Source organism: Squalius cephalus (genome assembly GCF_949319135.1).
Source record: "Squalius cephalus genome assembly, chromosome: 24".
Taxonomy (NCBI): domain Eukaryota; kingdom Metazoa; phylum Chordata; class Actinopteri; order Cypriniformes; family Leuciscidae; genus Squalius; species Squalius cephalus.
In genome coordinates, this window is record NC_137145.1 from 13,616,299 (window position 1) to 13,680,148 (window position 63,850).

Below are 63,850 nucleotides of genomic sequence, written 5' to 3' on the forward strand. Positions count from 1 at the left end.
GTTTAATTTGTATACTACAAATTAAGACGCTCTTACAGGTGAAACTCGAAAAATTAGAATATTGTGCAAAAGTTCATTTATTTCAGTAATTCAACTTAAAACGTGAAACTAATATATTATATAGAAAATTACATGCAATGTGAGATATTTCAAGCCTTTATTTGGTATCATTTTGATGATTATGGCTTACAGCTTATGAACATTTTCAAAATTTCTGAGATTTTGAATTTGGGGTTTTCATAAGCTGTAAGCCATAATCATCAAAATTATAACAAATAAAGGCTTGAAATATCTCACTTTGCATGTAATGAGTCTATATAATATATTAGTTTCACCTTTTAAGTTGAATTACTAAAATAAATTAACTTTTGCACGATATTCAAATTTTTAGAGTTTCACCTGTAAATGATCTTAGATTTTCATTATGGGATATATGAATTAAACTTTAAAAGCATTTAAAGCAAGCACAAATCCAGCTGCAAATTCTACTGTTTTAAAATGATTATCTTGGTTTGCTTGTCCATCTAATGCATAAAATAAAATGAAATCTGCATATTTGTTAGTTTGTTACTTTATCAAAAGTATTCATGTCTGCTAAACATTAATGCGGGCATTCATACAAACATCCAACACAATTTCCTGAAAATTTCCTGTCATTATCTTTTTAATTATATAGTTTTTTATATATATATATACCACCCCTCTTCCCAGAAAGTGTATCTGCAGGAAAGTCCTTGTCATTTCTGTAAAATAGCTTTTTGTGAGGAATAAAGCTTCTGTGACTCACTGGAAGCACCTAGGCGTCTGGTCTTGTCCCCCTTTCCAATTCAATGAAAATGTAATGTCATTCAAAGGTTCATGGATCTTTCTGGTAAGGGTTAAACATTTGGATGTTTGTTTTGTAAAAATTATATAGAATGGCGCATGAGAATGAAATGTGTTGGGTAAGACATTTTACTGTTTCTAATATTAATATCTAATAAGTCCTGCAAAAAATATGCATTTGCACAATAAGATTATGTAGTTCTTACAACAAATTATTAAAAAAATGTGTATTTTGAGTGTTGTTAAGTGTGTTACAGAACAGTAGGTTGATGTAATTAGTGTAGTTTAACTTCTTGCTCTTAAATGAACACAGACCTTCTCTTTCTCTCTCTCTTTGGTTTTCTACAAATAATGTAGAAGTCCCTTCTAATTTAGTGAGGAGATATCATGCAACAACAAAAACATACTTGGAGAATAGAGCTTATCATTGAACTGTTACAAATCTTATCATGCTAAAAACATCCCAATATATTTTCTATATTCTCTAATCTATTCTTCTTCTGCTTTGTCAGTTTGTTTGCTGGCTAAAATCCACCTAAATCCTCCCTTTGATTCCTTAAATTCTTAAGATGCTACGATTTGTTCTAATTGTTTCATCAAGATCAGTTAATTCTGACATTTTTTTAACGTTATCCGTAGCACACAAACAATTTCTAAGTGTGTTTTTCAAACTAAATGATTGTGTAAAATATTCTCCGAATATGTGGCAACATTTTGTCCTGTATGTGTTAACAGAATCCTCCCAAATCATGTTAAATAATTAAAACTTGCAAAATAAGATTCGTAAATTACTGTGAAGTAAACAATTAAAGGTTTATTTTTTTAAGATCGAAAAGAGTTTAAGACAAGTGTTTAGAGTTATTTTAAACTGGGAATGATTAAATGAACTACCTGGTTGAGTTAATACATTTAGCACATTGTCAGAATGTCTCTGCACTGCAATTTGGTTATTATTTCATCAAGAATTTGATATACTATTCAGATATGTTTTTTAATACAAAAATAAAAAATTATGATGCATGACAAAAGCATGAAAGAATCATTTTAGCAAGCAGTTTATTCCGATTTGTCTCACTTTTATGGACGGGTTTAGGTGAAGCGGGTTCATTGACTAAAAAACAAATGTGACAAGTGTTAAATGTATTACTAAATCCCTAAAATATATTTCATTTAAGCTTTAATTGAATCAAACGGTTCTTATGTTAAACTGAATGACAAAATATATTTTTCATCACTGTTTTTGTTACTCTCTTATTTGTTTCTGTATTATCATAACTTCATTTCTATGTGCCTGTTGGCATAGTAGTATATAACTATTTATTAACTAGACGTTAATCATTTTTAGAGTTCTGTAAAATTAGTTTTGTTCTGCAAAGACCACAAAGTGTGCGTGAGCATTTAAAAAAAAAAAGATTTATTAGTAACGTCAGTTTTTTAAGCCTTTTTCCCTTCCTAATGTCTCTAGACAATTGTGGGAAATGATTTGACTCTCTAATTATTAGTTTTTGATAAAAAATAAAAAATAAAAAAAAGTAAAAGCTCAGTTTTAAATATGCTTTTTCTCTTTTTCATATATAATGTGCATTTTGGTTAAACCACATCAGATCTTTGAATATTATTGCACATCAAATGCATCATTTTGATACTTTAAAATATTGAATTATAAATTGTTTTATCTGTGTTATGTTTTCCTTTCGGTAGTAAGATAACTGTTTAAAAATAGTTTTTTCATCCGTCCGTAAGGGTAAACTCGATGTCTAACTCTTAATTTTCAACAGTCAGATATGTTAATTTGTGTCTAAGTCATTTTTATAATAGCACTATTCTCTTACACTTTTTGTTTTAACTCTTTTCTTCTTAAGATCTTATGCAATCAGAACAAATTTTGCAATCTGAGACATTCCTCAGGAATTCTTGCCCGTGTCTCTGTTAGTGTTCTGACGAATAGAAGACCTTTCAAGGTTATTAGTAATAGCAAGAATATGTCACTGTTTGACAGTGATGAGTAGGTTTATTCAGAGCTTCCACTTTCAAAAAATGACAATTTTATTATGGAATCGGACTGAAGGATACTTGCTCTTCCTTGTGTGTTTTCCAGAATTGAATTACTAATGCTAACTTATCTATTTTACTTTCATAAAGAACAAGGTAAACATCATTGTTACTATATTGCATTACATTGATTTCAAATGTATATTCAGAGCAAAAGAATTGTACGTTTCTTCCCCTTGTGCTTTCTACACCTTTATGGTCTTTTTGTGTTTCAGATCTCATATCTGTGTCATGGATCACCTCTGGACATTTTCCCAAACCCTTTCTGGACTTTATTTTCAGTGCTGTAAGGAAAACAGTGGTAAAGACACACACTGAGGTGAGTAAAGACTTTGTTTCTCACAAACATACAAAAGAGATGCTGAAACTCCAATTGAAAATAAACTATTTCAGTCATGCAGGTTGTGGGATGTGTGTTCACAGACTTGCCTGTATATGTTTATATATATATATGATTCAGATTCAGATTCACAATTGTCATCTAACAAGAATTTGACAGTACAAACATTAACTTGTGTCTGACATTCAGATATTTAAGAAAATGTGCAACAATCATGTGTTGAGTTATTCTTAGTTACGTAAATGCAAACCAAGACAAATAAATAGGTAAAAGAGAAATGTACATTATTGTAAAGTTGTATATGTTTGTGAATATATGAACAATTAATATGTCTCTATATGTAGCCTATATGTACTCATATATTAAAAGAAATATATGTATCAATACAAAAATAGCCGTATGGTATTCATCCTTTTTATATACAAAGGTTAATGTTTCCATAACTTTATATTTGTGGAGTCAGGATGCCAGCTGGAGCATTCACATTAACTTTGACTCTAAAGTAAAGTCAGAGGCGGCCATTTTGTGTTTATCTGCCTCCATTTTGTGAAAGTTGCAGCTGTAGCCTCTCGATTGAGACACCCGGACTTTCATTCCACACTCAGATGTATTAAATTATGGTGGAAATTGTCCAAAGATGCTGTAATGCATACTTTGAGTATTTCAGTAGAACGATGTTTAGGAAGCAAGTTTAGGAAGTCAGTCTCAATTTTAACATATAGCCTATCATACAGGGTACTCCTTGTTTTACATTGTGCCAGTGCATTTAAAATGTATTTAGATGTTTGTATGTGTATTTAAATACCTGTGCACTAAATGCCTACAGATAAGATTGGGGGGGAAAGTTTCCTCGTCACATTCACCATGATGATGAAGTGGGCCTGAAAATCTTTCGTCTAGTAATTTCAGCAGAGTTTACTCACAGCTTGTTAACATAACCGTTATGACAGCTGGCAAAACACTCAAAGTGAAAATGAAAAATGACTGCCTTAATATCATTTGAAATCAATCCTCGCAGTGATAAATAAACATGCTGTTATATACATAAATGAAATTAATCTCATGAAAATGTGTGGTTGTTTGAGATTTTTTTTAATCTGTCATTGAAAACCCCATTTTGATGTTCCTCTCAAAGTCTATTTTGCTTATAGCATTGCATTATGACGTGCAATAATTATTTTCTTTAAGGAAAATGTAAGTTTGTGTACAAATACCATACTTTCTCAAGTCTCTTTAATATCTAATTAATAGATATTTCTCATAATAATTGTATTCATGTGCTAAACTGCACATTTAGAACCAAAAAATGCAGTGATGAGAATAGATTTGCACTGTTTGGACTGTTATGGTAAAGTTGTGTGAGTTTGCGAGGAGGACAGAGGGAAAGTGAAGTGATGGAGTGTGTGCATTGGTGTGCAGTGTGTAAGTTGAAAAGAGAGGGTGTGAACGTATGTGTGATCGAGAGAAATATGAAGTTTAAGGCAGACAGAAAGTGTGTGCATGTAAGTGCGTGAAGGGTGAGGCGGACAGAAAATGTGCGAGTGTGTCAGTGTTAGTCATACATATACTATGTCTGAATGGCCTCACCTGTGGATCAGGTGTATTCCGACACACAATCTGTTTTTGCATATAACATGATACACTCGTCTCAAATGTTTTCTTTTATTTCATTGGGATTAACCCTTACCTATTCTGACTAGCACTTACTGAGATCTGGTGCTGTACTTGTGGTTTAGTATTAGCATGTTTTGTATATCATGATTGGATATGAAAATGTATTCATGCTGGTATGCAACAACATAACCATATACGCCATGTGTTGTTGTTGGTTTTTTTTCAATATTTTATTTATTTTTTATAATTATAATTTACTATATATAATGGTTGTTTATATATAATGTTAACCTCTCGTATAAAACATCATTAAATAACAAAAAAAAATAGATATTTATTTATTCATTATTCTTAATTCCCCTAAACCCACCACAATTGATTCAAAAATAAACAATGTATGCATGTACTTTATACATAGAGCATATACTCATTTTAATCGCACAAATAAAGTGATACAACTAATTGAAAGTACCTCCAGATGTGATTATGCAGGCCCCAGACATTACGGAGTGTTTTTGTGCGAATCAGCTATGACAGACGTGACAAACACTGCAGCATGAAAACATAATGAGTAAGTCTTGACTGATTGAGTTGCACCAGGCACCAGCCAACAAAACCCCGACCCCCAAAACACCCACGCCGCCCATCCTGCCTTTTATCATGGCTGAACTTGTGAGTCAGCAGGATCCAGACTGGACAGGAGCCATCTTTGATCTTGCTATACTTCCAGTCAGGTTTTCAGACATGTTTTTGTTTCTTTTCTTTTTTTTTCAAAGTCCCCCACTCCCGCGAGTGTATTAGCTGTAGCCCTGGGCCTTGTAAGGCTCACGCCATCTGTATAAGGCCTTGTCTGTCAGCTCTAAGATGTGTCATGTTGTGCTTTAACCTCTGATCACAGAAAAAACTCTCTTTCTGCTGACCACTGCCTGCTCATTTGCTGTGTTAGAAGGTCCATAGGGGGGCATCTGATGTGGTTATGAGTGTATCACCCAGTACCACTCCCAAATGTGCACATGGATAACTGATGAAGTGACTTCTCTCTCTCTCATACAGAAAGTCTTTGTGATTCCTTCAGCAAGCACATATAGTGGAGCAGATGGTGGCCCTCATTGGGTGAGTAATTCAAGACATTGACTTATATCTGGAGGCCCGTGAGCAAATGGAAAGGCAGAATGGTGTGTGTGCACATGCACATATGTGTGTGTGTGTGTGGTTTCGGTGTGTCAGAGAGGGTGGGCGGACTACTTAGATGTATAGCAGAAAAATGAAAGAGTTAAATGCAAACAAGGAGAGAAAGTCAGAACTTTGTTCTGTGCGCTGGGGAAACCCTGTACATAGTCTGCAAGGTGTCTACCTACAGTTCCCATAAAACATCAAATTGCCAGTTTGACTGTGGAAATTAGTATGGTGGTAGTGCCATTGGTAAATTACAGGCCGAAATGAGATCATGGGGTCCAGACGTTGTCCGTTGCTCTGAAATTCCCATCATCTTGTTTTCAGAGCTAAATGGCCTAGATAGACGAGAGTTGTTGATGCTGTACGCCCACATGTTTCTTGTTGTTGTTATACTCACTGTGAGATCGCTTTCACAAATGTAGACTAAGCTTGAGCTTGTATGTGCTAAATATGTGTTTTAAAACCATATATGCTTTCTGGAAGACATTAAATTTAGCTTTTGGGTTAAATGGAACTTGACGCAACACACTACAGGTGAACAGGTTAAATATTTGAATTAATATGCACTACTATTCTTTCCCCAGTTCATTAACCAGTACATTATAATAGTTGTTCATGTTTTCCGAAATGTAATGTTTAGATATGCAAATTAGGTATTATCTAATTAAATATGCACACTTTTCCAGAATAGAAATCTTAGCATTGTATAAATCCTTGTTTCTTTTTGCTGACATATTAGAGTTAAAGGTTTTTACATAGAGGATTTTGGATATCTCTTTTTATCAAGTATGGTTTCACCATGTTTTAGGAGTAACATGTTATATAAAGCAGGTGAATAATATATGACAAACTCCTCTGAAATCTCTAGTTTAGTGAATGTAAGTGCTACTGAAGTGGAAATTTCTGGCTCAGTGCAAAAGGAAAAAACAAACTCATGAAAAGATAAAGATGTGTATGAAATTAAAATCTGCAGATGTGAATAGATCAAGTGTAAAGAAATAAACACTTAAATGTCTATTTTGGATGTTTTTTTCCCCAGTAGTCTGAAAGAAGACATTAAGTAAGCCAAATAGCCCAAAATTGACCAGTGCATGAAAAAAAATGCTTTTCTCTATCGTTTCTTGCCTTAATGCAACTATTTTTCTTGTATTAGTTATTGTTTTTCCACAGGGATGAGTAGTTGCACCCTAGATCTGATGGCATAGCTCAGGTTGGTCCTGGTTTATGGATGGAGTTTTGTTGACAGTGCAAGATGGTGATTTGGCCCTGTCATGTAATGGATCTGACGTTGTCTCTGTCATTGGCCTGTGGCCTGTGGTCCTTCTAATCTGAAGATAACGCCCACCCAGAGTGTTTCATATGAACCGCTACTACACATAAAGATCCCATAATGGTTAAACGGACTGTTTGGAATACTGTGAGTGGGTGTGTGTGAGAAAGAATGAGAGAGAGAGAGATGGAGACAAACACTGAGAGAGACAGATACATGCAAACTAATGCAGCTTATGGGAAGCAACTTATGAGAACTTCCTGTCTAGGGTACATAAAACCCCCTAAACATATTGGACACAGAACCACACTTAAAAGTACATTTCATTGCATTAGATAACAAAACAGCTTCCTTTTTTAATTATTTGAAACCAACTGGTATTGATGTTATTTTTCATGCATGTAAGAAGTCAGTTCCTCCTCAAGTTCACACACTAATAGAAGAACCACCGTTGAGTCGAGTCTTGCTGTGTGTATTGGTGCATTATCATCCTGATGCACTGCCCCACCTTTAGGGTACAATGTGTGCATTGGGTGCACATGGTCCGGTAGTCTTTTGCAGTGTATACGCCCATTTAGCACAAGTTGTGGGCCTAGGGAATCTCATATTGCAGCCCAGACCATCACTGATCCACTCCTGTGCTTCCATCAGGGCATGCAACAGTCCGGGTGTTAAGATTCTTTGGGCTTTCTCCACATTGTAACTCTCCTGGATGTAGGTAAGATAGTGAAGGTGAACTCGTCAGAGAACAAAACACGTTTTATATTTTCTACAGCCCATGTTTTCCTCTGCTGGCACCATTGAAATTGGCATTTGGCATTGGCACAAGAAACCAAAGGTTTGGCTATAGCAGCCCGACTATGAATATTGATTCTGTGGAGCTCCTGATAAACAGTTTTTAGAACAGATTTAATTTCTTAATTGTTTCTCCTAAAGAGATCAAATTCATTTCTTAATTGTTTCTCCTAAAGAGATCAAATGAAAGACTTTTGCTTAAACGTATTGTTTCTCAGATTTTTATCTTTAGAAAAAAATGTAATTTGCGTTTCATAACAGATCTTGTTTGTGTTGTTTATTATGGATAAAATTAAAATCAAAGACAAAAATGTCTCAAATTCTCAGACTTGACAATACCACAGTCTGCCATCAAAGGTCAGTGAATCTCTACAATCTCATGTTTTGATGAACTGAATGTTCAAAAGAACAGCTTTTATTTGAAATAGACTTTTTTTAGTATTTACTGTCAATTCTGATCAATTTACTGAATCCTTTCGGAATAAATTGATTAATTTCCTTAAAAAAATCATATTGACCCCACACATTTGAACGATAGTGTATAGAGAGGGCTTTCCTGTAGCTCAAACAGTAGAGCGCTGGCGCTTGCAACGCCAAAGTTAAGGGTTTGATTCCCAGGGAAAGCAATAACTTTGTAAAATGTGTACCTTGAAATGCAATGCAAGTCGCTTTAGATAAAAGCGTCTGCCAAATGCATAAATGTATATTCAGTATTTAGGCATAATATATATATATATATATATATCAAAACACTATTGCTAAATTAAAATAATAAATAATATATATTGTATTACAATATGATCTAAATTGCTACATGTTACTTCAAAATAAAGATAATGTATTTGGACACTATAGTTGTTAAATGTTAGTGAATCATGTTCATAGTTAATGAACAACATAGTTAATGACACCTGTGTGAACTTGAAAGGGAAATTCATATATCTAATAAAAATCACCTTAAGGCCGAAGTTTGTAAAGAAGTTTGTAAAGGCCTCTCGGATAAATATCTTCTTGTGTAATTCCATGAAATTCATTTTAATTGTGGCTTAAGTGTTTCTTATGGGGCCTCTGTACATGCACACTTACAGACCTTCATATGTAGTACATTTATGTTGTGCAGTGTTTTTTTTAGAGACTGTCCACAGAGTGATTGGAAGTAGAGTTATATAAATTGAGCTGTTAAGATCCACATTAACTACCATCTGCTGTATGTTGAATTACAAACACATGGTGTATTGTGTTAAACCCCAGACTCTTCAAGCACCTGTGCTGTGGCGGTGGCCAGTAGTGTTGCAACAGGGAAATAGGATGCTATAGGTGGTGTTCAGTCCTGCTGTTTTTGGCTTGTGAACACCTGTCTTCGGGGCAGCCCCATCTGACAATGCAAAGCGTCAATCACCCCGGCCATAACTGCAACAGCACATGTAGATTGCATCAGCACTCCGCTTTGAAAACAGCTTGTTACTCTCTTACTTTGCAAAAATTGCTGATGCTATAGGGAATTTCTTACAAATCTGTTTCCAATGAAGAAGAAAAAAACATTATTTTCCTCACTTTTTGTCCACATGATGTTTTTGACCCTAAATTAAGTGGAGGGAATATCAGCAGATTTGGGTTATTTATGGACTTGTTTTTCTTCAGAGAAAATGAAGATGTATTCAAGGAACTGGATGTGATTTGAGAGTTGCATTTACCGTGTCATTACTGTTTATCTCTCTGTGTTCTTTTGTGGTTTTACCAAGTACACACTAAAATATGATGCAACTCAAATCTATTTGTGTGTGCGTGTGCGTGCGTGCGTGCGTGCGTGCGTGTGTGTGTGTGCGTGCGTGTGCGTGTGTGTGTGTGTGTGTGTGTGTGCACATACCTACTTAACCATTTTGAGGACAAATTTGTGTGTCTAATGTGAAAGGTTGCATATAGGGTTGTTGTGGTTATTGTGTGTGTGTGTAAGAGAAAGTATAGGTAAAGCTGCAGAAATGTGAAGTTTACCACAGATCAGAGTGTTTACTTGTTCAGGTCTTTTGTAGAAGTGTGTGTGTCTAGGTCAGGTACCAAAAGTCCCCACAAGCATAGTGAAAAGTGGAAACACCTACATTGAGGGCAGCAAACAGAGAATGTAAAAATTCACAAAGGGTGTAAGGTAAATTTTTAGGGTTAGGTGATTGAAAATATTATTTACTGAATTTTTAAAAGGAAATGGAAATTCCCCATCATGATAGAAAATCAAAGGCATGTGTGTTGTGAGCCTGTGATTTTAAGATAAAACTGCGAAACCAAAGGCTTGAGAGCAAAGTGGATTTCTTGAATAAATATCTATATTTCTTAGAAACACCCCCACTTTTCTTTTATTTTTTTTTAATAGAAAAAAAGCCCGCTAATGTGCCATTTTCCGAGCAGGTCTGTAGGATTGCACCCAGAAAAGATCTTGCTTCCCTTCCTCATTTTTCTTCAAGGCATCAAAAGATTAATTTTATTTACTGCCATTTTAAGTCATTTTTCTCTGTCGGTGAAACAAGTTAAATTGGTTTCCTCTGTCCTCCTTTCTCCAGATTTCACATTTTTGGCAGAACAACGCTATACATTCAGCTCTCTTACATGAAAGTGTGTGTGCATTTACTAGTTTTTAAACTCAGCTCATAAATATCCCATAGAGAGCATTTAGATTTACACTACAATTATCCAAACATCACGCAATCAAATAGAAATAAAATGCTGTTATTTCTGAGATATTCTTGTCATCGCTATAAAATTTCTGGAGCAATAAATTTTTAGTATTTAGTCGTAACCCAGTAAAAAGTCATACGGGCCTTCCTGTTTCAGGCCTGGATGGTGTGCTGCACCATATCCTGTGCTTTATGACACAAATGTTAATGTTTACCTCTTTACTACCTTCTACTTATGAACTCTTCTTCCTCTAGATTTATTGTCCTGCCTTGCTTCTGCATACCCTTCTCCTTGATTTTATTGGTGTGAAAAAATCCATCAATAATCACTGAACTTTGTTCAACTTAATAACGTTAGTACAGTGTTTTTAAAGTGTTATTTAATTGTTTATAGTTATGTGAATTTAAGGAAAGACATCTTTCCTGAGACAATCCTTTCAGATGAATTGAATTTGTGAAGTGAAGGTTATCAGTGTATCTATTGAATTATCATAGGATAAATCAGTTTATTTTGTACATTAATGGGAAAATCAAGGACATATCATTGAATTATACAGCTTGAAGACATGCACATCTTTTTAAATGTCTGTTATGTGTTTTCCTTATGTTATGTATTAGATCACAAACCATTTTTCAAACATTTTTTTGTATTACCGTGACAAGCAGGCTGTGTAAGTATTTCTTTCTCACACAACTGTTTAAACTGTAAGTCTCTGTTTCACAATAACTCTATGCTTTTGTTTCATTTATTTTATTGGTTTTACCTCTAATCACCGTATCTTGTTGTTGGCGTTGTGGAAGCATGTTACGAAAATGAATTGCATGTAAACTAGTGTTGATATTTCTTCAGAAAGTGTGAGACTTTTCATTTTTTTAAAGGCTTTTTTGAATCCTGTTTATCATTAAAACTATTATATGTGATATTATATTATAGACACTGTGGCCATGTCATTTTGATACATTATACCATCATTGAAAAGTTCAAAGATATAAACATGGAGATGTGAAATCTAAGATGAATTTCTGGTGTATTTCATGTTAGCAGGATTTTTATGGGTGATGCAAATATGGGATAAGCTTTCAGTTCTCTTTCCCTCAAAGTGAAACTGAGTAAATTCTTCATTTCTTATACATGAGGTTGCCGTTTTAGCAGGGTAAATGTGCTTCATTCACACATGTGACACATTCATTTAAGTTTGAATGTATAACGGTAAAGATGTTGACCCTGAATTGTGAGCAACGTGCAAGCCATAGAGTACGTAACCTTTTTATATTTAAGATATAAGAAAAGATTATTTAAAGTATAGTGATTTCCATAAATTCATTTTTAAGTGATTCTACGTGCCAGTTTATGTACTAGTGTAATTCTGACCCTTAGAATCTGGTGAAAAATATTTTTTATTAGCTGGCATTTTTGTGTTTTATTGTTGTTGTTGTTGTTTTTCTGTTGTTGTTGTTAATTTGCTGGCTCTGAAGCACATACTATATGTAACAGATTTTATAAATGCTCATTACATTTAAAAAACAGGAAAGCAGTAATTATGTTTCTACTTAAAGTCTCTAGAATTTAAAAGAAACAAAATAATTTAGTTATTCGTACTGTAATAAATGGACATGTAATAGTATGTTCACTAACAAGAAATACTCATTTACTATTTTCAAAGCAAAGTTCAATCAATGAGAAGATATTATAGATGGAAAAATAGCTTAAAAATATTTGTCCAAAGAAAAAAAAGGGGAACAAGAAAAACAGCTCTATTTAATGCATCCTATCTGTGGGACATAGAGGAGACACATCCATTACTGTTTGAAGATTAATACCAATGAAATGCATTTATGCATTGTTTGCCAAGAATTTTTAAAAAAACATGTAGGCTACAGTTTCTGCACGTATTGTATTTCATGACCAGGTCAATGGTTTTGGCCGAGGTAGCCCTAAAGAATTGTTTAAATGAAGAACAAACGCACGATTAAATGATGGATGTCTGTTTTCAGTGTGTGTTCTATAACTGTATGTTTATTGCTATATGGATTGTCCTGTCTTAAAGTGGAATATATATAAATTACATTTGTTGATAATGGAAAATCTTTTATCTTTGCAGTTAAGAGTTATTTTATGCATTACAGTTTGGCAAAGTCTCTGAAAAGCTGATTTGTGAGGACCTGTGTTGCTAAATAACTGTGACGTCAATAAGTTAAAGTCTCGCTTTATTTTGTGGAACTACACTTAACTAAATTATCTATTGTGAGGAGATACCAGGGTCCTGAAGCAGATTTTTACAGGATGTGAGGCGGGGGGGGGGAGAATTCAAAAGTCGGAACAAAACGTGAAAACAAGCAATTACTGGAATGGAACCGTGTCCTTGTTCACTCAGTGCAAATTATCTTCAGACTATGCATGATTTGACATTACTGTAGTCTAGTAGTCCTGAAAGGCTTTGATTTCCTGTTTAAGTCTTTTTCTTTGTTTCAGATGGATTGTGGCTTATTGTTCTCTTATATTAATGCTATTTATTGTTGTTATTTCCTGATTTGCAGGCTAATCGTGAGTGAGATCTAATGCCTTGCCAAGGGCCGTCTTGCTTGTAGATATGAAACTGCTCTGTCTGCATGGGCTTGCTTTCAGGTTGTGTAAAAAAAAAAAAAAGGATGAATAATAAAAGAAAAGACAATGTTGTCACATTTACTGACATTTTTTCTTCCGTGCAACACAAAATGAGATATTTAGCAGAACATCTGAGCTGCTCTCTTCCATACAATGAAAGTGAATGGAGACCAAAGCTGTAAAGAAACATATTCAGAGAATAACGGCTTCAAACTTTCATATGGCTTTGAAAGACTTAAAGCTTGACCCTGGACCTTTCATTGTATAAAAGAAAGCAGCTCAGATAATCTGCTAAACGTCTACTTCTGGAAAAAGAAAAGATATAGGCGAGTAAATGATGAGCAAATTTTCATTTTTGGCTAAACTATACCTTTAGGTTTTGGCTTAGAGTGTTCCTGTGTTAAATCATACTGAAACAGTCTGTGGTCTCACCTCATTTAACCCCTCCCATCGATGATAACAGGTCAAAACCGTTGATTGGTGAAGCCAGGCGCTTGTTTTCATTCAAAAAACGCTTTTGTGTGTGGCTCATTTTGTGCCTATTCAAATACAACTTGCTGTAAGAATTGTATTGATAGTCATGAACTCAGTATATGAGCTCAAAGTGAGTGGCGGCTAACTGATTAACAGAGGAATGCTTCCTTTCTAAATGCACCTCATACATTTCCATCTGACAGCATCTCCTGCTGTTCCTTAAGAGCATTCGTGAATAGTCACATTATCAGATTAAAGAATATGCAGATGACCCTGTTTTTTATTAAAGTACTTTAAATGTGACTGATGGTGACTGGCCAAGACAGATAAGAGAAGTAGAGAGACAGTGGACGGATGGGAAAAGAGATATTCCTGACACGAGAAATCAAAGCTAAAGTCGTCTAATGTGATTGGTCAACTCATTCCAGTGCTAATAGGAGACATTACTAACTGACCACCCTTGCTATTTCTAGTACGCTCATTGGTTTAAAATTGTGGTCATAAACAACTAATTTTCTGTTGCATTCCTGGCATTGAGGAGTTAAATTCTTGCTCTTTTCTGGAAAAGCACAGAGGGCAAAGTCACCTGTTCGAGAGGCATCACTGGACAAAGACTGCATTGAGTAGAAGGTCTCAGGATTGAGTCCCCGTGGAGGGTGACTGGGTGGTGATCAAGCTTTTTACTGGAATGTTAGTAAGAGTTGTCTTACAAAATACTGACCGTAATAATACACAAGACAATAATCAGCCCTTTATTCTAAATATTTATGAGTAGACAGATACTGGATCAGAATCACAAGGGGATGAATAAACCGATTGCACATCAAGTTGAACACTTGCGACGTGGCATAGTGCACTACAGAAACTAGGCTTTGCAAGCGTTAAACAGTGAACAAAGGTCTTTAATTGTCTTACTAAGGCTTTAACCAGCAAGACAGAACAGAATTGATCAATGACTTATTTCATTAGATGTGAGCAAGATGACAGCTTTATCTGCAGCTGCTGCCCTAGGCCTCTTTTCATGCGGGAAGCCGTGCGAGTCATTGCAGCCCCGTCCAGTTGAGAATCTGAGTCATGAGCCTGTTTTACCGTCCTCTTTCAGGTAGACATGTTTAAACTGTGCATGGGGGTCAATGTTGGTCAATGTAAGTGTGAAAAGGGGGATTTTTGGGGGCTGGGTTGTTTTCACGCGCAGCAGTTTGAATTTAGAAGCGTGTCGCTCACCACGCAGGAATTTTGAACATTTGCATAACAATGTATAGGTGCTTTTTTCAGGAGGTTTTTTTTTTTTTTTTAACAGTTTGAGATAAATCAGAACAAACCTGAATCACATGACAGTATATTTTGTGCATTTAGGGGAAAAGGAGGGGCATTTTGTTAAATTCTTCAGCTTAGAGAGCTCTAGATGCATGTGTTCTTTGTTCGTGCCGTACAACTAAGCAGGCCTACCGTTAAACTAAGTTTTTTAACAACACCCTTCTTGTTGCATGACCCCACAAGAGTGGTAAATCCCTTTTCTCGCATGTAAGTTTATTTACATTGGAAATCCATTTCATTTAAATGTTTTATATCTGTGTATATTAAAGGAACTTATTTATTAGCTTATTTATTTATCAGAAGTACATGATTTTGGCAAGAAAGTGGAGGGGGAATGGGTCTGGAAATATGCTTTTTGATTGTTCCAGAGAAAGTATATGAATGATCAGGGATTAAAGTTCTCTGTTGCTACGACGGATTTCCGTTAATTGCAGCGAGTCTACGACGGATTTCCGTCAATTGCAGGGTTCCTGCCTGTCCTTGTGTCTTAAATTCACTTTTCATCATTTTTAGGCCGTAAATATGCTTACATTTCTCAAATAGTGTAATAAATGTCTTAATTTCAGTTTGAATAGGTCTTAAATTAAGGAAAGATGAGGTGTATTCACCCTGCTGAGGGGGATGTTATCAAAGCCTGGAGTGGAGCGTAAGTGCGTTCCTCTCTGCACTCTAAGCATTCTGTAATCACTCAGCTCCGAATCCACTGATCCTCCGGTTTCCTGATATATATATAGATATAGATATATATAGATATATATATCATGCCTGTGAAGTAGCCTATACACTGAGTTTCGGTTCATTTATGAGACACGCTCCAGTTCAAGTGCAGTGCAATATCGCGCCGGCGCCTCCATGTCCTGATTATATTGTCTGCTATATTTGCTTCTCATTTATTAAATCTAGGCGATTGGTTGATGAAACATCGATTAAAATTAAGATACAATTTATACAAAACGAAATTCACTTTAAAGAACGGCTTTATTCAAAACAAAACTTAATGAAGTGGTTAGTCATGTCTGACCCACTCCATATGTCTCCCGATATATTGCGCATCTAATGATCCTATCTTACTCATCATGCTGTTCACTTTTCATATAATCAACATAGATCAAATAAAAAAATAACATATTATTTATTTATAATGGCTAGGTTAAAAACATAGTTTGTGATAGTTTGTGACATAGTTTGTGATATTAGCTCACTTTTCGGAAAAAGCTCTGTTGGCTTTTATTATTTGAGAAATAAAAAGTGTTAAAGTTATGCAAATGGTTAATTATTTGTATGACTACATCACAAAGAGTCAAGTCTTGTAAAAGCATTAGATTGAAAACATTGAAATTTCATAAAATGTGTAAATAATATAAACGCAGTTCAAAACGGCCTTTCTTTAAATGCAAATGTTCTTTGAGTATTTCATTTGTGAAGGTAAATCATGTACTCACTATACTCCTAATTACAAGAAGAAGAAAAAACTGATCTTAAACTGGGTGTGTGACGGGCTGTGGAATGGGGTTTGGCCGAGGAAAAAATTTCAGTCAAAATGTTTTTTTTGTTGCTTTAACCCCTGTGAATGCAAAGTACATTTCAATATAAATTCATATACATATTGTAGTTTTAATGCTAATGTTTTAACGCATCTGAAATGACAAAATAAATTAGAATAAATCAAACAAACTAGTGTAAGGCTCTTTTCTTACTTGAAATGAATAGTATAAATTAAATGTATAAATGGGAACAATCTATAAATCTAAGAAGATTTATATTCATAACTATATTCAAATTATAGTGAATTGTGCTTAAAAAAAATCCTAATAGGACTTTTTAAAACTGTGATTACTTTATCATATTGTTGGTTCATGATATCATATTGTTGGTTTAAAACATTTTAAATGATAGTTATCTGCTTTGGGTTCTGTTCATCTATTTGTCTGTGTGTCACGGGTGATTGGTTAAGTGACATCCTGTTGAAGGTGAGCACGGTTTACCCGCAGACCTAGAACTCACCGGATAACTCAACCTACAGCTGCCTCACTGTATGACTGTATGAGAGCACCGTTCCTGTGCGGTTACAGCTCTGGAGGTGTGTGAATGCATTTGTCTCGTATAACTCTTCTGCATATTTCAGAATAAAAGTTGTGTGCAGGTGAAATGTCATTATGACAACCTTGGCATGCTTCTGTCGCGGGCGACAATGCAGGTGACAATAGGCTGGATTTGATTGGATTTCAGGAAACGTTCTTTTCGCCGCTAAAGGTTGCAGGTTCCAGGAGTAAGCTGGTATGCTGAAATTTATCAGATCTCTTTTCAGGACATCTTTATACCCCAGCTTGCACCCTCCGTAACCTTAAAATGTACCTAATTGGAAGGCTATTATTTTTCCTTCCTTTAGTATTATATCAGTAGTCCTATCAGGCTATTCCAAATTTGTTTCCCTGTGTGATATGTTTGTGTTGATAAATGTATGTTAATGCATCTCTGTTGCTGCTGTCTTTGTGTGTGTGTGTGTGTGTGTGTGTGTGTGTGTGTGTGTGTGTGTGTGTGTGTGTGTGTGTGTGTGTGTGTGTGTTTCCGCTTCAAAACTCTTGTTCTTAATCATCACTCACGTCAAATACAGGTCTCGTTGCATGAACCTATATCTCACGTCTGTTTTAGCTACAATGGCAGAGCAGCCGCAAGTGCGTCAACATTGGATGCCGTTCTGAGTGTTGCTCTGACGTTTAAATATCCTGTTTACTTGTTTGCACCATTTTCATTATAACGAAATTGACCTTTGATGAGCATAATGTTTATTTATCTGTTATTAATAGCATCATTGGTGACGTCTTTTCCACTTTAACCGTACAGTTATAGAGGGTCTCCAGTGCAGTGGTCAGCTAGAATAGGCAGATTGCAGACTCAGTGTGACCATGCCGAAGTGCCAGTGTTTTGTGATTAAGAGGAAGGGAAGGGCATTACAGGGTGGACCGTGGCAACGCCATCCTCACATCCTCCAGAACTAGACACCCCAGCTTTACCACAGCCTGGCCTTGCCCGCACAGTCATGCTGGGCATGTTTGGTCCTCCAGTGAGTCAGTAGACAGTCCACCCTTTTGATTTTGTGAATTGTGTTCCCGTGCAATCAGAGCTGGCTTTGAAGGATGCCTGATGTCTGGCTGATCTCTCGTGCCCTAGCTTGTTGCATGGGTACATAGGAATGATTTATGTCAATTGAAATTTTCAGCTGATGTTTTGGCACAAACAGCTTTCATCGCTGGTGCTCTCTTCCAAAACCAAGTGAGCAGCCGATTTGGAGACAGCATTTTAGCCCTCACAGGGACATTACAGAAGCAAAACCTGTTTCGAAATGTTTCCTGAGAAACATGTTTTAACCAAATTCTAAGGCAGTGGTGAAGAAATTTATATATGGCTCAATGACATGAAGTGCTTATGTGTCCAAGTGCATTATTTCCTTTAAAAAAAAAAAGAAATGTGACACTTTAATCTATAAACCCTATTTAGTTTGAACTCATTTGTTGTACATTTAAATAATACATATTCTTTTATGTTTTGTTAGCTTATTCCACCGAAAATGTCAGGTGATGCAATTGTCCGAACAAATAAACAGACAAAGAAACTATTTAAAATGGTGTCTTAATAATACAAAATTAAAAACTAAATGCTATGGCATCATTTTAGGTTTTGTAACCTTTCATATAAACAAATTATATAATAAATCAGTAGTTTTAAAGCTGTTGAGATAATTGAATTGTATGTCAGGGTGGCACAGCTGCAAACATGGCTCTTTTATTATGAATTGACAAGGTTATAACAGTAAACATGATAATGCATCATCCAGATGACCTCAACTGATCTTTGTGGCATGAGTGAAAAGGTTTGTAGATCTGCTTAGTGTATTACATCTATGTTATATGCTGTTATATCTAGTTCCCGTGCTTGTGAAGAACGATTCATAGTGCTCTCTATTCCAATGTTGTGATCTAACTGACACCTGGTAGAAAGTAACATGATTTAGAGATAAAGAGCATGATGAAGTAATTTTATGCGAAACCATAACCCTTTGTCTACAGATCAAGTATATTAGGAACACTGAATCTGAAACTCTCAAAGAGAGTTTCATCGTGCGGAGGGAAGCGTTTACGTGAACTTGAATTTAACGACTCACATTATACTATAGAATGGCTTCAGAACACTTTTAGTGCACGAAAGCTTTGTTGCTTTAAAATGTTTTTGTGCCTTTTGTGGTTCTTAACAATAATAGAGAATAGTATACGTACAATATCGGATTTGAATCGGTCCTGTCTGACCGACACCCGATCCGGCAAAGAATGACAGTATCGGAGCCGATACCGATACTGAGTAATGGATCGGTGCATCTCTAAAATGTTCCAAATTTGTCTCTTATGATGTTCCATGACAGTTCGGATGCTTCCTCAGTAGACATGTAGGCTGCAAGGCAGATCACTAGGCTTTGTGTCTTTTATCAGATTATTTGGGCCTTTTGATTTCACAGCCTGTCCATGGATAAACTAAATGTTTTGGCTCTTTAGTGGAGTTGTGCGAGTTTGTAAGCACACTTGTCTGCTTTGTGTACGTATGTTTGTGCGTTCGAGGTGACGAGTGTCTAGCCTGTGTGGTGGGAAGTGACACTTGTATGAGTGTGCTATAATTACTCAGTTTTTTCCTCCTCTGAGCAGGCATAGAGCCCCAGAGGGGACGAGATCAGTATTCCCTGTCTCCCAGTCCCGTGCTGATAAGTCTTTTCCAAAATAGGAGTGATCTCACCCCTCTCTTTCTGTCTTCCTCTTCTCCTTTGTTTAGTCTGTTTTTTTTACTTCATTCTTACTGTTTAAACATGGGACTGGTGCAGCTGGTGGAGAAACAGGAATGAGTGTGAGCACGTAAAGTAATGTATGTGTGTGTGTGTGTGTGTGTGTGTGTGTGTGTGAGTGATTAATACCCTGAGTTCGGGGATCTCCATTCAGGACGCGTCCTCGTGGTTTGCTCATGAGGTCATTGGGAAAGATCCTCATGTAACATGGAGCTAGTTTTAACTGACACCAAGAACCAGACCAGAGGTGAACAGCAGTGCCTCCTCAGAGCGATACCTTCTTTTGTTTTAAAATAACTGCACTGTAAATGATTATAGGACAAACTGAGCAAGGCCTTTTTTAAAGCCTCTTACTTCATTAGTGCGTACAGATGTGTCTAAGTTGGTAAGAAGCTGTAAATGTCCGTGCTTAACGTACACCGGTGTATGGCCTCCACCCTTTATTTAAAAATGGCTGTCCTCATCAGCTGGCGGCATTGTTCCCTCTAATTTTTGTTCTTGCTGAGCACAGCCTATTTTTATTGGGCGTGTCCTTCATCCACATGAACAGAGAAATATATATTATATAATATACATTTTAAATGAATTATATAAATGTAGATTATTAATCAGACTTTAAATAAAATATAAATTAATGATTTTAAAATATATATATTTCATTTTTAAATAATTAATAAAAATATATATATTTTTACATGTGTATATATATTTAATTAGGACAAATTATTAAATAATATACAGTATGAATAAATTTAGATTATAACATTTTTGTTATATACATGCATGTGTATATGTATATATATATATATATATATATATATATATATATATATATATATATATATATATATATATATATACACACACACACAGGTAACATCTTTGATTGATTTAAATCTTATTAATAATCAAAATAATTCATTCATTCAAACAATTTTTTTCAAACTCTTGTTTTCTTCAAGATTACTCATTTTGTCATGATAACATTTACCAAGATCATAAAACAAGATAAAGAGCAATGATGCATTGCCTGTGTAGATGACAGAAATTCTCTAGTAATGCAATCTTTATCTTGCGAATTAGTCAGCCCTGCATATTTGCACATACAATTTCTCACAGCTTCAGTTCTCGACTGAAAATCAATGGTCTTGAAGTTGAAATCCCATCCATTTATTTAACTCTGATTCCTTAAATGTCAAGGTTTTTCTCACTTTTTTTTTGTCTACATTCTGTGCAGAATTTGTTCTCATTTGCGCGGGAGCGTCATCAGAAGTGTGCGACTGTGCACGAGCACAGTTTAGAGGGAACATTGGCTGGCAGCTTTAGAGGGGACCTGAGGTCAGAGGTCACCTGTGACTCAAGACTTGAGGAATTCAGTCTCAAGGAAATGAATAGCATGGGGGGGGGGGAAATAAGAGACAGAAATTGTAACGGCTACAGGAAATGATAGGTCATTAGAATGTTGTCAGATGGTGACTGAGAATTATTAACTGTTTTATAGAGGGACGAGAAGAAAAAGGAAGCGGGAACCTGTTTACCTCCAAAAATCCCCATGTTGTTTGCCTGTTTTCACCTTCCTGCATGCTGATCTCATAGTTCTTCTTGCATGATGTTGATTCTGGGTATGTTTTAGTCACCTCTCCAAATATTACAGTGTGTAAAACACAAGTATTGACAAGTAATTCTGTTAATGGTGTTACAAGGCCTCTTTATGTTTTTGCATCCATTATACAGGTTCAACTTACACTAAAAATGTATTTATTATTATGACCAAATTGAGCACAAATTGTAAGCTAATTTTAATACATTTAAATTGGTAAAATATGAATTTGCTTAGCATTTGCAACAGAACATTGATCATTTGATTCATTCAGGCAGGGGATTTGTAGTTGCATGCTTTGGCAGGTTTATTGTTGAAATGAAGTGTTTGGCCTATTTATGCGTTTTTGAGCAAAATGAAGAAAGGATAGACTTTGTTAGTGTAATGTTCTGTTATATTAAAGTGTTAGTTCCCCCAAAAATGACATTTCGGTTATTAATTACTCACCCTCATGTCATTCCAAACCAGTAAGACCTTTGTCCATCTTCAGGTATTTTTGATGAAATCCGAGAGCTTTCTGTCCCCCTTATAGACAGCAACATCCTAACCACTTTCAAGGCCCAGAAAGGTAGTAAAGAGTAAAGAGTTAAAATAGTCCATGACTACAGTGGTTCAACCTTAATTTTATGAAGCAAGACTGACACTGAAAAGAAGAGTTTGTTGAATAAATTGTTTTTGTTAGTTTTTTTGCACACTTGAACCACTGTAGTCACATGGACTATTTTAACAATGTCTTTACGACCTTGAAAGTGGTTATGACGTTGCTAGGGGGGTCAGAGAGCTCTCGGATTTCATCAGAAATATCTTCATTTGTGTTAGGAAGATGAACGAAGGTCTTACAGGTTTGGAACAATATAAGGGTGAGTAATTGAGGTGAACTAACCCTTTAAGATTTAGAGGAGGGATTGGTATGTTCTGGTAGCTTGTGTTTAGCTTGGATACATGCTAATGTAAGTGAAAATTGAGGTGTTTGCATAGAATTTGCAGTTAAGTTTGTTGCTAAGAAAACCCATTTCCTACTGTCCACAATTGAATTAATTTCAGCCAGAGAATTACTGTTTCGAGCGTACTCTCATGCTAATCTGTTTAGCTAATCCCACAGTCTTCCTCTCCTCCACCATGCCTCACTCCTCAATAAAGTGTGTCAGCCTGTCATCTGTCCTTGTCTGGAGAGCTTCTGTTGCTCTCTCTGTTTCTTTATTTTTCTCGCCCGATCTTGTTGACGTTAGCAAAGACTTGGAGCTCGCCGAGTCAGAAGTTTGTGCGGTCAAACAGGCCGTGAGGAGAAGTTGCCTGCACTGTCATGCTCTACATTTCACATCGCCGATGACCGGCATCCTCATCATCCTGTTCTTCAGGATCATCATCCTTCCCTGCAGTTTGAATCATCTCCCATTTCCTGTCACTGATGTCACCCAGCAGGGAGATGGACAGACACATAGGAGCCAGTACTAATGAAATGACCTCAGATACCCGTCTGCTCACCTGTGCTTTAATGCTGGCCGTAACATATCCTCAGCATCACTTAAATGTGACTAATCCATACTAATCAATATGGCAAACCTTGATAACATTGTTAGCTTTCTGCAGTCATCCTAGGTGTGAGTGAATAGGCATTGTGGGAAGACTTGGCTTTTGATCTGCTGACACGCTCATAAGGTGTATTTGTCTTTGTGTGATTGCAGTGTATTTGTGTGAGTTTTTTTGTGATTTTAATTGATAGAATAAATGATACAATATGATGTGAATTATAAATAGTGCTTGATTTTTAAAACATATAGATAGATTATATAAAGGATACATTACTAATTCACCCTAGATTTTTATTTCATTTTTTAATGGATATTAAAAATTTTATATAAAAAAAAATTTTTTTAAAAAGGAAACTCTTTTTCAAATATAAGTGTTTTGCTGGCTTTTTGCTCATTGCAAGAAAGCCGTCTTGCGAACAGATTTGAAAAACAATGACGCATGGCTTTCCTGTAAATCCAGCATAACTGAAATGTTATTTTTAATTATTGACTCATCATCCCTGGTCATTTTTTACATACACAACATACAATAGTTTTAATTTTGAACAATAATTAATTCTTGATCTGTTATTGCTTCAGTATTTTAGATCATGTAATTCAGTTGTATGTGTGTTGTGCAGTGATAAGCCTTTTACTTTCCTAAGAAAACTCATAAAGGAATTTTCATACATTAAAGGATGTAGATAGTTAAAAATAGAAAATATGACGCAATTGCAGAAAAACATGTCTCGACACATTAAAACAGTGTAACACGCATTTCAATTATTAGGGAAAATTACATGTTTATCCACAATATACATAGACAGTGTGCACTGTAGACTATTTTTTTTACACAGTTAAAAACAGGAAATTACACCTTTTAGAGTATTTTTTTCCTTATTAACCCACATTTAAACAGTTTTAACAAAGCAAGCAGTTTATCTAATTGACTTATTTGCAATTTGAACTTTTGTTTATATATGACTTTTTTTTCTTTTCTTTTTTTTTTTGCCAAGTTGATAATTGGCTTCAATTTTGAATTTTCCATTTTTAACCTTTTCACGTTACTCACAGTTGCAGCCACAACAATATTTTTTACTTTTTACTCCCAAACGGGACAGAGACAACTTTAGCAATTAATTAAAAATGTATAGCTTGTGTGTAGTGTTGGAAATATCTGAGGTTTTGAGGTGTCTGTTCATTTAATTCAGCATGAAATACATTTTTAACACAGATTTTTATTATTAGCTAACACATCTCTCTGCAGAATTTACATTACATGTCGTAACAACTCAAAAATAATTTTCCTCCTACTCAGATATGCACAAGAATTATTGTTGCGGCTATACATTGTTTTTCTTCTGATAACCTCATGATACACTTTCAGGGTTGTTGTTCAGCAGAAATAATACTTTCCCACCATAAAATATGTTTTCACTCCAAAACCATGCCAGATATATTTTTGGAAACATTTCAAGTACTTACTTTTATTGCCCCTCATTGTACAAATCGCATGGGTTCCACCGTAAACAAAATCTGCCTTTAAAAAAAGCATTTTCCAAGACATATCACAAAACATTTTGTCATCTGAAAATACAAATATGACCAGATCATGCAATGTTGACAGTGAATATATCTCTCTTAGTCCGGCATGTTTTTCCAAAGAGATCTCTGCCCTAGAAAGTTCCAGAAGCAAAGTGAAAATCCTTGTTTTATGGACATGGAGATAGTCCTCATGTTTTAGTAGCGTGCTTCTGACTGTTGGTAGGAGTGTAATATCTGACTCGTACAGGCACTGACTCACCGTGGCTCATCGGACAAGGCTCGATTGGAGCCCGCCAATTTCTCAAACACAAAGACACAAGTTTTTGATCTGACTCTTTGTTCTAGCGCAACAGCATTTCACTATACCTGTGCTCCAAAATCCCACTGACAGAAAACAAAACTAATGAAGGTTTAGATCTGAGATTATGCTTCAGATGTGCTAATGCTAGCTTCTCTGTGTGTTTACAGTTGGTTGGATTTTGGTATGTTCTCCTCTGAGGTGTGTGGGTGTTGGTTTTGATGGTGGATTTTCAGTAACGTCCTTATAAACCTGCATCATTTTGCTTCTCCTTTTGTGCTTTTTCTGGGCTTGATGTGTTTGCGCTTAGTTAACCCACATCATGGGTGGATAATGATAGTGCGTTTGGTTAATGATTTAACAAAATAACCAGTATGAGCTCATCTATTGTTTATCCGTGAAGTTGCACTTTCAGAAACTCGAGTGGGCAGAGGGTCCTGTTTGCGTCTGTGAAATGTAGAGTTCAAAGAGAACATTATCGGGCACATGACCGTGTAAAGTGATAAAACAAAAGTCCAAGTGTGTCAACGAGCATCAGGTCATGAAAAAAAAGTTAAATTCTGACTCAAATGTCATTTTATCAATAAATTCCCTGAAGAATCTTACTTTAAGTTAAGTTAAAAAAGTGTATATCATTTTGTTATTTTTAATTAATTTCCTTGGCTTGCTTAGCCATGCCAAGGCAATCTCCTTCTCTTTTCCTTTCCGTGTGTGTGTGTGTGTGTGTGTGTGTGTGTGTGTGTGTCGTGGGGGGAGGGGGAAGGGGGGGTATGGGTAGGTAGTGACTGAATCTCATAAAAGGGTTTCCTAATATGGGCTGTCTCTCACAGAGCCCCGCCTTCCTGCCTCAAGTAGGCGGGGTTTACACTCTCTCTCGACCAGTAATGACACGCCATGGACTTACTTCCTCATTAATTGGCTGAAACCAGTTCTTACAGGAACCGCTGGTGATAAATGTGTGAGTTCTGAGAAATCATTCATTTCTTCCTTCAGCCTGGCTGAGGGACATTACTGGAGAGTGTGAGTGAGGATGGCTCCCTGCGTGAGCATGCCTTCAGGACAAGTTTTTTTTTTTCTTTCTATTTGTGTGCGTCTCTCTGCGTGCTCTTTTTTTTTTTTTTTTTTTTTTTTTTCCTCTCCGTAATTTTTTTAAGTGCTTAGGATATGTAGTTCCCAGAACAAGCTGTACTTTTACAGTTTTTTTTTTTTTTCCTCTCTTATTTGAGTTTCTGTCTTTTGGGATAAACTCTGTAACAGCTCGGTCTCTATCTCCCTCTGTCTGTGAGCGGAGAGAGAAAGGAGAGGCAGGGTAAAGGAAACTCACTGACCTCTCGAGTCGGTAAGTGAAATTTATGTGACCTCTCTCTCCCTCTCTCTCCCCCCCCCTCCTCCCTTTCTTTCCTTCTTTCTTTCTCCCTCTCCTGTACCGTCCCCTCCTCCTTTTCTTCTTTTCTGTCACAGAGCTCTTCCCCTGTTTGGCGCCTCTCTACAGAAGCCTTTCAGGGAGTACCTTGAGGCCCAGAGGGCAAAATTACAACACCGGACGGGACGGGCGGGCGGCTCGAAAGGAGAGGCCACCCCAATCGTAAGTCCCATCACTCATACAGAGTTTCTCTTAAATTTACCTAATTTACAGACGTGGCTTTTGTATTTTTGTATATTTGCCCTCCGTTCCTCCTTTTAATTTATTACACGCACCCGTATTTCTTTTTTGTTCCACATCCTAATTACCTCCCTGCCCTAATTATCGCTTGGAGACTGGTTTTATTCTACCGTGTGATTCCAGTGAGGTGTTATTGTTTGCATGTGGCAGACCGTAGTGTCAGGGGCTCCGCGTGGGCCGTGCGGTGGTTGGTCGCGGGGGCCTGTTCGGGGTCTGGCTGAGGAGGGATGCTGAGTCATACTCCGAGCTCTTTGAGTGAACCGGACACTCCCCCGCGTCACACTAACTCCCCCCTCTCGGCAGCCGAACCCTGTTGAACCCAGCGCAGCCGGAGACGGGAGGGGCCCCTGGGAGTAAAAGAAGGAGGGGGGGGGGGGGGGCGTTAGGAAGGGAAGCGGGAGAGGGGGGGGGGTTGAGGCTGTACTCTCGATTCCTGCCACTGATCCCTCACAAGTGCGCACGGAAACAAAGAGCTACACCTTCTTTTTTTTTTACCGTCATCTGCCCCTGTGCGATTCGTTCGTTCTATCTAAAGCGCTTTTCCAGCTCGTGAGTGCATGCGTGTGTACGTGTGGGAGGAGGAAATGAAAGAGAGAGAGAGAGATGAAGTTGCACAATGAGAGATTACGGATGTTTCTGGAACAATGTTCCTTTTTTTTCTGGTAACTTGAACCTCCTGCAGTTACTTAAGGAAAGCTGTGGGCTTGTTCAACCGGCAGGAAGAGACGATGCCACTGTGCGCGTGTCACTAACGTAAATCTTGTTGCAAAGGAACGGAGAGATTGGAAGGAAATGCACGTGGAGATGAGCGATTGCTTAACCTGAGCTGTTTCTGATGAGTTAATGCAGTAAAGAATATGCATAATTGATTTTTTCCCCCCTCTCTCTCTCTCCTTACAGGTTTCTGAAGATGATGATCAGTGTGGTTTGTTTCTCATCTGATGCATCTTGAACTTATGGCACCTAACAGCAAACACAGAACTAAACTAAATCAAGAAACCCAAAATTTTACCTCAGTCTGATGAGTTAACGCTAGAATAGGTTTATTTTTCTCAATTTTTGAGTTTTTTTTTTTTTTTTTTTGTATCATGGTTATCGGTTAACATTTTTACTTTTTAATGTGCTTGGTTAGCTGGCGGATTGTGCTGAGATACTCATGTTCTCAGCTCTGTGTCTCGCAGGGGTTATCTGATCCCATTGGTGGGGATGTTAAGGTGCGCTGTGGCTTATGTTGTTTGTGGTCTATTACACTTAAGGGACCAACTGCATTACTTTAGCTTTAAATGTAAAAATTTGCTTTGAATCGCTGCATATTCCAGTGTATAGTGGTTTTCTGATACTAGCTTCGAAAATCGATTAAATTAAGGCATAACAGGAAGTGAATGTAAAGTAATGCAACCAACTCTTAAAGTCATTAAAAGATGTTATGCATATTGACTGGTGCTTGTATTGCATTACTTTTTCTGAGCTAAGATCTTCTGGTGTTCTAAAATCTTGGTGAATCATAATGTTCCTTTCGTCTAGAGTTATTGTTTTGTTTCCAGAGATCCATAGAGGAGAGGGAGAAGGAGTGAGTGAGTGCGTGTGTGTGTGACCACATGACTCACTACAGGGCCACTCCACCAGATGCAATAACGCATTCAATCAGATTAAGAAGTGCGTTTGTGTTCAGGCACATATGTGCGTGGGTGGCTGCCACGTTTCGCGCGTATAGCTTCTTATCGCACGTATTCTTTACATCAGAAGAGCATCCGGTCACGCTGGAGGACTGGATGATGCTCGCTGCTGTGAGAGATGCTCGATTGGATTTGACTAACGGATTGTCTGGCAGTTGGAAAGGTAATTATCTTCCTCCTTTTATAGTTTGAATAGTTTAATTTACATGCGGATATCTAGCTTAAAACTAATGCAGTGGTGGTTTCCCCAAACCGCACATTTTGGGTGTCTCCCTAATCTAACACACCTGATTCAACTCATCAGTTCACAATTAGAGGCTCTATGTCCTGAAAAGGGTGTGTCGCATCTGAAATGTGCAGTGTTGGGGGCCACGGGGACTAGATGAAGAACCACCGCACTGGTGGCATAACATCAGGCGGCTAGGCAAACGTCTTGTCCATTGCTTATTTTTACGTCTTTTTTTCCTTTTAATTGCTTGTGAAATGTTTTTTCGGTGCCTTTTTGTAACGCTGCCCTGGTATGTGAGTCTGGAAGCTGCAGGCGTATAAAAAAATGGAACAGTGTGGAGTTTCTTTTGCCGTTACCTCAAATGAACCCTCGGCTGAACTCAATGCACTGCGCGCTGCTGGCGTAGAGGATGAGGCGGTGTTGCCAGATCTCGTGAGAAAAGCAAGTGAACTCAATGGCTCGAGTTTACTGATCAGCATCAAATAATTTAGATTACAGAAATAAAGAAACGTATTAAGCAACGCTAACCTGACTGCATTAATTAACAAAATAACGTTTTATATAAGTATATACTTTTGCTAAATTAAATCGGCTATTTAACATATACAAATGGTTATCTAAATCAATTAACAAATGGAAATGTTTGCACTTTTAACTTATCAAAATTAATGTAAATAAAAAAAACAGACAAAAGAACAAGAAAATACATGCATATGATAATTTATATGAAACAACATAACATTTTTTTATTTGTTGAATTCTACAGTCATGTAACGTTGAAATCCTAAACACGCGTTTGTTTTCTAGAAATAAACCAAAAAGCGCAACGCGCCGTATTTCTAAGCGTCTTTATTAAAAGTGGCTTATAATACGCGGATATGGCAACACTGCTGGTAGAGAGGGAGCGAGAGAAGGGTAGCGCGCGAGAGAGGATGTGTCTCAAAATCCAGCGAGACAGTCTTTCGGACGTTCGAGCTTGATGCTCTCAGAACGCTGTCTTGTTAGGCACCTCGCTATGATTGGGAACACAGTCAGGGTGAGACAGAAAGGAGAAACTGCATTCGATTATCTCACACAACATCCGCTAAATGAGGGGGAAAAGCTTTCGTTTCTTCCATAACGGGATTTAAATCATTACATTGTTAGAATTAGTGACCACGCCTCTCTTTCAGCCCCACCCTCTCGTCTCATCATTGGTAAGTGAGTTCATTCTTTATTATGTGTCTTTAATGGTGTGGACAAGTCTCTCCCAGTGTGTCAGATAGCTTATCAGACTGGTGTTGGCTGTTACATTCGCCCGGCGACAACAGTCTGTAGGCTGTCTGACATTTTGGGCTTTTTCATCCCCGCTAGAAGACATTCTATTTTTAATCGCTGTCGATGTTTTTGTTATTTTTTTGTAACTATTTTTTTGCATTACTGAACAATGTTTGTTTTTTCCTGATATTGGTGTCTAATTTTAGTAGGGTATTTATATATGGGGTCAAAAATATTTCCAATGTGTGTGTTTACAGAGAGCGTTATTGACGTGTTTTTGCCGTACGTGCATGTGTGTCTCTCCGTAGCCCTTCTCTTTAAAGGGCGTGTGTGTGTGTGTGTGCGCGCTCAGCACTTGGTTTTGTCCACTTGAATAAAATGAGAATCCAAAAAGAACACACCTCATTGCAACACACTCTGTTATGACTGTTATTTTTTTTGCCCACCCCTTCATATGCACTTGCTCTACAGTTTTTCCCTTTCTCATGTAACTGTTCATTCGTTATCTAACATGTGCAACTGGTATTTGTTATTAAATTAAAAAGATGTTCATTCAGCAAACCCCCCCAGGGTGATCTGCTTGGCTTCCACAGTCGAGTCGTATCATTTCCTCTAACTGTTCAGAACATCCTGTACTTTTTAGGGAACCCCCTCTGCCATTCATGTTTGACTGCGTATGTCCTGTGTGTAAATCAATAAAGTTTAAATGAACTAAATGTCAGTCTGTGTCCTGGTTTTTGTGATTTGGGTTAATGAGTTTTATATAGGCCTATTTTTGTTATTTGAGCTTTATTATATATTGTTCACACATCGAAGTTTTTGTACAACATTATTTTTTTTATTTTTTTTTTAATATTTTGAAGTTAAGATAAGCTACACATTTTTTTTTTAAGTAAAAATAAATAAAAATCAGTAAAAAAAAATATACTGGGCTATAAAATATATGTAAATATACATGACTATGAAAATAAAGATCAATAACAATAGCAAAGTGACAACTGCAGTAAGAAATAGCGCAAATGTCATTCCCTTATGCGCCAATAAGAAGCATCAATGAAAAATGGCTCAGGAAATGTGTAGCCTACTGTATAATAGCATATTTACATTTTCATCCCGTGTCAGAATGAACTAGTTTAAGACACTCTTCCTTCAGTGATGTGATTAACTCAGTCACGCGCACTACAGTTACGGCCTTTGCTTGAGGGCTTTCCAATATGCAAATCGCTCATTCAAACAGGTTTTAATATTCAAATAAGGCTTGACATGTTCAGTTGTAGTTTTAACCACCCTCCTCCTCCTCCTCACCACCACTCTTTTGTATAGGTTGCACAATAAGGTGTTCTTGTTTGGCATGTGACCAGCGCAACATCACACTTTTGAGGGATTAGTTAGATTCCAAACGTGCACGAATAGTGTGCACTACCTCTAGAAACCAGTAGGGGACACATTTTTAATATTTAAAAAATACGTTTACTAAAACATTTTACAATATAAAATGGACACATTAAAAGTATGATAAAAAAATAACAAAACATTTGCATTTTAGCAGTAGTGTTCTCACACTTTATTGTGTTTTGTGACAAGAAGCTACATGTTAATGATCATTTGACACATTTTGGAAGATTCTGGGTGAAGAAAAACCCATCACAGATGTCAAAAGCAAGTGTATTCATAACTAAAAGTCTGATGTGGAGGTGAATCAGGGGATTTAACTGTCACATGAATCAATGATGTGCTGTCACCGAACAGGAGAACACTGGCACACCCAGATTGAGTCAGAAGAACCCAAGTGTAAATGTTACCCTACCTGACGCAGATCCTAGGTATCTTTACCCAGGAAAACTCTCACATATGCATGAGCTTTGCATATCTGCACATGCCACAGAAACCCACAGGTATGTATTATTAAAACGAGCAGAAAAATGGAGAGTTTTATAACTCTTAGCTTCCTTCATTTCTCTCATTCTAAATTGCCACATTTTTGGGGGAAACAGTGTACAATCTGTGTCTACAATCTGAGGCCTGTTTTTAAAACAATACAGCTTAAAATAGTTTGATTGTTATAGCATCAACAGCATACATTGTGATACACAATGTTTTGGTGTCAGGTTGTGTAAAGTATGAATGAGTTAGTATGCCGCTTTTTGAAAAAAAAAAAAAAAAAAACTTTGGAAAGTCCCTGTAACTGTAATTTGCATAGTGATTTTTTGTTTTGTTTTTTTTGTTCTGCTTGAAGCATATGTGACACAAAGTGCCCATTGTGATCCATTCATGTGGTTTTATAAAGTAGGGAACAGAGAATTGTGGCTACCCAGCACTTTGTAACAATGTATAGTGTGTGAGCTCGCATCTTTCTTCTGAACATTCCTTTTGGCGAGCTTGCTGACTTTTGAACATTTTAAAGTAAAGGACAGGATAAAAGGTTTGAAAAGAATTACCCCCATTCAACAGAAGTACCCTTCACAATCACAAATAATCCAGTAGTGGCAAAAGGACTGAACTTTTCTTCCACATTTATCACTGATCTCAAAATCCAAACAGAAGTAGCCTATCTACACCTTATTCAAGCAAAACAAAATACATGTGTCCCCTAACCCAGATTATATTCATAATATTATTATCTGAAGATGATCACACATTCTATGTTACTGAAATGGCCTATTGGTTGAATAGGCCACTATTCAAAATACCTTGAATGCATGTATTATATACAATTCTAATCTACAGTACTATACTTATATATTTAAAATCAGTTATTTTATTATTAAATCAATTAAGCTTGAAACACATGGGCAAATCACTGAAAATGCAGTAGCTGTGTCATCTGTGTGTCTTTGAGCTGTAACAGCACGAATGTTGAAGCTAGACAAAAGCAAAACATTGTCAGTCTTTTGTCGACGCCTACTGGCAGTGAAGCGGTACTGAAAGTAAAACTGCTTCCTATACACAGAGAGTGACGTGTATTTCTATCTATACACCCACTTACCTCAGATACAAAACGACGGGAGTAAAATAAAAGATATTCTCGTGTTTAAATGAATAAAAACGCTAATTAATTGATTGGCATTTGTTTTACACATTCAGGAACATGCGCACAGACGCTCAGTGATCTGTTAGCCGTGGTCGTTTACCGGTATTAGTTAATCTCTGTAAGGATATGTTGCGTAATGCGTACTGGACCCGGTTATGGCGTCTGTGACTCGTGTGGGAACATGAGGCGTCGAGATTCAACATTATTCCGGTATTGGTGCGTGTAAATAAACTGTTACCATGGCTGGTGTGTTTGATATCGACCTGGACCCGGTGGAGGACAGCATGTCAGATGAGGAGCTCCCTGACGGGGTAAGTAATCGGTAACAAGCCCGGTTCCAGATTTTCCGCATCGCCTGGACCGGCCAGAGAATCGATAAGCGTTTCAAAACTCGGCATAAAAGTACCTTGACTGTGCTGTGTAATTTACTATGTTAAACTAATAGATGACAACAATGGTACTGTAAGATTTACCATACTACTGAATTATCTATGTGATTTACAGGTTCGTTTTTTTTTTTTTTACAAACGACAAATTTACAGTAACAGTTACTTACCATGGTGTGTGTGTAAATATATGTAATTGTAATTAACCATGGTAATGGTATTTTATTATAGGTGGACATGTCTGTTTAAATAAGATATATTTTGAATTCTAGCTTGGTTTCTAGTTGGTCTAAGCTGGTCATTAGTTGGTTAAAGCTGGTTATTAAGATGGTGGACCAGCAACAAACCAGCTACCAGTTGGTCAAACTGAAGATATTCCAGTTGATTTTTAGAAGGTCAACCAGTTAATGACTGACTCAGACCTGCTAGAAACACTGCTAACTGCTTAAACCGGATTGTTGGATACCCAGCAGCATCACTTCAGGTGTATGAAGATGACTCAAACTTGTATGACTAGAAATATGAACTTTTAAAGAACTTAAGAGGCAGTTAGTTTATGTACCACTGAAACTAAAGCAAGATAGAGTTTTAGTGTTCAAAAGTTTGACTAGTTCTTTGTCAGATTTTTAAACTGGCTTTGCTCCTGAATTGCCTCTGAAACTAGAAAAAAACAAAAAACGTTGTAGGTCTGGCTTACAGTGGTCTGACACTATCTCCATTGTTAGACTGGGTCCTGTAATGTGATAATAGCGATCAGTGACCTTGATAGTCCGGTTGATGGAGGAGAGCCAGTGCGCATCAGTCATTGGTATAGATTGAGCTTTAATGGCCGTGTCAGATCTGCACACTTGGCAATTGGTGAAAAAGCTGCAGAGATACAAAAACTGCAATCCACACCTAAAACTCCCTACCAGAAACACAACAAGTTTTTTTTTCCTCCACAGGCCAAGATGAATGAATGCATGGATCAGTGCAGTGGCTTTGAATTGTGAGTATGCCACCGTGCACTTTTGGATGCACAAAATTATATTTGTGTATTTTGAAGTTAGCTTCTCCAAAAGTGAGTTGTCTTCTCCTTAAGGCAATTCCATGTTTATATTTGAATGTACTTATACTCTATATTTTAGTATGGAAGACTGCGAGAAGTTCGAGATCTCTGAAAATAGTGTGAATCAAGGCACGGAGCAGATTCGTCCGGAATGTTTTGAGTTGCTTCGTGTTTTGGGTAAAGGAGGATATGGAAAGGTAAGCAAGACTAGCAGTGCTACTCAGTGTTTCCTCCCTGCATGTGGCGTGTTTTGGACACATAATGTGGGCTGCAAAATAACGCACTCTACCCTTCAAATGTTTGGGGTCAGTATGATTATTTTTTTTAAATGTTTTTGAAAATAGTCTCTTATTCTCACCAAGGCTGCGGGTGTTTGAACAAAATACAGTCAAAATAAATACATATTGTGAGATATTACAATTTAAATTATTCAAAATGTAACAACTGAGGAGAACAATAGAAGCAGTCAAAACAATAGGACAACAATATGCAAGTGCTGTGACAAGTCCCAGTTAGTCTAGCCAAGCACAGTACACATAGCAAGTTTATATATATATATTTATATATTTATATTTATATTTTGTGGAATAACTCAAAATATAATCTGCATGCACAATAAACTATAGTAACATTTATTTACATTTCTCGACAGAAAGGTTTTTGCTGGTTTTAATAAAATGTTATTCAATAACAGTAGTCATAATAAGCATATTTCCAGTACGTGCCACAGGCCTGCATAGTAACTCACTTCAACTCATAAGAATCCTCGGTAATCCTTGGCAAACTTCGGCAGTTGGTTTAACCGGCTCATTCGGTTCTTGTTGACTTCGGTTGTGCGTCTTGCATCATCAACCTGGGACTAAAGTTCGATTCAGTTCGATTAGTGAACCAGCTCGACCGGTTACTTCCTAATATGAACCGGCTCAAAAGAACAATTTGTTCAAACATCACTGTTAGCTGTTTCTTAAAAGTGGCTAAAGACTCAGCTACTCAAGATCTCAAGTGATTTTGTGCCTCTTTGGATGCCACCACAAGGCGCCGTTCACTTGCAGAACGCAAGATTCTGGAGGGCACATAGGTCTGAAGTAGTGCGTTTAGGTTTGGGGGTGCAGAGCCAGTGGTTGTTCTTTAGGCAAACATCAGTGCCTTGAATTTGCGAGCGGCTATTGGCAACCAGTGCAAATTGATGAAAGTGACATGCACTCTCTTCGGGTTGTTAAAGGTCCTGTTTTTCCTGTGTTTTTGAAGCTTTGATTGCGTTTACAGTGTGCAATATAACATGTGTTCATGTTTCGCGTGTAAAAAAACGGTATTTTTCACACAATTTACTTATCTGTATACCACTGTTTTCACTGTCCTAAGAACGGGCTGATGACTTCCTTGTTCTATGAAGTCCCTCCTTCAGAAATACGTAACGAGTTTTGATTGTGCCAGCGGTTCCTGTGTTGTGATTCGACAGCAGCTTAGCGCACGTTGCCCGGAAAGGTCACGCCTCTTACCATAACGTGGAGATGCATGCGCTCAGGGAAGGCCAAACAAAGGTGATTTGACTCCGGGATGAAAATAACAGCGTCTCGACGACATGGCGACAAACACACTCTACAAACGCTCCTCTTCTCCGTGGGAGCGCAACAAGACCACGCCCGCTTTTTTTGTGTATTCCTGTGGGCGGAGGTTAGTCAAAAAACTGTTCTATTGACGCCATTAAAGCAGGAAGTAGAGGGATGTAGTCCAAACCGGCCGTTCGCTGTATGCTTTGAAAGGGGACTTCTGTTAAATAAAATATCTCGTTTGGCATTGAACTTTGAGCTTTATAATTTTACAGGTATTATTTATGCTCTAACAGCAACATTACACACTAACTAAAGTTTGAAAAATGGGATCACGAAGAACAGGACCTTTAAAGACCGTTCTTGCTGCTGCATTCTGGATCGGTTGCAGAGGTTTGACAGTATATGCTGGAAAGCCTGCCAAGAGAGCATTACAATAGTCCAGCCTAGATAGAACAAGAGCTTGGACAAGGAATTGTGTTGCATGCTCCGATAGGAAGGACCTGATCTTGCTAATGTTGTATAAGGCAAATCTGAAGGACCGGGCTGTTCTAGAAATGTGGTCTGTGAAGTTTAACTGTTACAATTTCAGTATCAATAGACTTGACTATTGTAATTCTCTTTATATTGGAATGAGTCAATCCAATATTAGTCGTATTCAGATGGTTCAGAATGCAGCAGCCAGACTTTTTACTAGCACAAGGAAGTTTGATCATATTTCCCCAATACTGCGTTCGTGGCACTGGCTGCCAGTTTGTTACAGAATTGATTTGAAAATTCTGCTTTTTCTTTTTAAAGCCATGAACGGATTAGCTCCAAACTATCTCTCTGACCTTTTGAAATTAAATAACTCTGCTAGATCATGAAGGTCATCTCAACAAAGACTGCTGATGGTTTCGAGATCTAGACTTAAGACGAGAGGTGACCAAGCTTTTTCTGTTGTTGGCTCAAAATTGTGGAATAGTGTTCCTATATCCCTAAGATAAGAGATCTTAAGAAGTTAAAAACCTACCTCTTTTCACAGGTTTACAACTAAGCCTATCCTTGATTTTAATGTTGAATTTTTGAATTGGTGTTTACGATGTAAACTCCCTTTATCATTTGTTTTACAGTCTTTCTTGTTTTTTAGATATTTATCCTGTTGTACAGCACAATGGCCAACTACTGTTGCTTTTATTGTGCTATATAAATAAAAGTTGATTGATTGATTGAATTTCTTTAAAAACAAATCATACTGACCCTAAATGAATGATAGTCATAGTCATGACTATTTGAATGATAGTCATAATACATAGTCTTTAATGCTGTTTTTGTTTGCAGATTTGGATTGTAGATCTAACGATCTAACCATTTTTAATTAGACTTTTGACTTTTACCTGTTAACAGTCCTCTTGTTTCAAAACAGGTTTTTCAAGTTCGCAAGGTAACTGGGGCAACTCCTGGGAAGATATTTGCCATGAAAGTATTGAAAAAGGTATGGCCTCGTATATTTCCCAATAATTCCCATTAATTAATCTTTCCCTGAAAATCAGCATGGGTGTTCCGCAGTGTTGGGTAAGTTACTCTTAAAAAAGTAATTAAGTACTAGCTACTAATTACATCTTCAACAGTGTAATTAGATTACTGTTCTAATTACTCTCATCAAAGTATTGCATTAGTTTCTAAATCCTATATCAACCTTGACCAGTTGAACAATACAAGGATATATATATGAAACTGCTCTTTTCAATGAAAATAATTTAAAATTGCATAAATTGTCCTTGAACTGACCAAAGTATTTAAATGGAGGTTACATTAAAAACACATGTTTACATACACATTACATTTTGATGTTAAATCCACTATTGTTTTATATAGAATAATTGTTCTATACGGTATTTAATGCAAATACATCAGAAGTAATTAAAAGTAATCCCATACTTTACTTTTTCAAAGAAAAAACGAATTCAATTATAGTAATTAATTACTTGGTAATGAGTTACACCCAACACTGGTGTTCCATCATGCCTCGTCCTGCTGGTTAACAGGTTGTATTGATGTAGTTTGCTTCACATCTATGAATAATCTCTAAGGAATGTTGCATTTTTGCATTTGTCACATTTTTGGCTCTTTGTAACTGTAAACCAGTAGATCATTACACAGTTCTCAACGGGTTTGGCCATGGGACTCACATTTTCCTGTGGTCATTACCCGTGATCCTAATTTCTAGGAACTTGAACCAAGTATTTAGTACATGGTAAGGCTGTTAAATATCAGCAGTGTGCGTGCCACAAGCACAGTATAACATCTGACAGGACAAGCAAGTTTGTTTTTCTATAATGTTGGAATAATGACATACAGCCAGACAACATCTCATCTGACAGCTAATACTGAATCAGGACAATGCGTTTTTCTCAGGCACTCTTTACTTAAACTGCATCTGACAGAAGAGTCAACAGCTTTCAAGCACATCTTTTAAAATAAGTCTCGCATCAGAACAACATTTAGAATTACATTTGGCTGCTGTTGTTGTTTCTTTTATTACACACTCCGTGACCCACCGGTTGAGAAACACTGCTTTAAACCATTCTAGGATGGAAGGAGAGCAAACGGTGTCTGTGTACACAGCTTTCCTTAATGGATTATGTTGCTTTTGTCTTGTTCAACAGGCCATGATTGCACGCAATGCAAAGGACACCGCTCATACTAAAGCAGAAAGGAGCATCCTAGAGGAAGTTAAGCATCCCTTCATTGTGGATCTCATATATGCCTTTCAGACGGGGGGCAAACTTTACCTCATCCTGGAGTACCTTAGCGGTGAGTTCAACAAAGCTACTGGTGCTTTTTTTTTTTTTTTAGCTCAAGTCAACAAATCCTGAAAAAAAATCAATTTGAATTAGTCTTGGTTTTCAGAAAAATATTAAAATGTAAATTGTCTCGAGTAGCAAAATAGCATTCATGTTTTTAGAGAATGTATCTGAATCAAGGTCATTTTTCTCTAACAGGTGGAGAGCTGTTCATGCAGCTGGAGAGGGAGGGGATCTTCTTGGAGGACACAGCCTGGTGAGTGAGGCTTTGTCATACAGTACTCAACATTTGAAGTGGATCAAAACCTTTCATCAAAGTTATACATGAATTTTGAACAATACCCGTTCTTGCCTTGAACTTTTTTGAACCACTTCAAATGTTGACTACTGTAGATCATTCATGGGTCAAGATGACCTGTCTGCTATCTGGATGATACACTTCTGTTGTGTATAAACATTGATCTCCTGTGGGAGGTTTCAAAAAGCATTGGCTTTACAGATATAGTTTGGACAGCTGGCCCAATGTTGATTTGATTGTTTGTCAGAACAAATACATGAAGTTGCTTGTCAAATTATTGGAAATGGTGACCATGACATTTTATATATATATACATGGGTGTTTTAAATACAACAAGTGCTCTAAAAAGGGGGTAGAAAGCACTGTAAAAGTACCTCAAATGTGGTCTTTGTGACTCTTGTACTTGCACTATATATTATAAATGTTTTGAACCCTCAATTATATAGGATTTTTTTTTTAAACCCTAAATATAAAAATAACTGTATAAAGGTTTAAAAATTGCATGAATGTGAGAAAATAATACTAAGAAATTTTGGGGTTAACTATTTGTGTAACAAAAAATTTAAATCGATGGATTGGGAAAGCATTTACCTTTCTAATTAAATTTATTATTTAATTTGAACTTTTTATTTATTTATTTATTTATTTATTTATTTATTTATTTACAAAAACTCCTTTTAGCTTTTATCTGGCAGAGATTTCCATGGCCTTGGGTCACCTTCATCAGAAAGGCATCATCTACAGAGACCTGAAGCCAGAGAACATCATGCTCAATTACAATGGTAATAAAACACACTCACCTCTGTCCTTTTTGTCCCAGACAGTCCTCAGGCTTGCACCACATCCTGTTCAATAAAGACTGTACTCCTATGGATTTGCTAATTTCATTCTCATCTCAGGTCATGTGAAGTTGACGGACTTCGGACTGTGTAAGGAGTCGATCCACGATGGTACCGTCACACACACCTTCTGTGGAACCATAGAGTACATGTATGTACAAACTCACATTTTCATCCACTTAAACATAATTTGTTTATGCTACTGTAACTTCTTTATGTAAAAGACCAGCATAAGACCAGTGTAGTTCACTCATCAGAGTTCACTCATTGCTGAATATTGTTTTTTTATTTTAACATACTCATGGTTGTGACGTCAACACAACAGTGAAGATTTCTGAGCAACCTGCTGTTGCATCTTCAGACTGGAATACACTACATGACTTTTGCTCAGATTGTCGACCTGATTTGCAGATTTCTGTGTCGACAATAGTTGCTGAAAGTTTGTGCCAGTTTGTAGATTTTGGGCAGTTGGAGTTGACAGATTTCACAGAAAGTTGCGTAGTATATGATGGGCACAGAAACAGATTTTTTTAGCCTCAGACTATGTTTCCATCCAGTCAAAACATGTTAGAGATTTTGAGCCAATTTTAGAATACATACAGGGTTTTTCCTACATTGAAATTTTTTTGGCGGCCGCCAAAACGATTTTTTGTCCCGCCAAAGTCTTATTTGATCTGTAATTGGGTTTTGTGAGTGAAGCAGGCTACTGACGGAGTGACGGAGAGAACGATCACAGCACCCCACCCCCGCGCGGGCACTCTCCGTCTTCAGTTCTGTCTTTGCTCTCTCCCTCGCATCAAAATCAACTGATCCTAAAGGTCGGAAGACCAAATCCATGTTTCACGTGGTGCATTCAGAGAATATTTTTGCTGAATTAGCGCTGGGTGTGAATTGCAGTCAAAAAAAAGTTGCCTTATCTTCTCTTACAACTTGTGACAAGCATTCCGCACATGCAGCTGACATAACTTTAAATAAACGCAAAAAAAAGTGGGGAAGTGGGTTTGAAGTGGGTTTTTTTTGTGTGTGTTGACAAATCTTTTGTGATGTCCTAACAGCCAGGATTCCCACACAACACGTCCGCTAAAGTCCGATTCGCGACCTAATGACTCCTTTGAGCCGATTCATTATAATGAATGGAAACGCTAGCTTCATTAAAAGCTAGCGTATGGAAAATTGGCAATTTCATTGTTACCTATTTAGTATTTTTTTGTATGAAAGCTGCTTTCAGTAGCCTATTTAGTTTTCACATCAATATACTGTAAACCGATCTGTTATACGTACGTTGTACTGCCCTGCAATATGTGCAATGCCAGTCACAAAAAAAGTTACATTTTGACTGTGCTCTCTGCAGATGTTCATTCACTTTTTTTTGCATAAGCTGTTTTTGATTGTGGTATACAGCAAACCTTTCAAGTCATAACTCTTTATTATTTAGTTGTGAATAAGAGAGGCTTTGTATGTTACTAATTATTCAGAATATGCGCAAGTCCACAAGCATTATATGAGAACTGCTGGTACATAATTCTATATTTTTGAACAAAAACTGTTGCTACAGCAAAATGTTTTTTTGTCTGAAGGATTATATTGCTCATTGGAAATAACAAGAGGATGTTGGTAAGAAGTCTATTATTAAATGCTAGAGATTCAGAATATGCTGAAGTTTGTATTAATTTACAAGTACGCTGCTAGTACAGGCACACATTTATTTTCCTGTTGGTTCTTTGCAATGTTCAAATCACTTCCATTTGTTTTATTAATAAAATTAATATAGGAAGATGGAAGTAAGTTTGTTATGGGTCATAATAAATACTTTGCTTTAAAAGTACCAAGTAAGTAAGTAAAAAAAAAAAAAAAATCTTTAATAATCGATAATCGTTACCCTCTGAATCGTAATCGAATCGAATCGTGAGGTGCCTAGAGATTCCCACCCCTAATCTGAAATGAGAAAGTAAGTGTGCTTACCTCATTTAGCAAGAGTGTTTAGTAAAATTTAGCCTTAATAATCCACAGTATGTATAGGCCTATGACAATGTGTAGTAAATTACCTAAAAAATCACAAACTTTTTCTTTGTATGTATTTTAAATTTAACATTTATTGTCAATATTGGGCTTGCGGATCATGTGGGTACTAGGGTGCTCTTTGCTGTGTGTGGATGACCATGTCGGTCAGTCACCACCGAAGACCAATTTTGACCCAGGAAAAACCCTGACATATCGTAGTGTTTGATGCGTTGTATTGAAACCGAAGCTTTCCTCTATTTACCAGTGTTGCAATACAATACAATACAAATACAATAATAAAACAAAAGTACATTTACATAACATGCATAACAAATTAGCCCCAAATTAGCCCCCCCCCCCCCCCCCCCCCTTTCTGTAGCCTAACAAAGTCAGAAAGTGTATAATGCCTAGTGTTTTGAAAGCTGATCAGAAGTTGTGTAATGGATTCCAGCCTTTAGTTTAAAAAATGGTCTGTGTAGGCTAGAAAGCTTTGGGTTGTGGAAGTTTAACAACTTGAACTTTAAAATCCAATAGGGTCACGTTTTCCATGATGTGGCCCCTTTAAAAGTCTATCCAGTTCATAGAGGTCAGAGCCTCCATCAATCATGCCCACCGAAGGCTTATTTGTGGCCTCCAGTGTCAGTTAAGGTCAAAGTAAAAAAGACATAAGCACAAAAATGGTTGGTGCGCTGGCCTTTTCTCTCTTCACTCATTCATTCATTCTGTGTCTGTCTTTGTTTCTCTTGTTCTCTCCCTCTTTCAGGGCACCAGAAATTCTCATGAGAAGTGGTCATAACCGAGCTGTGGACTGGTGGAGTCTGGGAGCCCTGATGTATGACATGGTAACAGGAGCTGTGAGTGCCCCTTCTCACATCTCTTCTCTGCTATGTTGCTTCTTATTAAAGTTTCACATGAAGATGGGAACAAAATACTTCCATAAGCTATAGATTATATCATTTGATAAATATAGATTATGCTGGTCAATAAATGCTGTTCTCTTAGAATTAATCTGTGTGTATATAGAAGCAATGCATTTTTGTAAGAAAAATATCCATATTTATAACTTTATAAACTATAATCACTGGCTTCAACTCTGACCCAATTCATCAATTACATCGATAAGCCAGTTGGTGGCGACAAGTGACTGTTAAAACAAATGTTGTCATTGAATCATTCAAGAGATGAGTTCAAAAATGCTGATTCATCCAGTAATGAAACAAGTGAAGTCTTTCTAAGTGAGTCATTGAATCATTCATTCAAACCGATTAAAAAATAATAATAAATAAATCATTTAAATTAATTAAACAAATAAATTAGACTGCAGTAATGACATTTTTTAAGAAACTGTTATTTTTTTTATTTGTAAATTCAGAATTGTGGAAAAATCATGATCTCTATTATTAAAAAAATATATATTAAAAAAGATCCAGAATTGTGCAGCTCTAACACTAACAATATCGTACAAAAGTTTGCGGTCGGTAAGATTTTTTTAATGTTTTTGAAAGAAGTCTCTTATGCTCACCAAGGCTGCATTTATTTGATCCAAAAACTGTAATACTGTGAAATATGAATACAATAAAATTCTCTTTCTATTATTTAAAAATTTAAATTATGGGTATAACAGTACACGTTTGTCCCGTGAATTTTCGGTACGTGCCTTCGGTTCGGTACGCATGTGTACACGACAAATACAGCATTGTAGCCTATTAATAATTTTTAACCACCAATAATAGCAATAAGCTCTGTGTTTTGTTACTTTTTTGTTTCATCTTTCAAATTCTGTCCATTTTACTATGAAATTCACACAATACATGCCGTTTGACACTCTTGAGACGCGATAGATTGCTGTATATAGGAGCTACTAGTTACAGAATAAACATGAATGAACATCTAAAGGTATGTTGAAAGATACAGTACAACTTACTGAGACTTATATCTGGTATAATTGCTCAATCAGTGTTTCAACCATGGAAAGAATATCAATCAATAAAACAGCTTGTAAACAAAATGTCATTACATTTACTTCAGGCAAGTCATTCAGTGTACACAACTAGAAATTAACTCTAGAGAAGAGCATTTCGCTAAATATATGCATTATGTGAGTCACAATGAGCAAATTTTAAAAAAAAAGAGTTATTGTTATTTTTATAAAGTATTCATACCCCTTCATTTTTTCACATTTCATGTTGCTGCCTTGTGTTAAACTGCTTTAAATGACTTTTTTCACATCAATCTACACTCCATACATCAAAATGACAAAGCATAAAACTAATTTCTGACAATTTTGCAAATGGATTAAAAATAAAATACTGAAATAAATACATTGGATAAGTATTCGTTCCCTTTTCTGTGACACTTGAAATTTAGCTAAGGAGCATTCCAATTTCGCTTGTAGATATTACAACACCTCAAATTGACTTAACCTATGGCAAATTCAATTGAATGGAGGATGATTTGGAAAGGCACAAACCTCTCAATAGTCTAACAGCTGAAAATGCATATCAGTGCAAAAACCAAGCCATGAGAACTGCCTGTAGAGCTCAGAGACAGCATTGTGTCAAGACACAGATCTAGAGAAAACCTACCAAAAAAATTACAGAAGCATGTAGCCTCCATAATCCTTAATGGAAGAAGTTCTGAACAACCAGGACTCTGCTCAGTTTGGCCAGTAGGCCAGCTCTAGGAAATCAATGGAGAACAGCCTCGTGACCAAGCTTATGGTCACTCTAGAACAGAAGGACATTTTCATTTTTATTTAATAATCCAAAATGATGTTTTTTTTCACACAAACTTTTCTTTTCTTTTGAGGTGTCTTGTGTATGTTTAAAATAGTATATTCAACACAGAGAAAGGCTCAAGTTTACCTTTAGGCTTTTTAAAATGCCTCAACAAAATGTTTTTGACTTTGATTTGGCTTTGTTTGACACTAATAAACCTCCTGCCATTCATCAACTCTAGTTTTCAGTTAATTGCCTTACACCGTATTGCTAGACCTGAATAAGACTAATCTCTGTTGAGGTGTTCTATTGACAGAGCATTTTACCAATAATTCTGTTGACCTAGTTTGTGGCCTCTTTAACAAATAGATACTGTTTTGACTGTGTGAACCCCCAAAATAACATAGATGGAAACAAATGTAGATAAAACCTGAAACCAAAAGTATATGGACACCTACACTTGCATGTGCTTGTTTGAAATTTAATTTGAAATCTTTTGCATTAACAGGGAGTTGCTCCTCCTGATCAGCTTCCACTTTTCTGGGAAGATTTTCTACTAGATGTTGAACATAATTTCCTTCCATTCAGACAAATTTCAAAACAAAGTAATCATTATTGTGAAGATATCAAATGTCTTCTGAATTTGTACAGAGAATAAGTTTATCCTTAACCTCTTAAACCTTTCACCTCCAGCCGCCATTCACCGCAGAGAATCGGAAAAAGACCATTGACAAAATCCTAAGGTGCAAACTGAACCTTCCACCTTACCTCACCCTGGAAGCACGGGACCTTCTGAAAAAGGTAGAGGTTTTAGGTCAATCAGGTTTCACAGTGTGGAATTCGGTCTTATTTCTCAACTTATGGGGTTGTGTGTGTTTGTTTCGCTCCCAGCTGCTGAAGAGAAACGCATCAGTGAGGATAGGAGCTGGTCCTCGAGATGTTGTAGACATCCAGGTATCTGCCCTTCTGACGTGGTGAACCCATTATCATAAAAGCAGGAAATGACATATACATATATAGTGGAGTTGTGTAGATTATAAAAAGAGATTGTATTTTTTAGACCCACTCCTTCTTCAGACACGTAAACTGGGATGATATCCTGGCTTGTAAAGTTGAACCTCCCTTCAAGCCTTTTTTGGTATGAGTGTTTTCTCTCTCTGTACAATCAAATTGTTGTGTATTTCTAGTTGTAATTATCATTATTATAGATCTCATGATGAAGTATCCAATAATAACTCATCACGGATCTCTCTTTCTGCAGCAATCAGCAGACGATGTTAGCCAGTTTGACTCAAAGTTCACTAGTCAGCCTCCTGTGGACAGTCCCGATGACTCGACGCTCAGTGAAAGCGCCAACCAAGTCTTCCTGGTCAGTTTGTTTCTTTTTGGGCTAAATTGATCTCTAAACTCTTTTAAATATATATTCTTTGCAGCAACACTATAACTCTCTGGTGTGATTCCAACGTTAAATTTATATTCATGCATGTAGCAGATGCCTTTTCCAAAGTGCACCTATGGTGAACATAATTATTTTTGTTTATCAGCCAAAATAAATAAATAATCTGATATAAAGGGCTACGGTTTTGGATGCACTACAATTCAGAAGTTTGGGTCGGTAAGATTTTTTAAAATGTTTTTGAAAGAAGTCTCTTCTGCTCACCGAGGCTGCATTTATTTGATCAAAATACAGTACAAAACGCAATATTGTGAAGAATTATTACAATTTAAAATGACTTTTCTATTTGAATATATTTTGAAATGTTATTTATTCCTGTGATGTAGGGGTGTAACGATACCCTCATGTCAGATTCGATACATATCACAATACTGAACTCACGATACTGCGATACTCCAAGACATGTGATAAAAGGTTAACAAAAAATGTACTGTTTATTAAACTGATAAATTTGATATTACATTGTGTGTATAAATGAATATTCTTGGACTTGGTGCTGGAAACCCAAAGCACAGGACAATAGAGACACCAGAATAAAAATATTCATGATTCTGAAGCTGAAAATACAGAATTATTTTAGACGAATATGTTTCTCTGTCACTGACTAGATACATTTAAAATAATGTAGGCCACTTTTTTACACAGATATTCCCCTATTGCATTATTATACATTATATTCAACATTATATATAATATTTTATTGTAGTACTGACACTAAAACTCTGAATTTTTTCTCACATAGTAAATTTTTTTTTGGGTGAACTATACACAATACATATTGTCACTATTCACGATACATATTGTTGCATTTTTGTATTACGATATATTGTGACACGATATATTGTTACACCCCTACTGTGATGGCAAAGCTGAATTTTTAGTCTTCAGTGTCACATGATCCTTCAGGAATCATTCATATATGCTGGTTTGGTGTTGTAGAAACATTTTCTTATCGCTATCAATGTTGAAAACAGTAAATTACTGGGTACTGATGCATCCTTTAATGTACCCTTGCTGAAAAAATAAAAATAAGAAAAAAACCTTACTGAACAGTAGTGTAGATAAATTCACTAATATTTTGATGTGCTACAAGTATAAAAAAAACATGCGTTGTAAAAGATTCATTCATCAGATTGTCGCCATGATCTACCAGATGAGCTACATGGGTAGTAAAATACCAGATTTTTTTATCATAAACATAAAGATGTTCTTCAGACAAATAGAATAGTATTACTCATCAGCACTAAGGCCTTGTTGTACGTGACACCATAGCCCAAACATAACACGAGACCAACGGAAGCCCCAAAATTTGTTTATACGCCGTTTGAATTTAATTATCATCAGCATGCTATGTTGAGCGCTCGAGAATGCATGTGAGATTAATTTCTGACTCCCGACCTACATATGTGAGTGCGTGTCAGCATGTGTGTGTGGTAAATTGGTTATTTTTGTAGACAAACTTACGAGAAGGGAGTAATGTCTCTCATCTGGTCTGTATTATTACTGTTAAACTGTTTTTTCCCAGCTGTTAGTGTGTTTTGCTTCATCATAATTACACATCCTCTACACTCATCTATTTTTTTGTCTACCCAAACTCTTTTTGTTTTTATTATTTAATCTTTTCTCGGATGTTGTCTCTCCTCAGGGCTTTACGTACATAGCTCCATCTGTGCTCGAAAACATCAAGGAAAAGTTCACTTTTGAGCCAAAATCCCGTTCGCCTCGCAAGCTTCTGGGAAGCCCAAGAACACCAGTGAGGTAATGTGTTTTTCTCATTCCACTGAGGTTTGAACAGTATTGTTTTCATGATCTTGTAGGGCTGTGTAAAAAAAAAAAAAAAAAAATCCAATTATGAGTTCATTTGACGGATCTTTAATTAATCTTTCACTCTATGCTAGTTTTTCCCATTCCGCCGAATCATATTTGAACCAAATTTGCATCTCAAAAGATTTTGAAAATGGCATGTTTTGCAAAACAATGACAACTAACAAATTAATACTTTTATGAACTCTTTTTCTTTCTTCTTTTTTTTTTTTAGTGAATCAAAAACAAACCGCATGACCGTTGTGGTCTGATTCACAAACGGATGACTATTATGACCTGGTCCTTTTAGTGAATCAAAAATGTTTTGATTCACAAACAAAATGGTTCTTTTTAGTTCATCTAAAACTTACAGTGCAACTTTTGTCCAATCCATATTTTAAAGGAATCATTCAAAAATAAACTCAGATTAAATGACCATTTGAATCAGTATGACGAATCCTTTATTGAATTAACTGACTGAATCCGTCAGAGTGGGTATTTAAGGGGAAAAAAAGTTGAAGAATATTAAGAAAATTAAGGATATATACTTAAACAAAATATGTATTGATTCCCAACCCTATGATCTTGTAGGAAAGGGCATTGATTTAATTTATCTGAGTGTAATTTGTTGACCAAAAATGAGAACCAAATCTAAGGTTGTGCATGCTGGAACATGCTTATCTGGTCATGTGTATACTGGTTATGTGTTTGAAGCTTTGCACGAATAGAAATCAGTAACCCGTGATCCCATACTTGCTTTTTCCAGCCCTGTGAAGGTTGAAGGGGAAGACCGTTGGTCTCGAGGTCCACCCTTCCCAGAATTGAGCAGAAACGCGTCGTCTCTCCCGCCGCGCTCTGATCCGCCCATGGAGGTGTCTAATGTGGAGCAGATGGACAATAACAGCAGCATGGAGGTGTCGGCCCCTCTCCCCATCAAAAAACCACTGGGATCCAATGTAGGGTCCGTCGGGAAACAGGCTCACCCAGTGGGCGGCAGGAGACCCAAGCATTTGAGAATGAAACTTTGATGAACGTCTTGAGTTTTGCACTTTAGGAATTTATTAAATTACCCAAAGGCCTTTCTGCACCCAGTTTTCTTCACTTAAACACTTGCCGCCTCAGCATACTTCATGCAAGCATGCAGAGCTTGTTCAGATCAAAGCCTGTGACCTCTCTCTACTTGCACCGTAGTGAGTTGGTCTGCCGCTTATGAAAGAGAAGGAGACCACCTTGCACTTTAGGCGACTCTTGAGCATGAATTTCACAGTTTTTTCTTTTATATGCCATGCTCATGCAAAAAAGTAAGGAAGAATTGCATATCTTCTGTTCTATATTTGAAGTTTGGTCTGAGAGACTGAGGCTGAGCTTCTCGTGATAATTGATAGCGTTTAAAGAGAGAGTTTATCCAAACCTATTTGACTTTCTTTCTTCTGTTGAACACAAAAGAAGAAAATTCTCAGTGTTTTAGACCCCATTGACTTCCATTATATGAACTTTCACAGAAGAACAGAAAGTCATACAGGTTTGGAACTATGTGAGAGAAAATAATAAGAGAATTTTCATTTTTGGGTGAACTATCCATTTAAAGTAAGAGAAGATCCAGGTCTACATTCCAGTGGAATCTGTTTATTTTGCAGTGTGTTTGATTCTTAATGCATCAGTAGTTATTAGGACTACTAGAATCACAGATGTGATTCAATGGCAACCAATGATAAACTATAAAGTTAAATATAAGCTGTTTTTTCTTTTTCTTTTGTGCAATGCATCAGGCAGTGTTGGATGACTTCAAGACATTCTTCCCTTGTTTTCGTCTGTTCTTGATTTACATTTAAAATTCATACAATTGAGTATGAATCTACCTGCGTTTGGACATCAAATCACTGTTTTTCTTTTGCATAGTATGCATTATTTTGACCAAAGAGTATTAAAAAATACTTAATTACCAGATAACGCTAGATAAATCCTCTTAATCTAGAGTACCAGTACTTTCTAAGCTACATCTATTGCCACTAATATTAATATGATGTCCTCTTTTTGTGAAAACAATTGGTGGAACATCCTTTTTTCAGTTTTACTTTTCACTTTAGTATTGAAGACAGCAAGACAATTATGAAATGGTTTCCTAAACAGTTGTTTTTTTCATGTTTCTTTCTAAATATGTGTTTTCATTTTATTTATTTTCCAAGTGCCAGATAGTTTTTTAAACTATGCAAATGATTTATTCTTAATAATCAAGAGTGCCGGATTAGTTACATAAAGAAAAAGATGAGCCCTCTTTATTTTGTATTTAGTACTTCTTTCTTTGGGGATCTTGGAGTCAAAATAATTGTATTATTATTAAGGATAAAAGGTAAAATCTTGGGATTTTAAATATATTTTCAAGATGTGCAGTGTATATAAATACACCAGATAAAGCGAAAACCACTGGATTATTTATTGTTCTGTTGACTTTTGATGAAATAAGCTTAGATATATGTGGTTGAGGTGAAAGAAAAATCTATATTCTAGTAAACCCAGAATGATGTAAGCATAATAAAATAGTTCATCCTTCAAAAAAAAATCAGTATTCATTTCATTGCTGTATATAGAATTCTTCATGACTGTTGGTGCTCTTTCATTGTATTATAGTTCTTATAGATACAATAAGTGTCTGGTCGATACAGACTCTGCTTGTTAGGATTGTGCTGTATGTAAGAAGGGGTCCTAGTCATCAGTGATTTAATGTATCTTGTTTCACTGTGCTCATAGTACTGTTATTGTTATCAATGAACATCTACGTCTGAGGCTGTGTAACCGCTTTTAACCACTTTTTTTTTTCCCATGGAAATGTAAAATAGGCTTGTTTTCTGCTTGAAGACATTGTAACTCACTGATTGAATGTGATGTTAACCTCACATCCTCGAACTAATTTCCGTGGTGTAGATTGTAATTGTGGTTGGACATTTGGAGGCCATTGCTCTGATTGAACTGTCTGGACTTTGCAGCAGATTCCATCAAGCCAATAACTATCTGTACTCACTATGCACAGAAAGCATGATTGTGAATACTTTAAGCTTAACACAGTGCCTACTGATAAACAACAGCCTGCTGCGCCGTGGCAGTTAACAGCCCGTAATGGCTTCTTATGTGAAAGCCTTTGATTTTGAAATCTGTGCAAGACCAGCAGCTTAATTAAATTGCCTCTTAACTGGTACTTTGACTATGGAAGCATCGCTTTATGCCTTTGCATACACAAATATAGACCGTTTATTTAAACTATGCAATGCTAACTGGGAGAGGGGCCTGTAATGTGGCGTAAATGGCTTTGTGTGTCACTTTTGACAGTCTGATGAGTTGGATATTTTCCATAAGCCCAGTCCCTATAATCACAAGACTCATGGCCTGGGTTTAAAACCTTTCAATCTGTCTCCCACTGATTCTTACAGTCATGTTGGAATATTAAGACACAACTTGGTGCTAAGTGTTCATTACTATATGTTCCTTATAAAAAATGTAATGTGGTGTGCAATTGAGCTTCAGTTAAACTGAACCTGATCTCGAAAATGTGTGTACTTCATTAGGAACCAGGGTTGTAACCAATTCTGAAACTTCCTGGATTATAAAGTCAAATAGAAATATGCCTGTAAAAAGAATTGAGATGCAGATAAGATTTAGCATTTTAAATGCAAATGCTTGAAGTGCTAAAACATTTTGGTTTTAAAAATTAAAAATACTGGATGACATGAGATTGTTTATAATGAATAAAATGGTGTTTTGTGACTGTTCATATTTATTTTAAAACTCATTTTAATCCCTGGAGAATTCTACATCATCAATAAAATTGAACTGGAGCATCAACCCTGGAATTTTATATTGGATTTACTCCGCAAGTATTTCAATGACGCTTCTTAACAGTTTGAAAAGATTTATTTGGTCAATTATTGAAATATACTGGAAAAAATACAACTGCATACTGTATAATGGTACTAAAATAGATGTTTTTTTCTTCAACTCTTTGGTTTATTACACTAAGTGCAGCATTAGAAAAATACCATGTATCTGTGAAGGGCCTGAATTACAAATGCATTTAAGCATGTACAGTAATATAATAGCTCTGTTACTTTTCAATCAGCAAAATATGTTGTTCATTCACTAAAATCACATGGTAGCAAAATTCTAACGCTACATCGTTTGATAAATCAGCAGTTCATGTGCGATTACCTCGCATTCGGATTATTACAGAACTAACCAGAATACTTCAAACGGAACACAAGTTTCAGAATTTTTTTAAACTCCTTATAATTGGATTAATAAATGTGTTTAAGACAAGTTCAGTTACAAAAGCCACAGTCTCTGACAGGATCATACGGGAGGAAAAAACCCAGTATCTATAAAAAATTAAACCAAAAAATTTTTTTTTTTTTAAATACATTAAGGGAGACAAACATGAATTTCTAATACATTATTTCTGAGTGTTTTCTCCACAAATACAATCAAGAAAGAAACCCATTTGTCCACTGTATCCTTCTGCTTACACCCACAAAGAAATTAGTAAAAACCAGAGATGGCATGCAAGAACACAAAGGAATATATATTATAAACATTAAAAAATAAGGGAGTTCCACATACAATAACAATAATAATACAAGAGCTGGTGAATGTACTTGTCCTTCTGACAAGATTTATATAAACAAACCTCAAACCGGCGATTTTTCTAGTGACTATTGCCTTATAACAAGTGCTGTTTGCTCGACTGAGATGTTCGAGAGGAACAATCCCCTGCTGGTCGACTGTTTCGACATGTCCCAACACTGTGTCTTCATCCTTTCAGTGAGCACCATGTTCAGTAGATTTGTAAATAAGCTGATGTTGCACCATCTTTCCACTTATTCACCTTGTCTGTGATAACAGTGCGGCAGAGGGGGCAGGTCCTCTCCTGGTTAAGCCACTGGGATATACACTCCTCACAGAAGATATGCTGGACACAATCAAATGGGAAACAGTTTACATTTAAGTGTAAGGAGGCTTACAAGAAAGTACATGCATTATGTGACACAGGCTGCATCCGAAATTGCATACTTCCCTACTATATAGTAGGCTAAAAACAGTATGTGGCAAAAGAAGTGTCTGAATTCACAAGATTGTGAAGTGCATGAGACGGACACTTTACTATCCCATGAGGCCACGGGAGAGGATTTGTGAATCAGCTGACGCTGATAGGTCAACATGATAATGACAAAATGGCGAATGTAGCACGTCTGGATTACATTCATATTATATAACATATACTTTGTGAGTGCTAAAAAAAGAATTCATATATTACTTAGTGTATTAATTCAACAAGACTTGAACAAGCTGTTCAAGTAATCTCAAATTACAGTCAACACATGTTTACTGTAGAAACTGAAGAAAAAAGCATCTTCGCATATATTTTATATATCTGGGTTTGTTAGTTGTTAGATAAAATGTCAAATTAAAACACAATTTTAAAATAAAAACTGTGAAAACAAAACAGCAGCTAAAAAGATATATTTGATTTGAATATTTTATAGGTTTACATTCATGTCATGTGACCATTAACAAACATTGAGATTTGTGAGCATGCAAACGTGTTGTTAAATTATTGAAATATTAACTTAAACCTCACATTTTAGGTTGAAGGGGTTTGGCTGACAAAAATAAGAGGAATTCCTTTTATATATTATAAAGAAAAATCCTTCAAATATATGATAATTATGTTGTTATAGAGCTGATAGAAAAAATAATAAAAAATGCAGTGCTCAGTGTTTAAGTGTCAACGACTTGACAAGAATTATATAAGATAATTTGTTGAGCCTAGCTTTGTAGTAAATACTATGCTCAAGTAGCATAACGGTTTAGCCAGTGAATGAGGTTAAGGGGGCTTGACATCAGAGGTCAGAGGTCAAACTCAAGGATATCACTTCTCACCTGACACACGAGGACCCGAGGCTGCTTAAAATCAGCCTGACAGATCGGACAAATGTCACCCGCCTCTCTAACCTGAGCTGGACTGGCTGGAGCTCCGTTCAACTTTAAAGACAGGTAAGAAGAACATGATACAGCACATATATATTACAGATTACACAACAAATATAAGAATAAGGAGAGGAGCATAAGACAGAAAGCAAACCTTTGTACCTTAGAACTGAAAAAAGTCTGTAATGTTTTTTGCAATGATCCTGACAGTCCATACAGTGCCAAAAGCTAAAAAAAAAGAAAAGTAATAAGATCATCAGATTGATGAATGTCTGCTAATATAATATTCATTTCTTATTGTGATGATTGTGCAAACCTTCATGATGAGGTAGAGCAAGGCTAGCAGGATTCCCAGAGTCAGACCCACTGAGGTTTCCATCTCATCATAGCTGACCAGATAGCGGAACCAGAGTGGGACAGGAGCGATCACCTGATACAACTGCCCCGTCTCCTCTATGAGCATGTACCACTGACCCTATGGAAAGCAGGACGGATGCGATGAAGCTAACGTTCATTTTGATTCAGTGCGGAGAATTAAATAATAATGTCACAAATCATGCTCACTCTTTGCCGGTATGTCATGAGCGGGGATGGGACGAGGAGAATAAGACACTTGAGCCCCATGAAGAAAAACTTGACGATGAAGTTAGTCACACCAACGCTCCATAAAACCTCCCAGAAGTTTTGAGAATCTATCGTAGGGTTGGCAAAAATGAGGCTGAGGGACACAAAAAGAGAGAGCCAATGATCTACATGGTACGCATTTGTCATTTAGTGGACATTTGGTCTTTTAGTTGATATATTGCACTAAGCATAGTACATTACAGTTTGTACTAACCAGCGATAAAGTGACTGAGTGTGAAAAGTGTAGAACACGAGGAGACTGGAGGATGTGAGGAACACCAAGAGCCAGGCACAATGCAACTTCCTCCTTCGGTCCTTTACACAGGAGACACAAAACAAAAGAGCCTTCAGATTATATATACACACTACCGTTCATGAGCTTTTTTTTTGGAAGTCTCTTATGCTCACTAACCCTGTATTTATTTGATCTAAAGTGCATTAAACAATATTGTGAAATATTATTACAATTTAAAATAACTGTTTTCTATTTGAATATATTTTCAAATGTAATTTATTCCTGTGATGGCAACGCTGAATTTTCAGCATCAATACAATCTTCAGAATCGCATGTTCCTTCAGAAATCATTGCTGATCATTTGCTGATTAGGTTCTTAAGTGACATCTCTTATTATCAATGTTGAAAACAGTTGTGCTGTTTAATAGTCTTGTGGAAACCGTGATACTTTTTTTTCAGGATTCTCTGATGAATAGAAAGTTGAAAAGAACAGCATTTATTTGAATTTATCAATCACTCTAACTTTTGAATGGTAGTGTGTGAATAAATATTACCGATCGTTATTAAACGTTCACCTCTTTTGCCATTATGCATCATATTTCTATATTCGCCATGACCACATGATTGTGAATTATTAAAAAAAAATTATTAAGAAACAAGTGATTATTAGTATTATCAGATTTGTGCAACAAACTTGAATGAACAGAGTGTTTTTACACTTTGCTCTTGGTCTGAATAGACCTTAATGCTTCAAGCAAACAATTATCATAGTTCACCACAACAGATTAACCAATAACCATACTAGAGGAGTAACAGGCCCTGCTCTTTAACCCCATGCCAAGCCAACCTTGATGTAACATATGAAATAATAAGGTGGACTTACGTGGAAAAAAACTTGCGTTTGAATGCTTTTGTTGACATACATAAAAGTGGTAAACAGGCCCACTGCAACAGCCAGACCTACAGAAAGACGACATAAACAACACAGACGTGTGACAGAGGTCATGAACTTCACACATCAACCACTGCATCACCAGCTGTTCTCACCTAGGGCGTGCTGAATGACTAGTTTCGCAGAGAGAATCACAATGAAAGGAAGACTTTTCTTGAGCCAGCGGAGGAGGTAGCGCAGTTCTGATAACGAGCTGCTGGATTCTCCGGATTCCAGGTCGGACTCGCCGCTGTCCGACTCGTGCTCCTGGCTGTGAGTGTGTGCGTGAGAATGGGTGTGGCCGTGACTCGCAGTTCTCACCCTCCGCGAAGTAGCACCTCGCCCACTCGCAGACCCTGATGAGCTGCCGATAGGAACCCGGACGTCGTCGCCTGTTTCCGGCCCGCTGGAACTTCCAGCCCCCGGCATTCGGGCGAGCAGCTCCGGCTGCAGGGTTAATGACAGCCCGTTCCTTTCCTGAGGGCTCGAATCGGGTTGCATCGGATCAGGTGAATCCCTCAATTTAAACGCTCGTCTGGTCTCGCAATGTGTTCCTCTGTTGAAAAATAAACCAAAACAATAGATTAGAAGACGCCAGACACAAAACATTCAAAACTCTGTGCAAAAATTATGTTTTTTGTATCATGTAACGTTAATAAGAAATACATTTTTTCAAGCTTCATGGTCGCTCGGAGGGGGTTTCTCTCACTAGTAAGCGGCGAGTGTAAAAAAACAAACAAACAAACAAAGAGCAACTGTTATAACGGGGATCTTGTGGGTGGGAACCATAGACTGTAAAGTGGGAACAGGAAATCACTGTAGCTCCGCTCTAGTCACACGGTCCAATCCGGGCGGGCGTGTCGATGCAAAGAAGGGTCGCGTTTAGGTTTGCAACCAATTCCGTCGGCTCCGAAGAACTATACAAAGTAACTGGCTTTTTTTTTTTGGTCAAAGTTACTTTATTAGGGCCCAAGCCCTGAAAGGACGATGGTTTTTCTTCTATGGTTTTTCTTAGGATTATCCTATAATGTTATTATTATTGAAAGTGACCTATGGCATCCTATGACATGATATTCATTTAAGGTGTATTCACTCCAGTAAAGTCCATTAGTTTACTTGCTTTGGTCCGGACCAAATACAATGTTGATTTTTTTGTTTTTGTTTGGTGTGCTTCGCTTTCACACTGCCCTTTTTGCAAGTTAACCAAAATTTGTAAACAAAACCACATGTGTTCTAAGGTCATCCATTCACTGGACAGAAATTCTCAAGCAGGGAAACCATAGCAGAATTCGCTTGGAACCGGACCCGGGACCCAGCTGAAGAGGTGGTCTCGGTCCGGTTCCAAACTAATTCTGGTACGGTTTCCCTGCTAGAGAATCGGTTGTTTGGTCCGCACCAGAGTGTGATTGCTGTATTCACACCTGCCCAAAAGATCCGCACCAAGGGGGGAAACGAACTTGAGTTCGATTCAATCGAACCAAACAAGACAGATGTGAATACACCCTAAATTTACATTATCTTATGGATGTGGTTGTTGTAGTTCATGGTCATAGTGGCACCAGCGACTGTAGTAAATGTGGCGTATTCAAACGACTTTGACGTAATCCTTCTACATTTACCCAGTTTAAATGCATATTGCCCGTCGTGCACAGCTGCCCTAACGCCACCAGGGCTTGGGCCTGGCATCGCTGCTTGCAGCTATATTTTTAATTGTTTCCTTATAGAACCGTTTGTCTTATAAAAATTTGTATCACATTTATTATAGCCATAATGTTCTGAATATCAACACCTCCCTCATTCCGAACCAGCTGACACCCGAAATCTCTGCTTACATAATATTTTATGGTGACATTTTATTTTACAGTGTCATTGTTACACATGTTACATGTAGTTACTAGAGTAATAACTATAAATTATGCATAATTACTTGTAACTAACCCTAAACCAAACCAAACCCTAATCCTGTTGTAAGTACATGTACATGTATATGTTACTTAAATGTATTACCTTAAAATAAAGTGTACCCATTTTATTTCTGTATTAAAAAAAAGATTACACTTTATTTTAAGGTGTCTTTGTTACAGTGTAGTTATACATTTAAATAAAAAGTAATATTAAGTAACTACATGTACTTACTAACAGAGTAATATTAAGTAACTACATGTACTTACTATAGGGTTAGGGTTTGGTTTAGGGTTAGTTGCATGTAATTATACATTTATAGTTATTTCTATAAAAGCCACTATGGGCAGCCTGGCCACTGGGAGAACCGGGAGAATTCCCGATGGCCTGGCAGCCAATTTGGCCCACTGCCCTGTATTTCTTCTTATTATTATTATTATTATTATTGCCTGTCGAATGTACTGTGTTTGTGATTATTGTGTAAGTGATTATTTCAGAATTCGCCATTCAATAATAAATAATCAATTCGAGAGAGGCAAGAGAGACTTGAGAAGGGAGTGGAAGCACCCAGTTGGAGCAGAGAGGCAAAACTACTGACCTGTTCAGGACTTCAAGTGCAGGGCAGTCTCATCTGTAATTGTAAAATAGGCTAGTTTTGTCTTTTTTTAAGAAAAAAACATTAAACTGCTAGCAGTAGTAGCCCCCCTTTACATCATCACTCAAAATACTGTATGCTAAAGGACATCATTAACTATTGTAAAGTTACAGTAGTAATTTAGCAGACAAATATTCTCATCGTTTTATAATAGGTTTAGAGCGAGCTAGGGCAGCCAACAACACAACCCTCACGAAAATTAACCATGGTTTTACTACGAATAAAACCAAAAAACATGGTTACTATAGTTAAACCATGGAAACCACAAATTAACCATAGTTTAACCATGGAATTTGTAGTAAAACTCTGGTTATACAAATGGTAAGTAATCTACCAAAAACCGTGGTTACTATACTTTTACTATTATAAAACCATGGTTAACTTTCGTAAGGGAAAAACATGACTCATGATAATGCAATAACATGTTCAGTATTAGGATTTTTCTATAAAGATATTTTCATTATGTAGTTATTATTGTACTAATTCCGACATTTAAGCAATTTAGAAAATATAGTTTTGTTAAATCTCGAGTATTTAAGTCATTTTAAGATAAAACAAAAATGGTCGTAATGTACTTTAAATTGAACTGATATAAATGTAGGCTAGGCTATATTATGTGCAAACAAATTACAATGAGGTGGTTGTTTTGCAACAAGGTGGACGTGTAGATGAAAAACTGACAGCGTGACAGGTATAAGAAACAAGTGAAAAAAGTAAACACACACCCACACAAGTGAGAGACAGAGAGATATCAGGGAAATGCTACCAATCACTCTTAGCTACGTTATGTCCTCAATTTTATATAGCAAAAATCATCATATCTAACGTAGTATCATCACTACCACTCCACTGTAAAATTGTAGCCACCCCCAACTTTTTGGCCCACCCAAAATGGATATCCTTGCTCCGCTTATAGTTCTGAACAGGACAGCAGTTTTGCTCGTGTCGTGTTATAATACTTACGTACACATCTGTTTACATGATTATTCACGTGCATCATATAATATATATGAACTGACCTAAACAGCGGGGTTAGACAGAAAATATTCCATGACTGCATAAATTCAAAGACAATATATTATCTCTAAGGTTTATTAGTTTCGTGGTGTTTTTCTTTCTATAATTGAAGCCCTGAATTGTTGTTTTAGAGGTTTTAGATAAATACCTGTCATACTGCGCGCGGAGTTTCATGACAAAGCACCGATCTCCATTCTACAGCTTATGGTGGTGTTTAAATGATACAAAAAAAACCCCAAAATAACTCCAAGAGATTGTAATCAAAACATCGGCTAGAGGAGTTTAGTTTCAGCTTGACATTGTTCCGGGAGCCATCTGGCCTGACCTACTAAATGAACCCGTGGCTCTGCTGGAAAGCAAAAGAAAAGTCCTCAATAAGGCTGCCCCGTGCTTTCAAAATAAAAGTCCGATTTAGGCGTTAAACTCAGTTGACCAAAAATATGACATATTCTGTCTCATTACTCACCCTCTTCTAGTTTCAAATCCATTTAATTCTTTGAAACTCAAAGATGTTAAGATGTTAAGTACAGTGTTAAAAATGTCTCAATCACCATTTAGCCTACATAATCCTACATCTTTTTTCCCATATAATGTGAGCGAATGGACTTGGAGAGTGCCTAATGTTTTGATGTTGGTACACACAGCGCTGAACTCTCACCTGCATTCAGGTTTGTTGATGATGTTCTGGATGGTTGATAATGCCCACTGCCAGTGATTGTAATCTGTTTCTTTTTTTTATTCAGCTACAGATACATCAGCTGGAGACCTGGAGTTAATTTACTGAACTGGAAGAGTCCCACTTTCAAATCATAATATATATATTACTTTCCTCCCTACCCTATAGAGAACCTCCCTCTAACGGCTAGCCTATATCTGGGCCGTCTCTGACCATTTTGGCACCTGCAGTTGATATTGGTTGTCTTAGTAATGACACTAATGTGCAGTGGTTAAGTGTATCTAAGATATTTAGCAATCCAGGTTTTACAAATTTCAAGTACACAGTATCCAAATCTTAACTTATTGATTGTAAATTTTCCAGTTTACTTTCTATAAAGACTTAGTTGACCATTTCTCTCTCCTGCCACTCGCTGCCCAATCATTAATAAAAAAGCTTGCACTGTATTCACTCCATATCGAAATTATTTAATTATTTTAATTATTTCAACCTCTAGACACACAATGTATTGAATGAAAAATAATAAATAATATTACAAACAATAGAATTTTTAAATAATAATAAATAAAAAATAAAATATGCTTTATTAAAACACTTTAATTAGCCCATGTCCAAGCATATATTACATTTTTGTTTAATAATATTACTTGAAATTGTAAGTAAATTGTGAACATAACAATGAACATGAACATAACAAAAACATCACATATTAATACCTTTTCGTTACACAAATATGAATTTAATAAACCTTGCCCTAATTCTGTAAACAAAACAAAGGCTTTAATGACATTCCCAGTATGTTTTCAACTTTTTTTTAGAGTTCAGTTCAATTTATGGGATATAATACAGCTAAGATGGCAATTTATGCATTGATAAAAATAAAAATAAATTTAAATATTTCATATGAGATAGATGTTAGTATATTACTGACATTTAGATTTTATTTTCTACGTGTGAATGGCACATTTTCGTGTTTTCTGGAAAAAAGTTTATTATTATTATTATTATTATTATTATTATTATTATATTATTAATATAATATTATTCTGCTGTAGCATCATTCATTTAAAAAATATATATAATTTCAATATACACAAAATACTTGGATTTCTGAATGCCATCTTTCTAAAAACATTAATACAAAATTATGCTACTATTCAGCTGCCTAAATTTAGCACATGGTGAATTTTGTTGTTGTTATGTCAAGGCACCCTATAGGCAACCGCCTTGTTCATATATCCCTAAATGACCCTGCATATTATCTACATTAGCAAATCAAAGTCCGGCCTATCTGAACTCCCCTAGTCACGTCCAATGTTCAGCTCACTTGAGCCCACAGCATGTATCTGTCTGTCTGCACAGGATGTGAACATAGCATTGTATGCATAGTATGCTTATCCAACACTTCAAAATAGATTTTTGCCCCTCATGGGCTATCATCTTTCTCACTCTCTTTCAGGTTATCTTGCAACAGTCACTTTGCTGTTGCTCACTGTAGGTCTTTGTGATAATTACTGCTGTTGAAAATACTGTACAAATAAACCTCAGTTAAATTCATGTTTTGCAGTGTTTAGACTTATGGTGAGGCAATTACAATGGAAGTGAATGGTACATTTAGGATTTAAAACCATACTTATATATTTTTTAAAACACTTACAATCCTTCTGTTAAAACTTGTGTGTTATTTGAGTTTTAAGGTTCTTTTTTGTTATTTTTACGAAATGTCATGGGAACAAAGCCATTTAACCTTTACACAGAAAAGATTTTTTTTTTTTACACTAAAAATTATGTTAACTTCGATATTATTCACATGGCTTTAGTTTTAAAACTGAGTATTTTAATGGGTCGGCCCCATTCACTTCTATTTTAAGTGTCTCAATGTAACCCAAATTGAAGAAAATGAAGGGGAAAAAAACATTTTTGGAAATTAATTAAGGGGTGGTAATCAACATTATGCCACAAATGCTGTGGACTGAGCTTGACTTGTATTGAAACAGGAATATTCCTTCAAATACTTGACCTGACCTCAAGACATTACTTCTGTGTTACAGGATAATTGGATGTTGCTTGCATGCTTTCTGTTAAGCAATACAGTGAGGTCCAATAGTCTTAGACCATATTGAATATGTAGGATTCGAAATCTCATTTATAATTTTTCTTAGAAAGAACCCCCCACCACCACAGTCTTGTTCAAATTCAATTAAATTCTTCTGTTCATGCCGACAATATGTGTAAATTAAACTGTGAAATAAAATAATAATAATCAATAAGCATTTTCAGTAGTGGTTTCAGACTTTTTGATCCCTCTGTAGCCTACATTGCTATGAGATGTACTGTATGTTGTGTTTTAAGGCCTGTTTACACCAAGCACGATTACTATAATGAAAATGATAAAGATATAGTTCTAAAAAATAAAAGAAGAGCAGAGTTCACACAATAACTATAACAATAACGGCACAGATAAATTATATCATTGGAATCACTTTCAGAAAGATTTTTTCCAGCTGATGAAGGATAAAAACATTGGCAGCCAATCAGAATCCATCCTGCTTTAAAGAGCTCGAGCATTTAAAGTGGCAGACGACAAAACTGCCACTTAAAATAAACAGTATGATAGTTCGCTGGTGTGGGCGCTAATATGGTTATCATATAAAGTTATCTTTATATTGTTATTGCTCTAAGTGTGAATGGGCCTTTATGGACTTAAGGGGCCATTGATACAATTTTCAACTATAAACGGAAAAAATTTTATGCGTTTTGGCCGTTCATTTACTCAACAAAAGTGTTTTGGGGAGCTTAAACCAGGTTTCAAAGTGCAAGTTTTTGAAAACAATAGCGTTATCGTCGGTTTAGTCGTTTTCGCAGATTCGTGTGAACAGGGATCGTTTTGAAAACGTTGTCATCTGTGCGACCAACTTTTCAAAAACGCAAAGGAAAAAAAAAGTTTTTAGTACATCTTTGTCATTTAAATGTCAAGGTTAAGTTTGCTTCACCTTGTTTTTCTGTTTCCTTTGTTCCACATGTTCCCACTCCCATTTGTTTTGGTAGCAACCCATTGTGTTCACCTGTGTCTTCAATGTTAAGATAGGCCTATATGTTTTATGAGGTAAGGCTGCTGCTAACAGTTCCTCTATTTGCCTCATTGAGGAACCAAACCATGACAATTACCTTGTAAAACATTTTAATGCATGTGGAAGTCTTCATATCTGATTTGACAAAAATCAACAACAACAACAAAAATGTAGGCCTATATATGTAACAATACAAATGTATTTATACAATACTGATAGCTGCTGCTGTTCATAGCTGTGATGTTCCTCTGTGTTCAAAAATGATATATAGTTGATTGGTTGGTTGATTGGTAAGATTAGAGATTTCTATTTCATTACACCAGCAGGCCATTTGCCAATTTAGCAAACATTCCATGTCATAAATATTTATGGAATATAACATGTCTGACAGATTTTGATCACTGATAGTTTTGCATGTGATGGCTCACTCGATGAAAGAATGTTTAGAAGTTTATTTCAAAAGAGTTTGACAGAATCAACTCATCAGTTTTGATCAACAAGCCATGTGCATTTAGTCATTGTGCAAATTGTAGACAAGTGTATACTGTTCACATGCAATTTGCTTAAATCAATAAGAAATTCGAATCTGTTGTGAACAAGAAACACATTTTTCAGAGATAATTGTTTTGAGAAAAAAAGTCCCTTTTGAGAGCCAAAGTGATTGAGAAAAACTGTAAAGTCACCATAAAATCAAAAATGGACAATTCTTGTTTTTATGGAATATAGCAATGTTTCTTATAAATGATTTATCCGTGCACATAAAAAAATGTAAACAAATTTTTTTTATTCTGAATTAATGTGAAAACTTATAATCTTTAATCAAAATAACTTCCCCTCCTTCTTGCAGCAATGTTCACTGGCACAAGGGTGGGGCAACCTGTCAATCACATGACATCACAGCAATAACAAACAAATCGAATGATCCAATCAAATCTCAACTTTCGTTGCATGCCAATTATAAGTATTTCTCTGTGATATAAGGCATTGAAATAAACAGTATAAGAGTTACCGAATTGAATTAGGTACGAATTATGATTCCCATAAACACTGTAGCATGATATCATGCTTCAGATAATCACACTCATCATGGAGTCAAACCTAAAACAG

General features: G+C 36.3%; 2 protein-coding genes across 3 annotated transcripts; one reads left to right on the plus strand and one right to left on the minus strand.

Moving 5' to 3' along the window:
• The first annotated feature begins 32,685 nt into the window (after positions 1–32,685).
• rps6kb1a (ribosomal protein S6 kinase b, polypeptide 1a) lies at positions 32,686–51,415 on the plus strand. The gene is made up of 15 exons (XM_079861831.1): positions 32,686–33,083; positions 34,103–34,146; positions 34,286–34,403; positions 37,162–37,230; positions 38,405–38,552; positions 38,741–38,798; positions 39,522–39,622; positions 39,740–39,830; positions 42,444–42,534; positions 45,091–45,198; positions 45,289–45,351; positions 45,458–45,535; positions 45,659–45,766; positions 47,499–47,611; positions 48,423–51,415. Exons 1-15 carry the CDS (start codon positions 33,012–33,014, stop codon positions 48,682–48,684), a joined length of 1,524 nt encoding a protein of 507 aa, XP_079717957.1. The 5' UTR covers positions 32,686–33,011; the 3' UTR covers positions 48,685–51,415.
• Positions 51,416–51,849: 434 nt separating this feature from the next.
• Positions 51,850–59,369, minus strand: rnft1 (ring finger protein, transmembrane 1). Of its 2 annotated transcripts, XM_079861833.1 has the most exons (10): positions 59,145–59,369; positions 57,923–57,955; positions 55,539–55,978; positions 55,375–55,451; positions 54,471–54,571; positions 54,197–54,350; positions 53,949–54,107; positions 53,795–53,860; positions 53,585–53,686; positions 51,850–52,613 (listed from the first exon to the last, which is right to left on the minus strand). In XM_079861833.1, exons 3-10 carry the CDS (start codon positions 55,921–55,923, stop codon positions 52,479–52,481), a joined length of 1,179 nt encoding a protein of 392 aa, XP_079717959.1. In that variant the 5' UTR covers positions 55,924–55,978; positions 57,923–57,955; positions 59,145–59,369; the 3' UTR covers positions 51,850–52,478. The 2 variants fall into 2 exon arrangements, with proteins under 2 accessions (XP_079717959.1, XP_079717958.1); XM_079861832.1 differs by lacking the exon at positions 57,923–57,955 and having other exon boundaries at positions 59,145–59,347.
• Between the last annotated feature and the right edge of the window lie 4,481 nt (positions 59,370–63,850).

What these genes read in the sequence shown, in the direction of transcription:
- rps6kb1a (XM_079861831.1), top strand. Translation starts at nt 33,012, where the DNA reads ATGGCTGGTGTGTTTGATATCGACCTGGACCCGGTGGAGGACAGCATG. An exon ending in CATCCTGGAGTACCTTAGCG is followed by an intron (nt 38,553 to 38,740) that starts GTGAGTTCAACA and finishes TTTCTCTAACAG; the next exon opens with GTGGAGAGCTGTTCATGCAG. An exon ending in GCGCCAACCAAGTCTTCCTG is followed by an intron (nt 45,767 to 47,498) that starts GTCAGTTTGTTT and finishes GTCTCTCCTCAG; the next exon opens with GGCTTTACGTACATAGCTCC.
- rnft1 (XM_079861832.1), bottom strand. Translation starts at nt 59,170, where the DNA reads ATGAAACTCCGCGCGCAGTATGACAG. An exon ending in AGTCATTCAGCACGCCCTAG is followed by an intron (nt 55,452 to 55,538) that starts GTGAGAACAGCT and finishes GTCTTTCTGTAG; the next exon opens with GTCTGGCTGTTGCAGTGGGC. An exon ending in ACTCAGTCACTTTATCGCTG is followed by an intron (nt 54,351 to 54,470) that starts GTTAGTACAAAC and finishes TGTGTCCCTCAG; the next exon opens with CCTCATTTTTGCCAACCCTA.